Here is a 54,120-nt window from a genome sequence, read left to right on the forward strand (position 1 = left end):
TCACTCAGTCCTCGATGTGTGCAATTCATTTCTTAAAAATAGCATTTGCTTTTGAATTACAAAAGTAAAAATGCTTGATGCAGTAAGTTAGGAAAACACAGAGGGAAACTAATCACTGGAAATGATTATTTTTAAATGGGCTGATTTTAAAAAATGACCCTATATTTTTGTAACCAAGGGAAAAACACCACTGTCAAGCAATTTCCATTTTGAGAGAAAGAAAAAATAATTGGAGAAAGCAAAACTAATCTACCATAGGGAAATTGTGAATTCTAACATATATAGATATCTCATCTCATACATAATTCAAATGTATAATAATATAAACTCATCTCCCAGAGACTACCATTGCTAATATTTTTGATATAGCCTCCAGGCCTTTATGTTTAACATTCTGTATTTTTAAACTTAAATCTAGGTCTAAACTTAGAAATGGACCTGGCTCAGATTCTGGGTTTTGTATTTATTGGTTGTATCACTTTGGACAATTGATTTAAACTCTTTTTTTTTTTTTTTGGTAGTTTGATTTTTTATTTTTAATTTTTTAAAAAGTTTATTTATTTTAATTGGAGGCTAATTACTTTACAATATTGTATTGGTTTTGCCATACATCAACTTGAATCCGCCACGGGTGAAAAACAGTGGTTAGATGCCACGAAGTAGGTGGCAATGCGTTAACCGTATGCTGTTGTCAGGCCGGAGAGCCTCTTCCATCCTTGTCAAGGGAAGTGCTAACCTTCTCTCCTTTCTTACAACACTGATTTAAACTCTTGAAGCCTCAATTTTTTCATCTGTAAAATGAAGGTGATAATCTCTACTTCCCAGGATTGTGATAAAGATGAAATTAATGGAAATAAAGCACATAGTTGTTGTTTTAGTTGCTAAGTTGTGTCCCACTCTTTTGCGACCCCACGGGCAGCATCCCGCCAGGATCCTCTGTCTATTGGATCTCCCAGACAAAAATACTAGAGTGGGTGGCCATTTCCTTCTTCAGGGGATCTTCCCCACCCAGGGATCAAACTCACGTCTTCTGTGTTGGCAGGCGGATTCTTTACCGCTGAGCCGCCAGGGAAGCCGAAGTGCACAGTAAGAGACTGCAAAGAGCTTATATTTGGGTTGTTACTATTGCTAACCCCACCTGGCCAGTTGTTGCTCCCTTCCTGATCCAGGTGGGACACCACTCCTCTCTGTAGCCTTGCCTGGATGCTCTTACACATGACGCTTCTTCATTGTTTCCTTGCTGCCTTGAGCCCATCCTTTACAGTACCAGACACACGCTGCCGTGCCCCTTGCACTACTAAACTCCTCCAGGTCAGAGACTGTGTCCACCTTGTGCATTTCTGTGTCCCCAGAGTTCAGAAAAAGGCGTGATCCAGTTTGGCTGTCCGGAAGAGTCTAGTGAGAGAATTAGAAGGGGGTTAAGAATTTGCCGAGGAAGTGCATGAATAAACATCAGGGAGGTTGAATGAAAGAATGGATGAGTGTATGAGTCAGTAACTGCTGGCGACACCTACCAGCCAGACCTTCTTTCTTCTAGGGGGAGAGAACCTTTCGTCACCCAAGGTGGGCCTCCGCAGGTAAAGGGGCGGAGCTTCGGCCTGGCCCCGCCCCTTACACCTGTCGCACCGCTGGGGGTGGAGCCTTTCAAGTCTCAGGTGCTTGGCGTTTAGGGGGCGGGGCGGGGGCAGGGCTGGAAGGCTCAGGGAGGCCAGCTGGGGCTGGAGGAGCTGCCGGCGCCCAAAGAGGGTGGGGTCGGAATCTTTCCACCACAGAGGTCGACGGATTTCAGCACACCCGGCTCCCACAGTCTGCGGCCCCACCGGAGGCGTGAGCTCTGGAAGGGCCGAGAAGCTGAGGCCTTAGGGATGGGAGGCGGCAGGCGGCAGCCCGGGTATCAGGGTACAAGCCTGGCAGGTGCTTCCTGCCGCCAAGTACGACCCCAGCCAGTTAGTTCACTTGCCGTGTGTGAACTTGGCTAAGTCAAGTCTCCTTTCCTGCTCCTGTTTCCCCAATCCCGGGGGCTTCCACTTTGGAAACGACGGGTGAGGCTTGGCTCTTTCACAGGCAACTTCCAAAAAAGTCTGCGAAAGCTAAACAAAACTCAGAACCTGATGCTCTGCTGATACACTACTGAGCAGAGCCTTAGGAGGAACAACCTGCTCAGTCAGACGGAAAAGTCGTTATTACTCAGAGCTCCTTCCTGCTTTCACTTTCCTTACCTGGAAAAGGGCCATTGGTGATAATTGTTCCGCGCCGGGGGCTGGCTGTGAGGATCAAGCGAGCTCTTTGTGTGAGGGCTTTGCGACAGTGGGACTGTGTGACTCTTCCTATCAGAGAGTGGCTAGCTTCAGGCTGGGCTCAGCCTGGGGCCAACCTGGCACACACCCTCTGTGGCCGTGGGAGAGGTAAGAGGGCCTCCTGGGACATTCCTGAGCCCAGCGTGGCCTAGTCCCTCTGTGTTGAGAAGAGCCTGGCTGGCCTCAGGGCCTGTGGGGAAGGGAGTTTTTAGAGAAGGAAATGGTTGTGGTGAGACAGGATGATGGAGCAACTTCTCTCGGGGATCTGAGTGGAAAGCCCCTCGCTCCTGGTGCGCTCTCATGGTGGGATGTGGGGTGAGCGCGGGGGCCGGGTCCATCCTCCTCACCGCCAGAAAGTACCTGGTGTTCACCAAGTGCTGAGGTAGGGCAACAGCAGGTCTCAGCTGACGGAGCTTGGGGCCAGCCCCTTGCCGTCTCTGGGCCTCAGAATCTTCGTTTCCCCAGAGACATTTCCCACGGTCACCCAGAGGCTGCTCCCACCACCCTTCGAGCCTATCCTGCCACTCTATGGGACAGCCCAGGGAAATAGCCTTAGACTCTGATTTTCTGGGTGACGGGAGGTTGTTTCCCCCTCCCTGGGTCTCAGTCTGCAGAGTCAAGTTGCATCTGGTTCCGCAGTGGCATCATCTTGAACCAAAGATACAGTGGCCAAGACAAGTATTTTGGAAACTCTGGGCTTGAGGACCGTAGAAAGGCTCAGTTCTGTGGAGAGATGAAAAAACACTTAGGATGTTTGGAGGGCTTGATCACTATTTACTGAATAGCTTGGAAAAGACCCAACCTTCCTGTGTTTCTACTTCCTCATGGGCAAAATGGGGACCTTCCCCCCTGGGCCTCTTATTCTTTCTCTGTAAGGTAGGAGGCAGATGGGCTCCAAGTGATTCTCTTCCCAGCTGTGACCCCAGGCACACACTTCACTTCCCTGTGTCTTAGTTTCTTCATCGGCCCAATGGGCATTTACCCCACCCCTCAGAGTGGGGAGGGGTAAATATGGTGAACAGGGAAGAAAGTGGACACTGATGTGGGTAGAGTCTGGCTTCATCTCCCCTACTCCCTGGGGAATCTGGCAGTGCTGTTTCCATGGTGCTTGCTGGGAGTGACCTTTTTTTTTAAGAATTAAAAAAATTATATATTTGGCTGTACCGGTTCTTAGTTGCAGCATGTATAATCTTTTTTTTATCTTTGTTGTGGCATGCAAATGCTTTCTTAGTTGCAGCATGTGGGATCTAGTTTCCTGACCAGGGATTGAACCCAAGCACCCTGCATTGGGAGCTGGACTCTTAGCCACTGGACCACCAGGGAAGGTCCTGGAAGTGACTTCTGGAATCATCTCTCTGAGGATCTGTTACAGACCTGCAGTGGCTCTCCACTGCCAGAAAGGAATCAAGGACCAATCTCAGCCTCCATTCCAAACCTCCTACCACTCATACCTAATTCTTCCTGCTCTCCAAGACATACCAACAGCCTTCCCCAAACAAACCTTTTAATTTTCCTTCTCCAGACCTTTACTCATAATTTCAGGGTCCCCGCTGTGTTTGTCATCTTCCCTTTAGATTTGCACTTCTTCCAGCTGTCCTTCAAATTAGGGAAGGATACCCCCATGTACCCAGGAGCTGAAGCCTGGAATCTGTTATGTTTTATCCTCAGCTTCTTTTCTCTCACCACCCACCTTTATACTAGCCCCAGCCCATGAAGATTCTGTTCTCTGTGCCTCTCATAGGTACTCCAGGACATTACTGAATAGCCAGCATACAAACCTTTTCTATGCTAGGCCCTGTGCTCACTTTGGAGGCACAGAGGTGGGTCCATCTCTATCCCTTAGGGGTTCCAGGCTGGTGGGGAGAGAGTCACGTAACCACTCTCTTGGACTTGCCTCTTCTATTCCTTTACCATCTGAGCCCCTACATGGTAGAACACAGTGAGACCTATAAACATGGGTTGACAAGAACTGAATTGGCTCAGTGGGGAATCCCGTTGGATCTCTGTTTTGCCATCTGCATAAAGGTGTGGAACTGATTTGAAGAAGGGGAGATTGGGGGCTTTTCCAGTTCCAACATTCTTGAAAGCAATGACTCTCTAGGTCAGGGAGCAGGGGGTGGGAAGGGAGACAGAAGCACAGCTGTTTAGACATCTGATGCGAGGAGAGGAGGTCCTGCTCCTGCTGGCCAGTTCCTTTGGAGCCCCAGCCCCCTTGCCCTCTCCTGGTTGCCCAAGAGGGCGTAGAACCCTTTGTAAAGCCTTGCCTAAAACAGAGAAGCTGTTGTTTAGTCCTTCCCCAAGCCCCGCTTGGTTATCTCTGGCTGGCCCATGGCCTAACCTGGCTGGTAACTGGCTGCTTCTTTCCAGCTGGCATGAGGCTAGAGATCAGGCTGGGAAAGGAGAGCCCTGGATCTCTGCCCAGAGGCTGCTGCGACAATGGGTTCTCAAGTCAGATAGTCCTGGGATCGAACCCGAGCCCTACCACTATTTAGCTGTGAGGCTGTGATAATTTTATGTGCCAATTTGACTGGATCACAGGGTGTCCAGATAGCTCCAGACTTGGACTAGAACTAAGCCATTGGCTCCCCTGGGCCTCCAGTTTGCTGGTTCACCCTGCAGATCCTGGGACTTGCTGGCCTCCATAACTGCACAAGCCAATTCTTTATAAAAAACAGTCTTCTATATATGTGTGTGTGTGCTAAGTCACTTCAGTAGTGTCTGATTCTTTGTGACCCCATGGACTGTAGCCCACCAGGCTCCTCTGTCCATGAGATTCTCCAGGTAAGAATTCTGGAGTGGGTTGCTATGCCCTCCTCCAGGGGATCTTCCCTACCCAGGGATTGAACTTGCATCTCTTTATATCTCCTGCATTGGCAGGTGGGTTCTTTACAACTAGTACCACCCAGGAAGCCCCATATGTGTGTGTGTGTGTGTATATAATAAATATTTTATAGATATAAGTATAAATATTTACATATAAAAATATAAGTGTGGCAATATACATATTTCCTATTAGTTCTGTTTTCCTGGCTTTGAGCAATTTGCTTCCTCACTCTAAGTCTCTATTTTGAAACTTGTGAAGAATCGAAATAATCATTTCTTGCTTAAGTACCACTTCCCTACTTTAGAAGTTTTGTTATTTACTGAAAAGAACTCCAAATCTTCTTGGTAAGCCTTTCAGCACTCTTTGCCCTGCGGTGACTCCCTTGGACTGCAAGCAGATCCAACCAGTCCATCCTAAAGGAGATCAGTCCTGGGTTCATTGGAAGGACTGATGCTGAAGCTGAAACTCCAATACTTTGGCCACCTCATGTGAAGAGTTGACTCATTGGAAAAGACCCTGATGCTGGGAGGGATTGGGGGCAGGAGGAGAAGGGGACGACAGAGGATGAGATGGCTGGATGGCATCACCTACTTGATGGACATGAGTTTGAGTGAACTCCGGGAGTTGATGATGGACAGGGAGGCCTGGTGTGCTGCAATTCATGGGGTCGCAAAGAGTCGGACAAGACTGAGCAACTGAACTGAACTGAACTGACTGCCTTGCCAAGACTCATTTGCCCATCCTTGACTGGACTCTCTGGCTCTAGCTGGATGCCATTCCCTCTCCAGGCCCCCTGCCTTTGCACCAGCTGTTCCTGCCTTTGAAATGCACATCTTCTCTTGTCTACTTGGTAAACTCTCACACCTCCCTCAGGGCCCATCTCCAAGGTGTCCTCCTCTCAAGACCTTCTCTTTCTCCCTTAGGAGTTGTCTGTACCCTCACAGCGCCCAGCACACCCTGTGGCTGTCACACTAACCATGCCATATTGATCTGTGTGTCTGTCTACCCAGACTGTGAGCCCCTCAGAGGCATGATGTTAAACCACTCATCTCTGTACCAAACAGAGTGGTGTTTTCCCCTTGTTTATGTCAGTTCAATGTTTTTCAGTTTACCAAGTACTTTCAGATCCATGATTTTACTTATTTATTTGGTTGTGTTGGGTCTTCATTGCAGCATGCAGGATCTTTAGTTGTGGCATGTGGGATCTGGTTCCCTGACCAGGGATTGGACCCAGGCCCCCTGCATCTTCAATGCAGCTTCTTAGCCACTGGACTACCAGGGAGGTCCCAGGCCCACGATTTCACTTAAACCCCTAGCAAAGCAGGGAAGGAGGTAGAGTCAGGATGAAGGTCTCCAGTTCATCCCACCTCCCCAGACAAGGCTTTTTCAGAAAGGAGTAGGCAGTAGGGGCTGGTTATTTGGCTTCTAAGTCCTGCTGCTCAGCAGGAGCTGGAAAGGCAGGGCCAGCCGGGTGGTGGTGGTGGGGGGAGGGTGCAAGGGCAGATGGAGGCCCCAGGACAGGATAAGTTCTGATTCCAGACGTGTCCTTCTCTAAGGGAATTTGGATTTAATTTCTCCATCTTCATTCTCTTTGGCACCATAAGATGAAGCTCTGAGGGCCAGTGTGGAGCATAAGACCATCAAGGAGTGCATGCTCTGGGGATGAAAAGAACTGAAGCAACTCCACAGATACACAGCAAATATATGCGAACACTTCAGCTGTTACCATGATTCTGACAAGTGATCTGTTATTGTTTGAACCCTGTCACCAGGGTCCACAGTATTCAAAGACTCCTCATTAAAACCCCCAAAAGATCCATCTGTAATGGTCTAGAGGTCTTCCCACTGGGACCCAGAGGCCCCTGAATGGGGATGATATCCCCTTGGGATCCAAAGATACTCATCCCTCTTCAGGGCTTGAGGGCCCTGTGCTCCAGGGCTTAGAGCTTCCTACAGTTTACAGGTCTTTCTGAAGGTGGTGCCTGCATGCCCTTGCTTACACTCCATTTCATTCAGCAGCAGTTCCGTTTGAAACATCAAGGGCAGAAAGAATCATGGTCCAAGTGTTTGCTCTGAGCTCAGGGCTACCAGTGAGGGAGGTTCCTGGGCACGCTAAGCCCAGGAACATGGGCTTAGCACAGGGCTGCCCCAGAGCTCAAAATATTTCTTAGCAGCTCTCATGTCCCTCAAGGAAGTTGTTTTCCAGGAAAGCCCCTTGGGTGTCTGTCATTCCAGGGATTGTCTGGTGCAAGGCAAAGCTGGGAAAGACAGCGCTGAATTTCCTCTATGATCTCATCGGGTATCTCAGAGCCCAGACATGTGGGTTCTTGCCCTAGATCTGACTCGCTGTGTGGACTTGAGTGAGTCACTTGGACTTCCTAGGTTTCAGCTTGCCTCTAAATGGGCAGGTGGGCCCTACCTCAGGGAGGATCCAGCAAGATCAAAGATATAGAAATTCTTTACTGGTGACATCTGAATAATTTGAGAAAAATCCTGATGGGAGGAGGACTGTGAGAAGTGGACCTGGAGTCAAATCCCCTTTGTGAACAGAGGACCTGGGACAAGTCATCTGGGACTTGGTAACATTCTCCCCACTCCTGCTTCAGTGAGTAAGCCAGCAACTCTGCATCCTCAGGATCAGATGGCAACATGACCTCCTCAGGAATGCCTTCTCTGTCTGCCCGGAGAGGTCAGCTCCCTCTTATAAAGTTCTCCAGCTACATGTATTTTTCATTTATTTATTAATTTATTTTTTACATTTTGAATTAATTTTATTGTTTTTTGTTGCAAAAATTTTTTCACTATGTTTTTTTAAATCAGAGGATAATTGCCTTACAGTGTTGTGTTGATTTCTGCCATACGACAACTCAGATCAGTCATAGTTATATATATCCCCTTCCTCTCAAGCCTTCCTCCCCCTGCCCATCCCACCCTTGAATTAATTCTTAAAATTGGATTATGGTTGCTTTATAATATTGCATTAGTTTCTGCTGTATAGCAAAATGAGTCAGTTATACATACAGGTATATCCACTTTTTTTTCAAGGTTCTGTTCCCATATAGGTCACTACAGAATATTGAAGAGTTCCCTGTGCTATTCAGTAGGTTTTTATTAGTTATCTGTTCTATATATAGTAGTGTGTGTATGTCAGTCCCGATGTCCCAATTTATCCCTCCCTTCCTTTCCCCTCTGGTAACCAGATTTGTTTTCTACATCTGTGACTCAACTTCTTTTTTGTAAATAAGTTCATTTGCATCATTTTTAAAGATTCTGTGTATAAGTGGATATTATACGATAGTTGTCTTTCTCTGACTTACTTCACTTAGTATGGCAACTTCTAGGTCCGTCCATGTTGCTACAAATGGGATTATTTTCATTCTTTTTTTTATGGCTGATGTGTTTTTCTAAACAACCAAAACAACAGTAAATAATTAATTATCAGCATGCTCTCCTGTTTAGCATGTGTTCTCCCAGCCAGACTGTGAGCTCCTGTCTGGCCCCTTCTCCAGAGATTAACATGGGGACTGACCCACAGGTGCTTAAAACTGTTTCTGCATCACCTGGGAGCTTTGAGCCTCAGCTACCTCACTGGACTGCCAAGGAAACCTAGTAGAGGATGAAGCTCCCAAGGATGAGGTGCTTGAGATAATTGGGCTGCTCTGTGAAGAGCTTTGTCTGAGATTGGAGGGGATGGAGTGCCCTGAACAGGAGGGCAGGGTGACTTTTGGCCTTGGAAGGGAGGAGGAACCAGCCAGGGCCCCAGAGTTCTGAGCCCCAGAACCTGGCCTGGGGCTCCAGAGGCTCCCTCCCAGCTGCCCGCGAGGCCTGTGTGTGGGCTCTGCTCCTTCTGGCCGAGGAACCTTCAGCTGTGCCTTGGCAGCCTGGGACTCAATGCGGCCCCGTGCTGCCTCCCACCTGCCCCTTCAGCCCCATTTCCTCGGACACATACACACTCCTCTCCCCACCACCTGCCACGTGATGCTCACCTTTTCCTCAACAGACCAGTCTTTTCTGCCTCCAGGCCTTTGCACAGGTTGTTGCCTCAATAGGAACGCACCCCACCTCCTTCTCGGCCTGGAAGATGCAAGACAGTGCAGTTCCCTGTTCTTATTTGGATGCCCTCCAGGTCTCTGCAGGCAGAGTCAGCTGCTCCCTCCTTGGAGCCCCCCAGATCCCCTTAGGTATCCTTCTCTCTGTGCAATACAGTACCTACCACAATGGGCTGTAATTGATTTTACTGTCTGTCCCCCAGTCCCACAACTAACTGGGAACCGCTTGGAGGCAGGAGTCAGCTCAGACCTGCTCTGTGGCCTCAGTACAGAGCACAGGGCCTGGCACCAAGGAGAAATCCTAAGTAACGTGAGGGTCAGCTTTCCTGGCAGGAGAGATGACCCTGTGATACTCCCAGTGCCCTGCCCATCACAGGCCATGTAAGGAAGGAAGGACAAGGACAGGGGCAAGTTTTACTCATGCACCTTCTAGGAAACTGAGGCCCATGGAGGGGTAGGGATTTGCCCAAGATTCCATAGCACATCAGTGGCCAAGCTGGGGCTCCTAATGCTGGGTCCCAAGCTATGGGCTCTAGCAGCCTTGCACAGTGTCCTGGCTTTAAGCCAGGGTGTCTGGAGGCCCCTGGGGCCCAGGTCCTGCAGCTGCCCAGGCCACACTGGCTCAGCCGTTCTGGCTGGGCTGTCGGCCAACTGCAGCACGAGGCTCTGGATGCCTCTGCCAAAGGTCACTGTCAGCAGTTTGGGGAGGTGGCCAGGTCACTTCCCTCTGAGTGGCTTGGATATAGCAAGGCCTGGAGCAGTGTCTCCACTGGACTCTGGGCTCTGGGGATGGCCTTCCAGCTGGACAGTATCCTCCTTGCCGGCCTGATTAGAACTTGATTAAACCTGAGGTAAGAGTCCAAAGTTGAATATGCACTCGGCAAACCTCATTAGCATAGCATTATTATTATTGCTGTGATGCTAGTGAGAACCCATATAGCACAGAAACTGAAAGCACAGGCCCTGAAGTGTGCCACCAGGGTGCAAATCCAGGCTTCCCCACTTACCAAGTAAAGCAAGGCACTTAACTTCTTTACACCTCAGTTTTTCAGTCTTTGAAAGAGGGTCCTGGGAGAATGGGATCTCTATAAGGTAATTAGAATGGAGCCGAACAGAGTGATGACTGAGTGTTAACAGTATTGAGTGGCCTAAATCCCTGGACTAACGGAGCAGCTTCCTCCCGGGCTTCTATATGCCCTCTCCCCTCTACATTAAAATGCAAACTGGGACTTCCCTGGCTGGGGCCCGGTGGTTAAGACTCCATGCTCTCAGTGCAGGGGGCCCAGGTTTGATCCCTAGTCAGGGAACTGAGATCTCGAATGCCTCACTGTGGGGCCTAAAGAACAGAATCCCTCAAACTGACCATGTCACTCTGTTCGCGTTTGAAGATCTTCAATAACTGGCTCGAGGATGCGTATGTGTCTAAACTCCTTGACATGAGGGTGAGGTCTGCTGCTCTTTAGCGCCTGCCTGCCTCCCTAGCCTCATCTCCCATATTCATCCCTCCCCCCCCACCCCTCCCCCCCCCACCCCGCCCGTCACTAGCCATTCCCCTCAGGCTCCAGCCATGAGGAATACTTTGGTGTCCCTGGAGCAGGCTATCCTTTTTCATGCCTCTGTGCCTTGTATACGTTTTTTCGTTCTCTCACCACCCAACAAACTCCTGCTTTGCTTTCAAGGCCCAGCTTCATGTTGGCTACTGCAAGTCTTCTCCAGTGCACCCAAAGTTACAGATATCCCCTGCTTTTCAAAAGTTTGCTTTCCGCCACTTTGTGTTTACAGAAGACCCACATTAGTACCTGTTTTTGCTAACCAAGAGGAATCCAAAGGGGGTTTTCACTTTTACAAAACAAGCAAACAGCAAAAACAGCATTCAGCGATTGTTCTGCAGCCAGCTGTAGAGGCAAGTGGGCACCCAGAGCAGAGCAGTCAGAGCGGCCTGGTGAAGCTCCTTCCCCGGGAACTCCTCTCAGCGTCTCAGCATCAAGCTGCCATAGCTTTCAACAGTGTCTGTGAGCATCTGTGCTCTATTTTGTGCGTTCTTTTGTCCTGAGATAACTGCTTCTTTGCCTTATGCCATCTTGGCTTATGAAAGGTTGCAGTGGAAAACCCCAATTTCAGATATCAGGGGAAACCTATAATTGCTCTCACTTGTTTTCCCACCATATCACCCAATGCTGTAATTACCTGTTAAGGTGTGTTTCCCCCTGGACGGTACCCTGTGCTTCTTGCATCCTCTATACCTTGCTCAGCGCCAGCAGGCCAGAAGCAGAAGCCCAATGTTGGCTGAAGAAGTGGACTTTGAACCATCCACTGAGAAATGCAGCCCTGAGTCAATCCTATGCTGGACACTGGAAAAGGTCAATCCTATGCTGGACACAAATAGTAGACCTACTTTTTGTCTTTGAAGGATCCTCAGTCCTTTGCAGAGGTAGTTTTGAGTCCATGTATTTATAAATAAAAAGGTGTCCAGGTGGCTTGTGGGCCCAATCACGTTTCCAGGAGATGAACTGGAGGTTGCCAGGTAGGTGTGGAGAGGGAGGGGACTCAAGGAGGAGAGACAGGTTGATGTTGATCTCAGGAACTCTTGTGTCAGAGTGTGAAATACAAGGGGGATATGAAGGTGAACGGGCCTCTGTGTAGCGGGCTGGTGAGTCTAGATTTTGCCCTGCAGGTGGCTATGCCTCCCTTGCCCCTTGTTCTAGGAGCTCCTGGCCTGGAGATGAGTTTCTAGTGCATGTCTTTGTTTCCTCTGTGAGCAAGGTGGGCTGAGGTAGGAGCTAGCAGGGCCAGGCAGCCCAATTAATAAAACACGTTTGACACAAGATCTGTCCCCCACGGCTGCCTGGCAAATTTCCACTCATCTTTCAAGGTGTGGCTCAGATGTCCCTTCCTCTGAGGTCTTCCCAGATCCACCTAGGCTAGGCTGGTCACCCCCTGCTGTGCTCTTACTGCTCCCTCCACATGCCTCTGATTCTACATCTGTCTCCTCTACTAGACCAGGAGGTTCTCGAAGGCAAGCAATCTCGTTTGTTTCTTGGTGCCCAGAGCCCAGTACACAACTGAAGCGACTTAGCAGCAGCAGCAGCAGAGCCCAGTACAAAGAGTAAATATATTGAATCAATAAATGTGTTTATTTTGCAGATGAGGAAACCGAGGCTCATAGAATGTGAATGATACATATTAATAAAAGCTGCCTAGTAAGGGGCAGAACCAGGACCAAGCCCAGGTGTTGGGAGTCCATCCAGTGGGAACAGAAGGTATGATTTCAGACAGCTGTGGTCAGAGCTTGGCGAACTTTCAAAGGCATCATGCCTCGGTTCTGATCCCTGCTGCCCGGACAATGGCACAGCTGAGCGAAGAGGGAAGAAACATATATTGAGCACCTGCTGTGTGAAGACCTAGCATGGGACACTCTCACATATGGGATTCTGTTTAATTCTGAAGAAGGCATCACTGTCCCCATAGTACAGAGGAGAAAGCCAAAGCACACAGGACTAAAGTGACTTGTCTGCCATCCCCCAGCCAGAGAGATGCAGAAGGTGGGGAGTCAGGGGCTCATATGAGCAGGAGCAGGGGTTGGGGGGCGGCTCTCAGAAGGGGATGACCTAGTATATCTTTTGGATAGGGGGCCCAGTCATGTGATTGTGCCATCTGGCCCTGGGAGCACCTCCACCCCAGAGACAAAGGGCCTTGCATTCTGGGTGTCTGCCCAGGGCTATCTGTTATTCCTGCTGCTCTCTTGGTCTGGCACAGAGCATGTGAGGGACCACACTGCAGCTCCACACCCGTGCCAGCCTGAGGCAGAAGCAGGGAGTCTCAGGGGCAGCAACAGGTGGGGCTCTGATCTCCAAGGGAGTCATATGAGCCCAAGCCAGTATCTCAAAGGAGGGGACTCTGGCCCACCCCCACCCCAAAGTCATCACAGCGACTTCCTTTTGGTCTCTCAGCTGTTCTGAAGGAAAGATGTGTGGCCTGGGATGTGCACAGGAGGATTCTGAAGGCCCTGCTGGGTGGGCTGGTGTCACTGTGTCTCACAGATCATAACTTGGATGCCGGAAGCCTGAATTTCCTGCAGAATCATCATGTGCCAGGTTCTGCTCTGGAAACTCAAAAGAACTATTTCTCACAACAGCCCCGGGAGGAGGCTCCATTATAACCCCACTATACAGCTGAGGGAAATGAAGCTCAGAGAGGTTAAGTGACTTGCCCAGGTCACACAGCCTGGCACAGAGAAACTGGGATCTAAGTTCAATCTGGCTCCAGAGCTAATAATGCTCTTCAAGCTATATCGTTTTGGAATCCCAGGTTCCTGGGTTCTAGACTCAACTGGTTCCTTGGGAAAGTCCCAACTTCTCTGGCCTATTTCTTTTCCTATAAAGTGAGAGGATTAGATAAGGTAAAGCTGAGGGCTCTAACAATCTGTGTCTTTGATATCCCTCCAGTCCTCAGAAGAGGAGGTCACCATGGCAACCATAAAGGGCAGTTCACTGTGTCAAGCATAAAGGTGAAATGCAGTTTTTGTGAGGAGCTCACAGAAGTCTAGTGAAAACACAGTCTCACGCAATTCACATGAGCTAGGTGTTACAATGTATTAAGAACCCATGAAGGAGTAGGGTTTTGAGAGGGTTGGGGAGAAGGAATTCCAGGTAGAGGAGACAGCATGAACACAGGCTGGGAGATGAAACTCTGGAGCCTTGCTTCACACTCCACTACCTCTGTGATGATCTCTGAGGTCAGGCCACTCCACTAGTGCACACACGCCTCAGGTGGCCTCGGCCCTCTTCACTCACTAGCATCATGGCTCCAGAGCCAGACAGGCTGGGTCCAAGGCCCAACGTCAACAATTACCGGGTGTCCTCTGGGTTTCAGATTCTCACCTGTAAAATGGTGACAATGAAGATACTAAACTTGCAGGTTGTTGTGGTGATTAATTGAGATAATGCCCAAAGAGGGGTTAGCATGCAGTCTGGCACATGGAAATGCTCATGACATCTTTACAATAGGTCCTTCCCTCCTCTTCACTGCCCCCCAGCCCACTACTCCCCATTGCCTAAATCGTTCATCTCTGGTCTTAGTTCAGTCTCTTCTCCTCCTCCGTGAAGCTTCCCTTCTCCGGCTGCTGCAGCCCTCACTCACTGCCTTCTCTTAACTCTTGCAGCCTATGTCTATGCCACACAACTCAGCAACTGAGTCAGATGCCTGTTTGTTACCTCTCCAGGACCTAGATAGCTTTGCCTTCTCAAAAATCTCAGTTTCCATTGGGGTTCCACATGATTTCAGGGAAGCTGATTCTACTCCCTCCTGCACTTGTTCTAATGGTAGGGCACATGATCTAAGCTAAGCCAATAAATAACCCCTCCCACTAATGGCCAGTTCACAAGTGATCAGATGATCTTTGTGAAGAAGCTAAGCAAACGCGAAGAGCTGACTCATTGGAAAAGACCCTGATGCTGGCAAAGATTAAAGGCAAAAGGAGAAGAGGGTGGCAGAGGATGAGATGGTTAGATAGCATCACTGACTCAATGGACATGAATTTGAGCAAACCCCAGTTGACAGTGAAGGACAGGGAAGCCTGGTGTGCTGCAGTCCATGGGGTCACAGAGTCAGACATGACTTAGCAACTGAACAAGAGATGATCTTAGTCCACAGTGACTTCTGCTGGGAATTCTTGGATACAGAGTCTCTCTCCGGCTCCCGATGGTATGGAGTGTAGATGTGAGGTCTGGAACTGCTGCAGTCCTTTTGCTGTCATGAGAGTAGCCAACCTGAGGATGATCCTGAGCACAGAGCTAGGGGATTAGCAGAGAAATAGATCAAATCATGCCTACCAGTCTCCACTAGACTCTTCAGCTGCATGAGCCAACAAATTTCCTTTTCAAAGCCAGTTTACTGTTATTTGCAACTAAAATCATTCTGATTTAAACACTACTAATAAACGATTTTTACAAAGATGTATTTTCTCCACTACATATTGATTAGGCCCCTGCTACATATCAAGTTCTATGCTAGGTGTTAGAGATTTAACAATAAACAGTATTGATGTGGACCTATCCTCCTCAAGTTTATAGTTTAGTGGAAAGAATAAGGAATTTAAGCAACTGCTTTGGGACCTGACTCTGATGTTGTATTTAACCTGCTTAACATCCAACCCCACTCCCTTGGACAACAGAACTCTGTCTTTTCTTTGGACACCGTATAAATGCCTGGTCAACTGACCTAGGTCTGGCTATTTAGCATAGTCCATGACTCTGCCCACAGTGACTCAATCAGCAATGGGCATTAGGGTCAACTCTGGGGCTGTAGACTTTAAAAACAGTTCCAATACTTCTGCAGGGGTCACCCAACTAGAGAAACATAAGCCTGAGGTTTCCTTGAGTTGAGAGAATGCTAAGACTAGTTGTGAGAGTTGGTAGCAATAAAACTCTTTGATTTTACTCATTCATTCAACCAGAATTCAGTGCCCCCACCCAAGCTGCAAGAGTGGGGAAAAGGAGATGAAGAAGACACGGCCCCTCCTTTTGAGGTCAGTCTACAGAGGACAAATGAATAAATAATCACAACACAGCGTAGCCATACTAGGAGTAACCAGAGAGACGCCACCTCAGCCTGAAGGCATTAGTTTTCTGTTTTTAAGTATGCGATGATAATTATACACAGAAAAATTAGAAGACCTAAGAAAGCTTTTTAAAAACTCCATAGTTTCAACACTCAGCTATGATCACAGTTAAAATACTTTCATCTGTAACCTCCCATGCTTTTTCTGTGTGTATAAACTTAAAAAAAAAAAAACAACCCTAAATGCAATGTAATATATTGGGTTGGATCCTGGAACAGAAAGAAAGGACATTAGTGGAAAAACTGGTGAAAACCAAATAAAGTCAGAGTCTAATAATGTACCCACGTTAATCTCTTAGTTTTGACAAATGTACCACGGTTATGTAAGATGTTAACATTCGGAGAAGCTAGGTGAAGTGTATGCAGAAACTCTCTGTGCTATCTTTGGAATCTTTCTGTAAACTTAAAATTATTACAAATCAAATGTTCACTTTAACAAATGTACCCATTCTCTATTGTTTAATAGCCTTTGTTTATTCACTCGATGGTTTATTATGAAATTTTTTTGTCTTGGAATGATATGATAGCATTCTATTTCATCCCTTGAATGAATCATAGCCTATCCCCACCATTGTTGGAAATTTAGGTTGTTTCCAATTCTTACCCTGTCATACACATGCTGTGAACACTTAGTCATTTCCTTAGGATATTTAACAAAGTGGAATTGCTGAGGCAGAGCTGCCAGCTAGGGAACACATACCGAACACCACAGGCTCTAACACTGGTCTAGTGTCTGATATACGTAAACTTGTTCGTGCCAGCCACAAGGGGGAGGCACTGCTCTCATTCCTTTAAGGCAATTTTCAAAGGTTTTCAAAGGATGAGCCAACAAATGCTCAGCACACTCTTTCAGCCCAGTCCAGCACCTCCCTGGTACCCCTGCCGTGGACGCACACAGACCTCTCTTGCTCTTTGCACTCCTCATTCTGGCTTCCAGGAGGGCAGTTCCTGCAGGCAGCCAACAGGTGGTCCGTGAAATAAAGGCAGGTACCAGAGGTGGTTTCAGCAAACACTCCGGTGTCAAGCAGCCTTTCCTGGTTTGGTGTGGTAGCCATGGGGGGTGGAGGTGGCACTGGGGAGTAGGAAAGGGTTAAGACAGACATTCTGAAATATACCTGGTGGCTATGGTGAGGTCCTTTTATCCTTAGCAAGTGGCCATGGGAAAGGAGAAAAAAAAAGGGTCATTTATTGGGCAGCTGCTATATTTCATATTGACTCTGCCCACCCATAGACAAGCACTATGATCCTCATTTTACAGTAAGTTCATTGAGGCTTCACAACGAAGTGTCTCCCCAAGGCACACAAGGGAGCTACAGTCAGTGCCAAGATCTAATAACAGGTCATCTTCGTCACCCCCAACCCAGGCCCACAACCACTAGGCACATGACTGAACACTGAGCTACAGTAAGACAGGGGTTTCTCCCTCTTCTGAGGGACTGCTGTGACCCATAGCAAAGGATCACCCAATTCACGGTCAAAGCACCCATGCGGAGAGTTTAGGGGAAGCAGAAAGAAGGGTGGCCTGTGGTTGAGCTTCATTGGGCCCTCAAGCCTACATGCACATGCCCCTGTGCTCGTCTGTGTTCCTGACATTACTTTTACAAAAAACAATATTTATTATTTATTTGGCTGTGTTGGGTTTTAGTTGCAGCACACAGAATCTTTGATATACATCTTGACATGTGGGATCTTAAGCTGTGGCATACAAACTCTTAGTTGCACGTGGGATCTAGTTCCCTGATCAGGGATCGAACCTGGGTCCCCTGCACTGGGAGTGCAGTGTCTTAGCCACTGGACCACCAGGGAAATCCCTTGACATTACTCTTGAGCTGAAAACCTTCTCTTCCCTATGCTTGGTTTCAAGCATATTTCTAACCAGTTGCAGATTTCCCAAGAATTCTAGAGGCTCACTAGGTAAAAGCTGCCAGTAAATGCCAGTGGCCTCCGTACCTCCCCTTGGGCCATGACCCCTGCCTGGAATGCCCATCCTCCCTCCATGGACCCACCCCGACTCACCTCCTCCATGAAGCTACCCACTTTTCTGCAGTCTGACTTCCTGCACCACATAATTAGCACTTTTTCCACATCCCATTTCTTTTCCAAAACAGACTCAAGGCAGTTTACAACACACATTAGGGCACAGAGCACTAAAATTACAAAAGCAGAGTTTGGGTGAGGTGGAGTAAGAATCTCATTAAGAAACCGTGGCAGGGGAAAGCAAAGCAAGTGAACATTAGGGGAGCTTTTGCACAGCGGGCAAAAAGGAAACAGTAGAAAATGAAGCATTCCTTTATCTAACTGAAGAGTGCAGACCAGCTAAATAGGAAGCAAAAGGATCTCCTAGCTCCAAGCTTAGAGAGGTTTGCCCCTAGTCTTTATCTAAGGGACCCCATACAGAGTAATCATTTGCTATGCAGCAATGTTACCCTCAAAGTGCAGATCTATTTAGCCTGAGTTACCAGCATAGGGTGGGGGGCCTAAGTCTTGTCTTGCCCTTGCTCTCTGACATCTGTCGTTCTCCTCCCTTCTGCTATCTGCTTGGGGGCACCTCATCCAGACTGGGTACCTGGAAGGGGCCTTCTGTGAGGGTAGCTCACCATTGCAGTGCCCTGGATGACTACAAACACAGAGCTGCCACATTCCCAAGACATCAGCAGGGCAATGCTCCCTCTGGGGTGTGGGAGCCATGAGACGTGTGAAGCTGCAGCCAGAGAGGAAGACTGCGAGGCAGAGCCCCCTGTTGCCACCCTTCCCAGAAGCAGGGGTTATTCCAAGAGCTTTGCAAATCCAACAGATTGGCGCCTTCGTGCCCGTAACAAGGAAGCAAGAAAGAAAAAAAACACAGAAAACAAGTTTACCCTGAGGTGGCACTCCTGACCCAGGCCCTTCACTGGGACAGAGCAAACCTACTCAGGTTTCTTCTCTGTTCATCCAGGCTTCTCTGTATCACGGGTGCCTTCAGAATCTTTCTGTCTTCCAGAAAAATGTCAAAGCAATTGGCACAATGGTGCTGCATGGAGTCACAGACCAGGCTTAGCCATTCATAGGTATATGAGCCTCAAAATGCATACATATAAGATGAGACAATGATAGTACTTACTTCCACATGGTTATTGAGAAGAATAAATGAGGTAATATATGCAGAACCTACCAAACAGTAAGCATGAAATATGTTAATCTATTAATTATGTATATATAAAAATACAGAATTCTACATACAATTTCAGGCATCCATAGACTTCTAGATCTTCAGGTTAAGAATTCTTACAAATTAAATGTCCATCAACAGATGACCAGATAAAGAGGGTGTGGTACCCATACATAATGGAATACGACTCAGACAAGAAAAGAATGAAATCATGCCATTTGCAGCAACGTGGATGCAACTACAGATTATCATACTAAGTAAAGCAGGAAAGAGAAAGACAAACACCTTATGATATTATTTATGTGTGGAATCTAAAACATGGCACAAATGAAGCTATCTACAAAACAGAAACAGACACACATAGAGATCAGACTTGTGGTTGCCAAGAGGGGGAGAGGGTGGGGGAGGGAAGGACTGGGAGTTTGGGATTAGCAGATGTAAACTAGTATATATAGGATGGATAAACAAGGTGTTACTCGATAGTACAGGGAATTATCCAATCTCCTGGGATAAACCATAACAGAAAAGAATATTAAAAAGAAAATGTGTATATATATGTGTGTGTGTGTTATATATAAAAACAGCCATTTTGTAAGTCAACTACACACTTCAACTTAAAAAAAGAAAAAACCAGAAGAACCTTTAGCCTAGCCTGGCTCCTGACTCAGGAAGACGAAGCTCTTGCCCACACCCACATTTTCACTGAGCTCCGTCAGCACACACTGAGCACCTGCTGCGTGCCCACACAGTCTTGGTCACCAGTGTCGTCAGCACATCTGAGGGGTGGGGCTCATTCCCATTCAACGGCTAAGGTGCAATGATTTGCTGGAAGGCTGGTGGTGGAGGAGCTGCTGCTGAAACCTGTCATTTCTGACTCATGTAGCTTCTTCCTGAGAGAAGGCTGGTTAGGCTTCCAGAGGACCAAGCCTGCTCTTCACCCCGCTCTGTCCTATCTGCAACATTTCGTGCACACGAGATCCTAAGCACATACCTTGAGTCCTCAGACTGTCAATGATTTCCCCCAAACTGGCTCTGGTGGTGTGGGGTGTCCACAAAAAAGAACCCATCTAGAAGGGCCCTTTCTGCTGCAGCGGCAGCACATCACTGGATCACTTCAGCAGCAAGGAGTCAGAGACTGTGTGAGGCCTGACTCTGCTTACGGTGCCCTCAGGAATGTGACCACTGCTGAGGCCTGGTCTCCTTACCTGTGACAGAAGATAGCAGTGACCACCTAGGGTGCTTTGCAGGGGCTGGGGAGAGGTCAAGCAAGGTCGTGGTTGTGGGGCTGTTGCACAGCACCTGACGCAGCAGTCCTCCAGAAACGGTGGCGACTCTTACCTCATCCAGTCTCGGTTTCCAGGGAGGAGGCCAAGCCCAAAGGAGCGAGCAAGAGCTCACCTGGTCTTCCTCCAGTTTATCCTTTCCACCCATACCACGCATCCTCCCAGGCTGCTCTGACAAAGATTTCCCTTAGTTTGTTGCATGATGATCAAGGAATGGAAGAAAATTTTCATGGGCATTTAAATACTTGGGGGAATGAAAAGATCAGGGCAAATAAATCACCTGAGAATGACCCTGCAGAGGTGGGGGACGTGGCAGAGCAGGAGAGGGAGAGTGGGAAAAGGGAGCAGGAGTTCGGACGCCAGAAACAGGCCTGCCTTGCCTGCCTGGAGCAGGATGGTGCTTCCAGCTCAGCTCCATCTGCTTTCAGCAACAGCAGTCACTCCTCAGAAACCCCAGTGCAAAGGCAGCCCATTCAGAGAGTGCGAGAGTTTCAGTTTGGACAAATGATTTAAGCTCCTTTTTGCAGGGGAAGAGATGGATTTACAAAGAAGCAACCAAGGGTATTAAAGAGGCAGCTGAAAAGGCAGCCAAAAATCTGTCTTAGGGATTAGAAGCACTGGCTTTCTAGGTTGCGGACAACTGTTTGCTTAACGATCATCCACCCTGGCAGGAAACAGGTTGTTTTTCTATGTATCCTCAGATTCAGCTAGCATTTATCCAGTGTCTATTGTGTGCCAGGTACCAAGTAGAAACCTTCTCCTTATAAACTTCATTTACTGCCCAATGAGTCTGAGAAGGTAGTTTCACCAGCCTCTGATTAAAAAATACTGATCAACTTTTAGCTGCGCTGGGTCTTTGTTGCTGCCTGTAGGCTTTCTTCAGTTGGGAGAGCACAGGCTCCTCTCCTGTTGCGCTGGCTTCTTTTGTCGTGGAGCACAGGTTCTAGGGCACGTGGCCTTCAGCAGTTGCTGCATGTGGGCTCAATAGTCGCACCTTGCAGGCTTCAGAGCACAGGCTCAGTAGCTGTGGTACATGGGTCCAGGTGCTCCACGGCATGTGGGATCTTCCCAGACCCGGGATCGAACCAGTGTCCCCTGCACTGGCAGATAAGTCTTAACCACTGGACCAACACTAGTCTCTTTTTCACATGAGGAAACAGGAGCAGAGTAAATGATTGGCTGGGATTTGTTGTACATCCCTGAACCCAAAGCACAGCACTGTTTCCACTGGCCCAAGATGCCTTGTCCTTGGGCTCAAGAAAACCCCACAGATGAGCTGAAGGCCAAGAGGGAGCAGACTCTTCTTATCAGCACACACTTGGATCTTCCTGCCTTCTCATGACTTCTAAGGACCCAGAGAAAGGGCTTCCAAGTCAGATCCAGAATTCAGCGTCACTTTACTAGCCTGCATCTCCTTAAAAAATGCCACAACAGGGGATACAAACTTTTAACACACTTTATTTAGGGGCCAAACAAGGCAGCATTTGGACAGTTAAGAAAGGCACCTCATTGAAAATAATACATCACAGTGTTGTAGAGTGATCCCAGTCATAGGATTTGAGGATGGAAAGGACAGTCTTTGGATAATGTTGCTTAGGACACTTGCTCATTCATTAAAAAGAGTCCTTTCACACGATGTGGATGGAGGAAGGCAAGAGTGCAGGACTGTGGCGTACACTGGGTGGCTGCCGAGGGCTCACCCACGAGGGCAGGTGAGCTGGTAAATCAGTGGTGAGTATGAAGGGAGGGACACCAGCCCGCCCCATGACTCCAGTAAGCCAGATTTGTTGAGATGCTGCCCCCAGGAACACACTCCATGTCTCTTTCATGTGTGGAGATGACGTTCTGATTTCATGGTATGGGTAGCCAGGATTAGTAATCAACTCCTGCCCTGTTTCAAGCTATGGGACAGACAGGACAACAGTGTGATTTCCTGCATTCCTGGGCTGGCATGAGGTTCTGATAAAAGCTGAGGTCTCAGGGTACTGAGACCTGTCCAGTTGTCACCAGTGCAAAGTAAATGAAAACATGATTCCTTAGAAATAGTACTGCATCTCTTTGTTTCTATTTATACCCTCCAATCAAGTGTTTTAAAAAATTAATTTTTCCCTTTGCTTATACTTTTAAGAGTCCTATTCCATGTAAAAGAAATTGCTTCACGGCAGCACAGCTCCTCTCCCCCGCTTGGGCCCTCACCACTCCTCCCTCCCCATCCTTACCCTGACCGCCCCTCCCTCTGCCCAGCACCTAAGAGCAGGGATCATGCCGTGGGGTGATGAGTGGTGGTGCAGTCTCGCCTGGCCTTCTGTTACTAGGCTGAAATAAAGAGGAGACAAGAGAAAACAAAATGGGTTTTAAAAAACCAAGTAACCATCAGAGAATGTTGGCATGCACACCCCAGCAACCAAATGCATTAAACACTGGATATTTCTCTGCCAGGTGAAAGCTCTCATGCCTGCTGAGGTTAAGGCTCTGGAATTAAGCAAAGCAAAAATTGAATTCTACCCACCCCCAAAAGGACATCTGCACCGACGACCTTCCCTTTCCCATTGGCAGCCCAAATATCACACGTATGTGTGTGCACGTGTGAATGCACACGGACGGATGACAAATATTTGAGCACGGATCATGCACGCCCTATCAACAATCATCCAAGGACCTCAACTTTGAGGCCAAGTGCCTGCAACTGTCCCCATTCAAAGGGGAGTCAACTCTAAGATTCACGAGGCCACTTCACCCAGAGAAGAAACCCAGATCCCTGCAGACACAGCAGACAGTTTTGGTTTCACTCCCTTTCCTTGTCCATTCTCAGAAATCATGTGCTTCCCAGAAACATCCCATGCCAGGCTGGGTTTCCGTTAAGAATGGGTGGAGTTAAGTCTCCAGCCAGGGAAACAAGGCAGAGCAGAGCCAGCAGACACTCACTCGAAGCAGACAGAGAGGGACACAGGTGGCCACGTACCGCAGCCAGTTTCCAGGCAAACAGAGGACAAGCCCTCTGGCAGTCCCAGACAGCAGGAGCGCTCAGGTCAGGTGGGGGCTGGGCACTTCCGCGGCCACTGCACTGAGTCGGCAGAGTACCCTGGGCAGGTGGCATTATTTACTGGACCTGTCACTGACTTTTTAATGGTTTTTCCAGAGCCTGCTGTTTTTGTGGTCCCTCATAGCAGTCTATTAATTCCTCTGTTTGCCAAAGATCAAACCAGAGACCAAAAGGCACACTGTGGACCTCAGGAGATGCCTAAGAGCCGGGAGCTGAGGTTAGGAAGAAAAGCTGGTTACGGCCATAGGTGATCTTATTTTGGGGGTGGTCCTTTCTTGGGGAGACTGTGGCCACCACCGTCATGACATAAGGGGTAAAGGACTAGATAAAGAAGGGAGAGGGTTGAGTTCAAAAGGGATATATCTGATTTCATATCCAGTAGTTACTGGGCTTAAATAAATTCTAATCAACATGATCTCCAAATGATCCTCAAATCACCATTTTGTTCACACTTGGAAACGGAGCAAACATTAAAAATAAAGACAAATCTATCTTGCTGTCTTTGGGGAAGTGGACTGGCTGCTCTCAGATGCCCAGCCTGGATGTTCAGAAGATAGTCTGAATTCAAGAGGACCTTTCACCTGGTTTAATTCTTTGGCATCAATTTAGTATTCAACACAGGTGCTGAATGATTCCTACTTTACAGAACCATGGTGCAGATCACAAAAATAATTCAACTTGGCCAGGCTCTTTCTATGGTGATACCCTCTCCCAGTAATTTCTGCAATCTATAAAGTAAGTGCCTTTTTATTCCTGTTTAGGGGAAAAAAAAATAATGATCCCTTTTCACACAGACTCATTGACTTTTCATTATAGGTGAGAAAACAAGTGGAATTTCTGGCCAACAGTCTGCCATCAGGAACTGTAGCCCTGCCTGACTGCATGTGACCTAGGACTTCTAATTAGTTACTGGAGATGGAAAAATACCCAGGAACTTCTCTGCCTGGTGGATACCTGAGTTAATTTATTTTGGTCGAAAATAAAGTGAAATGAAGTGAAGTCGCTCAGTCGTGTCTGACTCTTTGCAACCCCATGGACTATAGCCTACCAGGCTCCTCTGTCCATGGGATTTTCCAGGCAATAGTCCTGGAGTGGATTGCCATTTCCTTCTCTAGGGGATCTTCCCAACCCAGGTCTCCTGCATTGCAGACAGATGCTTTACCATCTGAGCCACCAGGGAAGTCGAAAATAAAGAATATGGCTAAAGAAGTAAACAGTCTCGCCTACAACTTAAGAAGTACAAGAGTGTACACATACTGACACACGTGTGTGCATGTGCACACACACACACAGATGAGATGAGACTTGCACACACACCAAAGGTACATGAAGCAAGTGCTTTTTTAATCAATACATCAAATGATATTCTTGCTGGCCTGAGGAAGCTTCCCTCTGCCTACTCTGCCATTCCCACCCACTCGTTCAACAGGGAAAGGAAGAAGAAAGAAATTCTTTTTCGGACCCAACATTAAATAAACATAACCAAGTCTTTACATGTGGCTTTGGAGAATGCTGCTAGGATGCTTGCAAACACGACGTCAGGGGTCTGGGATGCATCGATGGCAGAGTGGATCCCTCGTTTACTGTAGTACTCCACCAGCGGGGTGGTTTGAGTGTGGTAGGCCTTCAGGCGGATTTTCAAGGCCTTCTCATTATCATCTGATCGGCGGATCAAGGGTTCCCCAGTGACCTGAGAACAACAAGAGGGCAATGAAAGGCTGGGACTCAGCAAGGTCTCCTAATCCAAGGCCAGATGCAGATCTGAGATGCTGTCTGATCCCAAAGTCCATCACAGGGAAAGACAGACAATCTAGACCTCCTTCAATAGAAAACTATGAAGACCTTCACTATTCCCAGCAAATTGGTCCCAGGAGCAGACCACCTGGTCCAGAGAAATCGGGGAGCCTGAAACAGCAACTGTGATAACAGGGCTGAGGGAGGCGATGGGCAATGTCTTTATCTCATAGCTGGTGCTCAGGCTGTTCAGCTTCCAGGACAAACACTTCAAGGGTCAGAAACAAGAAAAAGAGGCCCCTGAGACCAGGAGAATACATCAAAATCAGAGCTGCAGTAGCAATTACGATCTTGACTGCCTCAGTTTTTTTACCAGGCCATCAACGTTCTAAAAGGGGCAAGTGCAGGGGGCGGGGGACGCTGAGTGATAGCATCGCAACTCTGAAATGTGACAAAGTTGGCAGATGGCTTTGAAACCTGTATGACCTGATGGACTTGTCTCATTTGACAAAGGTTCAGTACAGGAAATTTGTTCTGTTGTGGCCTGCAAGTTCTAAAACAGACGAAATGAACTATTTATGGCAAATGTTACCACAACTATGTATGAGACCCTCCCTTTTACATCTGCAAAAAACTGAAGACTGTCATAGGGACTTGGCAGTGTTAACCTGGCCAGGCTCTTCTGGAATCTGCAGGGCATAGTAGAGTTATTAGAGAGAGAGGATATGCTTCTGAAGCGGGGCTGGTCAACAAACCTCTCTTCAGTCCTGTCTTCCCAACCCTGGCTTTAATTCGGGCTTCCAAGCAGCCTTCTCCTCCTGATTAGTTCACCATTGAGGTTCCCATGATGCCAGGAAGGGGCTGCTCTGGACAAAACAGGTAAAAACTGGGCACCATCAAGTAGCTGGCATTGGTGGCTACCTCAAGGTCAAACAATAAATCACCTGGAGGGACACTTTAAAGATGAGCCACAGTCCATGTGATTTACGTAACAGTGATACTTCTCATGATGGTGGTAGGAATAGAGGGACAATGGGAAGAAAAAAAGGAAGAAAAAAAGAAGAAAAAGTGAAGTAAGAAAGAAGAAGGAAAGAAAAGGACATTTCCCATCCTGAATTTACATACATCATCTTTCATGGATTCCTTTGGGGGGTTGAACTCCTCGTGGTAGGAGCGGCCACTCGGGGGGTGAATCAGTCTGCAAGACAGCAAATGAACATCAATCAGGCTGCTGGAACTCCAGGGGTCTCCAAGACCACAGGCACAGACAGAGAAGCTGGATGCAACGACTTTAATCCAGCAGAGAAACCAGTTACAGGCATCCCTTGCTTAGGAAAATAACTGGGCTTAGACCAGAGTGAGTATCTTTTCTCTTTTGACCCAACATTAAAATAAGCGGCTGGCTGGCTGGAGGCTGGCATGACAGCCTGTGGGCTATGTGTCCCATAGGTCTCACACAGCCACCCATGCATTCACCTGTTCATTCAACAAGTGCTGACTAACTGCCTAGTCCAGTTCAGGTCTTGAGCTGAATCCAGGGGCTACAGAGAAGTGAGTCAAGATCCCTGGTCAAAAACAGTGCTTAACATAGAGGGAGACAAATGCGGAAATAAGTAGCTACAGTAGACGGGGTAATCCTTTAACAGAGACTTGGACAACGTGCCATGGGGGACAGAGGACAGACAGACCACCCTTATTTTCTAACCTACTTTGGGTAAAAAACAAGAAAGGAGCGATAGGAAAAAACACGTGCTATGGACGCAGATGCCACCAGACAATGCCGCACACCTCTGTGACCAGAGACACAGACAGCCCAGCCGTCAGAGGGCAATACTCAAGGTGTCAAGAAAACTGACATCTAAGTCACAGAACAAAGAGCTCAAGAAGAAGCTTTTATCTGGCACAGGATATGTAGCTGGCAGCTGCATCTCTGCCATGTCCCCTTAAGCAATAAGCCCATGCCCCTGACTGGCAGTGGCCACATCACAGGAGCCCCGAAACCTAACAAGGGAAGGACACAGGCCAAATGCTGCTCCGCGGCTGGGCCCCTCTCGAGTTCCTGTGGTCTCCCAATTCTATGCCAACCAAGATCTGCTTATTTAGCCGACGGCTGCTCTCCTCATGAAGTCTGTTAGACCAGAGCTTCCCAACATTTTCTACCTCTTGGCAGGCACAGAAAGTACTCAGCGTGCTTGCTCTGGTGGCAGAGGGGGTCAGTATTTCAGCACATCAGTTGGGAAAGTCTGAGTCAGACTTCAGAAGCGACACACATTTGCAAAATGCGGCACTGTGTTTTCATGACAGTATACTTTTGGAGGGCCAAGGGGTCCATTTATAGAATAAGGTGGTCGGGCGACAAGTGACTGCAATCACACAGCCCAAGGTTGAGCCTTTCTTTGAGTTGCTGGAGGGGTTCCTCTGGTGCATTCACTGGAAATGACGCCCACTGGAAGACCCAGAGAGAAGAGCAGGAGCTGGGGCTCGACTACAGCTTTCTCTTTGGGAAGGGCTGGGGCATGAGATGGGGACCATGTTTCTTTTTTTCTGGCTGAACCTCGCAGAATGTGGGATCTTAGTTCCTCAACCAGGATCTGAACCCATGTCCCCAAGCATGAAGTCTTAACCACTGGACCACCAGGGAAGTCCCTGGACCATGTTTCATCACCTTCTGCATAGCACAGGGCATACAGCAGCCAGGCTGCAACAAACACAACTCTCTCCTCTCCATGTCTCTACATCAGCTCTCGCTCACTCTCAGATTTCCCCAGCCCTCCAGTTACGTATAAACACACTGCTCCTTCTCCATCCCCAAATATCATTTTAAGAAGAATGCAAGACTCATTTCCTAGAAGGGAAAAGAAACCAATCTCCAAGTTCTTAAAATGGGACTGGTCTCAAGGACCAAAGTTCCAAAACAGCTCTGATAGCCACGGAGCCTGGCCTGGAGGTGAAGATGTGGGGGGACCAGGCTGGGATGCTACAGTCACTGCTGCCTTGGCGGTGATACTTCAGACACCTGTGTTCTCATCCACAGAATGGCAATGGCACAAGACGTAAGAAACCAACGAAACCAGAGAGCCAACACTGAACAGGTTAAAACAAAACCCACCAGCCACACTTATGGCAAGGAATAAAATAATCACCCATAAAATTATTAGAAGTGAGGCCTGAGCCAATTCAATCTTATCGTGTCAGATAAGATCCGTATTAAACTGGTTAGTTCCTGACTCTCTTTCTGGCAACCATCAGCACAGTGGACGATGAGGCAGAAAGCAGCTTTTGGTGCCTATTCTGCCACTGACATACATACAATTGGACTTGGAAAAGCACTTTCACACAGTCTGACCTGTTCTGTTTCCTCCTCTGTGAGGAAAGCACTCACTTCCAAACCAAGAGACTGAGCCTTCCCTCTGTCGCCATCTACAATTGTGTAGTTTGTTCTCAGAATCGCTCGGTTCCCCACCAGCCAACTTTAGCCTCGTCACTCCACAGGTGGCTCACACGAGGCTCCTTGGTGGGGTCCTTGTCTGTTTCTTCTTTCCCTCAATTGAGTCTGTATACCAGGACCAAGCCAATATTCTTAGAGTGCTGTATTGGCCACAGCACCTAGTGGCTTAAGGACATCCCATGACTCCTGATTCAGGCAGGTCTACCCTCTCTGCTCCTTGGCAGACCTTGCACCTTCCCAACCTCTCTCATTCTACCATCCAGGCTCCCAGGCCATTTCTCCAGCTCTGGACATTCTTGCCTCTACTTCCTTCTGGGAAAGCCTCAAGAAAATCCTCTCTATCCAGGAAGGTCAAGTCTCACTTTATGCCTCTCTCCTAGCCAACCTTCCCTCTCTGCCCGCGGGCTCTCTTACTGGACCCCTACTGCACTAAACAGCCCAGGTTTCATGTAGGGTTTGTGGACACTCTGAGGTCAGAGATGGGCACTGGTATATCCTCTCTTGGTCCCTTGCTCCCAGAGCTGTGCTGTGCACAAAGCAGGCACTTAGGAAGCTGGGCCAATCAGATCAAAGGTCCCTTGTGTCATCTAGTTCTGTTAACATTTACTTTGCAATGTCTGGGACCCCAGCCCTGGTGATGTCCCTTCCTATCAACCCTACTGCTTCTTGGACTGTATCAACTTTGCCTACTCTGTGCCAGTGCAAAGAAACAAAAAATTTGCACTGAAGGAGCCTATGCAATAGCTGGAAATACGAAACCTGGACATTTGAAAAGGAAATTAATACAAGGTGCATTCCCCTGTATCTAACACCGCCTTCCAGAACACCTCTAACACTTATTCTGCTGTCTCTCTCCTTAAAGACACGAACTGCAGACACATGGGGGAAAATGCTCAACCTCATTAGGAAATCAAAGTAGTACATTTATAATAAAAAAAATCATGACCCCTTAATTACATAACTTACATGTACTACAATGGTCAGAGCATCAGTTTGACAGTAGGCAACTAGTAGAAACACAAATATACAACAACTAGGGAATAATGAAGTAAATGATGGTTCAGCTTCTGTGAAACAACATGCAGCAATGAAAAATAATGGTCACAGGAGTATGGTTCAAGATGGAAAGCTGACCACCTTCCTGAGATTCCATTAAAGTGACTAAAGGGGGACTTCCCTGGCGGTCTAGTGGTTAAGACTTTGCCTTCCAATGCAGGGGCATGGTTTCCATTCCTGGCCAGGGAGCTAAGATTCCACATACCTTGTGGCCAAAAATCAAAACATAAAACAGAAACAATATTGTAACAAATTCAATAAAAGACTTTAAAAATGGTCCACATTAAAAAAAAAAAAATAACAGCTTTAAAAATAAAGTGTACTATTGGTATGGCTGCTACTGCTGCTAAGTTGCTTCAGTCGTGTTCGACACTGTGCGACCCCATAGATGGCAGCCCACCAGGCTCCCCCATCCCTGGGATTCTCCAGGCAAGAACACTGGAGTAGGTTGCCATTTCCTTCTCCAATGCATGAAAGTGAAAAGTGAAAGTGAAGTCACTGAGTCATGTCCAACTCTCAGCGACCCCATGGACTGCAGCCTACCAGGCTCCGCCGCCCATGGGATTTTCCAGGCAAGAGTACTGGAGTGGGGTGCCACTGCCTTCTCCGATTGGTACAGTAATGGACAAATAGATGAATTTTTTAAAAAATAAATAAAATGACTAAGGGATCAAAATAAGCTATGGTCTATAATAAAGATAAGAATGGGAGGGTCTATTAGCAGTTGGAAGCTTCCCACACATCTCTGGAAGGCAGCACAAAGCATGTGTAGAGTGACGGTGGAAGGGTTAAGTAAACTGTAGCCTAGAGCAATGGCACTTTAAGAGCCACTCTTCAGAAGCAGAAGCGCTTCTGTGTTCAATGTTAACTCCCATAGACAGGTCAGCACTTTAAAACAAAACACACAAATAAATCAGTGTTTTTTGCTAAGCTGGCTGTACCGTAAACAAAATTTTCTTCAATTTCTAAACTCTGTGAAGATGGTCCTGCTATTTTTATAACAAATACAAAGCCTACAGCAACGTATGGCAACTCCAGCTGAAATAAAACTTAAAAAGCACTCTCTACACGTGTAAGGAATTTAGTATTTCTTAAGCATCCATGTGAGCAAGGTTCTGAACTATGTACAACACGCTATTTATCATGCACAACGGTTCCTTGAAGCAGGTACTATTACCCCCATGCAACATAAGGATACAGCCTTAGAGAGGTTAAGAAACTTGCCTAGGGTCAGAGTTAAAAGGTGACAGGACTGAGCTGCTGCTGGACTTCGGATCCCTTGCTCTTCTTTCCACATCCCCATCCCATGTCACCAAATAAGATCAATCCATGTGGAAACGGCACTAAGCTTCGTGGCTGGGATTAGGCCAGAGCAGTTCCCGTGGTCTGCCAAAGCTCTGAGGAAGCATGAAAAGAAGGGACCTTCAGGGGACAAATACCTTCCTGTGATTCTCCGGATGAGCAGAGAGTCTGGGATGCTGAATTCAATCACAGAATCAAGCTTCTCTTTCCTCTTCTTCATGAGGTCATCAAGCTGTAGAAAGAGCATGTGGCCCACCTAAGCTGCTAGAGCTTGGTAAGACCCACTTCCCTCAAAGGAATAAAGAGATAAAGGGAAAGGATTTGCTTTCCTGCCTTGGTGATACAAAACCAAGTCACTCACCATTTCTGCCTGCCTCACGGTCCGAGGGAAGCCATCTAGAAGAAAACCATTTTTGCATGGAGGGGTCTCCAAATTCTTTTCAATGAGCTCCACGACCATTTCATCACTCACCTGGAAGTCAAGAACAAAACAGCTGTTGGGGTTATATCCATTAACGAGGTGGCATTGGCCCAACTCCAGGGTTACAAGTCTGTGTCTGTATAGCCTGATTACTAAACAGGTTCTTGATCCCAAAGAAGCAAAAATCAGAGCAACTATGGAGTAGCTCCCTTTGGAAGATTCAGTTTCATGATTATTTCTGTGGTTGCCGCACACACATTCTCTTCCCTTGAGACTCTCCTGTGTCCCCGTAATCTGGGAGAGGAAAGAGGATTCCAGGGCCTGTCACCCCACCTGGAGACCTCCAAGTCTTAGGTCCCGAAGGCCTCTCTGGCTATTAGTCAGAGTCGTAACCATCACATAACAGCTTCTCAGCAATTAGCTGTCCTCTAGACACAAGAAAGTGAGGGTACACGGCTGAGAGACCATCTGAGGAAGGCTCCAGGAGAGAATGAGGGTTGACCAAAAGCTCAAAAGGCACCAACTTAACCTGTTTCACAATTTTGATTAGGCTAACAGTAAAGGGACCCAGGTCACCTTGGACAGGAAGCAACAGAGTTTACTGACCTGACAAGACTGGGTCAGAACCAGGGAGCCAGCCCAACACCCTCTGAGCCTCTCTGAAAACCCTAGAGAGGATCCTCTTTGGCTTTCAAAAACTAGTTTTCCTCCTGGGTTATCACTGGAAGAAAAGCTCCCTGCCAGTGTTAAAGTGAAGGCTGCCCATTGTGGTAGCTAATGCTCTTATCTCCCGGGACCAGCTGTGAACTTGGGGACAAAGTATAAGCTCTAAAACTAAGTGAAGGCTGGAGATAAGTAATCTCATTGCCACATCCCATTTTGTTCTCAGTACAGGATCTTCTATCAAGGTCCAAAGTCCAAAATACCCAGCTCTCAGGAGTGACTGACAGCCTCACTCACATGAAGGGCAAGCTAGAAGTAAAGGGGCAGTGGGCGTGTTGGCAGAGCTACCCCAGCTCCAGAATCTCAAAGCCTGACAGGAGGTAACTCAGCCCAGCACCTGCCCTAACCAACATACTAAGATATGTAAAGACCAGAGGCCCAAGCACAGAATGATTCTTCCCAAGACCAAATCCCAGAAAAACTCAGTTACGATTAAGCTCTGGCACCCGGGTGGTGCTAGTGATAAAGAATCCACCTGCCAATGCAGGAGACATAAGAGATGGGGGTTTGATCCCGGGGCTGGGAAGATTCCCTGGAGGAGGGGATGGCAATTGACTCCAGTATTCTTGCCTGGAGAACTCCATGGACAGAGGAGTCTGGCAGGCTATAGTCCATACGGTCACACAGAGTCAGATACTGCTGAAGCAACTTAGCACATACACTAACCAAAAACAATCTAGTGGATAACAAACTGTACTTCTCCTATCAGATCAACTGGACTAAAAACAAGAGAAAATGCTATTATATTCTCCAAATAAGAAGGATACTTTTGTTAACTGCCAAGCAACCCCTCTGTTAAGAGATAGAGAAGAGAGTCACAAAACTAAGGAAAAGCACCCTGTGCCTTCTTGAGTCCTCTCTTGAAGGACACTTGAGTTCTGGTCTAGGGATGTCAGTTTTGTTTCTCGCCCTAAAAACCAGGGGTATATTACAAAATACGCCAGCACAAAGGAACTTCAAGAATACTGTGAATAAAATCAGTGCCATAAATTCAGAATGAACCAAGCAGCCTTGCTAATGTAAAAGTTCATATCATCTTCCAGTTTGTTGCAATTCCCCACAGCACAGGGCTGTCTGACAGAACTTTCTACAGAGATTAAAATGTTCTGTCTCGGGTCTTCCCTGGTGGCTCAGTAATCTGCCTGACAATGTAGAAGACAGGTTCGATCCCTGAGCCGGGAGGATCCCACATGCTGTGGGGCAACTAAGCCCTCATGCCACAACTACTGAGCCTGTGCCCTAGAGCCCGGGAGCCACAACTACTGAGCCCACGTGCCCCAAGTACTGCGGAGCTCAGGCTCAACAAGGGAAGCCACCGCAATGAGAAGCCTGCGGGCCGCAACTAGAGAGTAGCTCCCACTCGAGGCAACTAGAGAAAAGCCTGTGCAGCAAGCACCCGCTGAAGTAAACAAACAAACTTATAAACATTAAAAAGTTCTATATCTGCGCTGGATAGCAAAAACCTGAAATGTGGCAAGTGAAACTGAGAAAGTTAATTTTAAATTAAAACGAATTTCAGTAGCTACATGCGGCTGGTGGTCACCCTGGCAGGGCAGGCCTGGACTGAGGAAGATCAGAGTTCACTGGTCCCACCGAACCCACCAGCTTCCCAGCGTCCATAGTCGCCTTCAGCTTCTTTCCCAGCTCTGAGCCGGAAGCCACCATGGCCCTCAGCATGTCTCCGGTAGCCAAATGGCAGACACAGAAGTTTTCAGCCAATTTGGGTGCCTGTGGAGGGCAGGACAAAACACAGGATTCAGTTAACAGTGCAGGCCTTGGAGTTTGACTGCCTGGTATGAATCTGACTCTGTCACTTACTGGCTGTGTGCACAAATGCCAATTTCCTTACCTGTAACAGGGATAAAACTACCTTACATTATTGAATTACATGAGATAATACATGGAAGGCACTGGCAACAGTGAGCCTAGCACAGGAAATTGTCATAAATATCAGCTATTATCACTGCTTTCACTAGACACACTAGTGACACACATCCTCAGCTTCCCCATTATGAACGGGAATTGAAACAGACAGTTGCTCTGAAGTTTAAGAGTCCACGTATATAAAGCACTTGGCACGATGCCTGGCATGTAATATGTTCAGTGAATATTTGCCAAAGGAATGGATGTGCAGATGTCAAGTACTGCGGTCACCAGTGTGGGAGGCAGCTGGAGCCAGATGCAGAAGTCGCCCCCGGGCAGACTCGGTCTTCCCCTTTCCTGTCACTAGGTAGCTGCATTACCTGGACCAAATCACTTAACCTCTCAAGAGGCGCAATTTTCTAATCTGTTTAAAATGAAAGCACAAAGGCTCCATCTCGCAAGGTAGCAACGAACACCAGATGAGCTATGAGGACCACCTGACAAGCAGTGGGCCTTCCCAAGCGGAGCTGTGGTAAAGAACACGCCTGCCAGTGCAAGAGACACGAGATGTGAGTTTGATCCCTGGGTCGGGAAGATCCCCTGGAAGAGGAAACGGCAGCCCACTCCAGAATTTTTGCCTGGAGAATCCCACAGGCAGAGGACCCTGGCAGACTACATTCCATAGGATGGTGGGGTCAGACATGACTGAAGCGACTCAGAACAGCACGGCATCTGGCAAAGTGAGCTCTTGGTAGTGTTAGTAGGCAGGATAGCCTTTTGGTTAGGAGCATGGGCCGGAGAGTCAAACTGCCTGCGTTTCAGACACCAGGTCCACCAAGACTGGGTATGTGACTTGAGAAAAACTGTATCACTTCTGTAAATTTTAAATTTCCTCTAGGTAAAATGGAGATGGTACTATCATCTCCCGTATCACTGGATTGATGAGACTATGAAGAGTCACTGTAAGTGCTCAGGAAGCATTAACTGTTACTGTGACCCCTGCCTTAATTCCATGTTCACTCATACGCCTCTTCTAAGAACCTTGCTGGGAGCCAGTGAAACAGATGAGCAGGAGACACAGACTGTCCCCTATGAGCTCACAGTGCAGTAGACTACACAACTGGATGAATGCCAAAAGAGGAAGAGACCCTGGACAGTTGCACACTGGTTTTGCAGAGGCAAAAAAGAACGCAGAATTCAAAAGGAATAGAATCCGTTCAAAAGCCTAACACTTACCTTTCTGGTTCAACTGTTTTAGAAAATAAGTAGGGTGGGGACCTTGTTCAAACCAGTTTGTTGGGAGTTTTCTTATACGCGCATGATAAAAGCTAAATAGACAGGGTTCAGTGCAACAAGTGCTCATTTGTGAGTCACGGACTGATTCAGCTCAAGCAAAGAACTGACTTCTGAGCAAAACAGAATCCAGGTGAGATGTTAAAAACAGCACTTTAGAAAAGCAATGAAGGTCAGGCCCCTCTGGCAATGGAAAGTGTCCGGTCCTTTGGCCTGGCACAGCGGCCACAAAACCAGAAGGCTGTGCTTTTCTGGCGATCTTTCTTCTTGGTTGTTGAAATTAACTTGGGTGGAAAATTTGGAGGTCACGCCTTTTCCAAGGGAGAGACTAACCAAAACACCAGCAAAGCGCTGTTAGCACAGAACCTAACCATCCTATTTTTATCACCCCAAACCACAGGACACTTCTGTGCTGTTTCAGGTGACTCTGGACTCTGCAGCTCTGTGAAACAACACTCCCAGAGGGAAAGGGTGGCATGGAGGAAGGCTAACTCCTTCATTTTTTGCTGGCTGCACAGGAATCATTGTGGTGGGCTGCAAAGAGCATGAACTGAGGAGTCAGACAGATATGCATATGAACCTGGCGGCCCCCAAAAGCTGTATGACCTTTGGCTAGTTACTTAATTTCTTAGAATCTGTTTCCTCACCAGTTAAATGGGAGACAATGTCTACTTCACAGGGCTGTTGTTAGGATAAAATGAAATAAAGTACCCAAAACATCAGACACACTGTGTGTGTGTGTGTGTGTGTGTGTGTGTGCGCGCACTCACTCAGTTGTATCTGACTCTATGTGTGTGTGTGTGTGTGTGCTCACTCAGTTGTGTCTGACTCTATGCAACCCCCAGGTGGATTCTTTACCAATGCGCCACCTGGGAAGCCCCACACTATAGGCATTCAGTAATTAGAAGACCTCCTTCATGGTCTATTTTCCACACTATTCTTTCATTGCAAACTATAGAAGAAGCCTGATGAAATGGCTGTATTATATTCCCCTGACTTAACGCTTATGAGTGAATTTGAGTGAGTGAATTCGCTTAGTCGTGTCCGACTCTTTGTGACCCCACGGACTGTAGACTACCAGGCTCCTGCATCCATGGGATTTTCCAGACAAGAATACTGGAGTGGGTTGCCACTTCCTTCTCCAGAAGATCTTCCCGACCCAGGGATTGAACCCAGGTCTCCCACAGTGTAGGCAGACGATTTACCATCTGAGCCACCAGGAAGTCCTTATAAGCAATGCTTTTTCTACTCCAAACCACCTAAGGGTGCTGCTAAAATACAGATTCTAATTCAGTAGGGTGGAGCCTGGGCATCTGATTTTAAACGTGCCTCAGGACTGGCTATGCTGCTGACCCCTAGGCCATATTCTGCTGTGGCTGAGGCCCTGAGCCACATGTCTCACTAGCCACGGGCCACTGTCAAGCTCAAGGACCCCACCTGTGTGAGAAACCTGTGGTTTGGGAAGGTGTGGGTCAGAAAGGCTCAAACTGTTAGGATGGGAGGTAGCATGGTGGGGCTAGCGCTCTCCAACTTCAGTGTGTTATCACAATCATCTAGGGCACGTGCTAAAAATACAAAGCCAGGCCCATCTTTAAAGTGTATGATTGAGCGACCTTCAGACATGTTATGGGGGTTTGGTAAGATTATATATCCATAAAAGAATTCAGCACAGTGCCCAACATTTAGGGAAATAAAGGGAAATTGAGTCAAGATTTGATTTAATCAAGATCACTTGTCTTCTTGGGGGCTTCCCAGGTGGCTCAGTGGTAAAGAATCTATCTGCTAATACAGGAGATGTAAGAGACATGGGTTTGATCCCTGGGTTGGGAAGATCCCATGGAGGAGGAAATGGCAACCCCTCCAGTACTCTTGCCTGGAAAATTGCATGGACGAGGAGTCTGGTGGGCTTCACTCCATGGTGCTGCAGAGTCGGCCTGAGTGACTGAGCACACACACTTGTGTTCTCACCTCAAAATCATCGTCTGTGCAGTCTTTCCCACTCTCACCTCCAGTGCTTCTGCCCATACAGCTGCAATCATCTAAAATACTGTTGGACGCGCTACCCACCCCGCAACACACACGTTCAGAAGCCTCAACGTTCCCCCAGGGCAACACGGGAGAAGTTCTAATAGCTTAGTAGCGTGCTCCATGCCCTCCCTAACCAACTTCCTTTACCTCCCAAGCTACTCAAATTTGCCTCCACAAGCCCCCTACCTGGATGCCCTGCACCACTACTAACAGCTGCTCTGTTTGATTTCCAAATACATAAGCTTCTCCATGGACCTCAGCTCAAGCTCCTCTCTATGCAGGAATACCCTCTCCCTTCCCCTTACTGGTGCAAGTTCTACCCTCTCCCTTCTAGAGTCAACTTCTGAGTATCTCTCCCCCACCCAAAACCTCCCGGACTATCCTTTCTTCCTCTGAGAAGGAATCATCAGCTAACTCGGTGTTTGCAAGATGCCAAGCAATTTTTCCATGCATTGTTTACAGTATGTATAATATATAACTGGAGAAGGAAATGGCAACCCACCCCAGTATTCTTGCCTGGGAAATCCCATGGACAGAGGAACCTGGTGGGCTACTGTCCATGGGGTTGCAAAGAGTTAGATATGACTTAGCAACTAAACCACATAACAAATACAGGAGGTAGTAAGTATTTTTATCTGCATTTTACAAATGAAATTCAGAGGCTAAGTTGCCCCAAATCGCAAAGTTAGTAACAGCAGATCTGGTAACTGGTCTCAAGACTGTCAAGCCCTAGCTCTTATCAATGACACTAAATAGCCTTCTTTACCCTGCAGCTCTAGCAAAGAACTTACCTAACAAAACCACCACCCCCAAAGCCTTAGTGGCTGTCCTTGGGGAAGGTGTGTATGTGTGTGTGTGTTTGTGCGGAATAGAGTACAAGAAGCCTTCACAGTGCTGGCAATGTTGTTTCTTGATATGGGTACAAGCTACACAAGTGTGTTCACATGTGAAAATTCATCAAGCCGCCCTCTTAAGATGTCTGCACCTTTCTCTACGTGTATTATACTTAAAAGTCATTTAAAAGCACAGAAACCTGTGTTTGAATTTCAGCTGTGCCTTTTAACTGACCATGTAACCTCATGTAATCACTATCCTCAGGTTAGTGATTCTTTGAGACTATTTCTTCATCTATAAATTGGGTGTATCAGTGGGTAGGTAGGAGAAAGAATGGAACATTCTTCACTGGGAGGGTAGGAGGAACAGAAGATTCTCAACAAATCATAAGTGAAAGTGGCTCAGTCGTGTCCGACTCTTTGTGACCCCATGGACTACACAGTCCATGGAATTCTCCAGGCCAGAATACTGGAATGGGTATCTTCTCCAGGGTATCTTCCCAACCCAGGGATTGAACCCAGGTCTCTCGCATTACAGGCAGATTCTTTACCAGCTGAGCCACAAAGGAAGCCCAAGAATACTGGAGTGGGTCACCTATCCCTTCTCCAGCAGATCTTCCTGAACCCAGGAATTGAACTGGGGTCTCCTGCACTGCAGGCAGATTCTTTGCCAACCGAGCTATCAGGGAAGCCCTCAGCAAATCATAGTCCTTGTTCTAACCCTGAACTATCTGAGCAGTTGTCAGTCACTCATCAATACTTCCGCTGTGGTACTCTGCACTAGCAAGTACTGCTTGCATGTATGTTCGTTTCTGCTCCTACACTTAGACTGCAAGCAACAACAGGATGGTAATGCTGTTCAAGAAATCGGTCACAAGTTCAAATCCTATCCTTGCTACTTTACCTATGTCCTAGGGCAAGATACAGACTGGACCTCAGTTTATCAGTAAAAACACAAAGATAACAGGACCTTCCTCCAAGGGCTGAAAGATTAAATCAGACGACATTAAATCTGGATTAAAAGGATTAAATCTCTGGCTGGGGTGGGGGGTGGGGGGGAGATGGGGGAGGAATACGGGGAGTCTGTCACAGAACCCAGAAAAGGGTGACCTGGTGGCTCAAAGGTTAAAGCGTTTGCCTGCAAGGCGGGAGACCCAGGTTCAATCCCTGGGTCGGGAAGATCCCCTGGAGAAGGAAATGGCAACCCACTCTAGTATTCTTGCCTGGAAAATCCCATGGACGGAGGAGTCTGGTAGGTTACGGTCCACGGGGTCGCAAAGAGTCGGACACGACTGAGTGACTTCACTCACTCACTCACTCACACCCTCTTGAGGGCTACCCTGCAGCTCTAGCAAGGAACTTACCTAAGAAAACATGTACAGCGTAGGAGACAAATCTAACCCAGGGCAGCAGAAAGAGCAGGAGCTCCAGAGTCATTCAGATGCAAGAGCAGCCAATTACCTGCCCTGTAACCTAGAGAACAAGCTCTTTGGGCTTCAGTGTCTCTAGCTGTAAAAGGGGGAATAGGAACGTGCGTCTCACTGAGCTTGCTTCTGCACTGTGTTAGCGCACAGACATAACTGACCAAGCCTGATCTGCAAGACGCCAGCTGACAGCCTACACATGCTGGCCACGAAGAACTGGTGTCAGCTGGACACATGGAAGAAACTATGGAGGGGTTGGCAGGGGAAAACAGGAAACACACTGTGGTTTTGGCTGCACCCTAGGAACATCCAACCCCAAAAGGGAGACAAGGAAATAAGGTTATTTAAACAAAATAACAAACCCACGTGGTCCAGATATTTTAGACAGTATTATGGAGAAAGCAATGGCAACCCACTCCAGTACTCTTGCCTGGAAAATCCCATGGACGAAAGAGCCTGGTGGGCTGCAGTCCATGGGGTCGCGAAGAGTCGGACACAACTGAGTGACTTCACTTTCACTTTTCAGTTTCATGCATTGGAGAATGGCAACCCACTTCAGTGTTCTAGCCTGGAGGATCCCAGGGACGGGGGAGCCTGGTGGGCTGGCGTCTATGGGATCACACAGAGTTGGACATGACTGAAGCGACAGCGACGGCAGCGGCAGCAGCAGCAGCAGCATACTGATGCAAAAGCAAGCAGTTTAAAAATGTTTAACTATTTTAGTTAAAACTAACTTTTAAAAGGAGACAATTATTTCAGTCATGCCAACATTAAATACCTAAGACACTGAGTTTATACAAGTGTAAAAGGAAGCACCAGTGGGAAGAAAAAAATTACTGAGTAGGTACTAGGCACTAACCCAAGGTACAGGACAACCTGTAAATTGAAAGAGACCTGAAGGACTTCCCTGGTGGTCCAGCAGCTAAGACTCCAAGCTCCCTATGCAGGGGGCACGGTGTTCAACCCTCAGTCAGGGAATGAGATCCCACATGCTGCAACTAAAGATCGAAGATGCTGAGGGTGGCCACTAAGATCCAGTGCAGTCAAATAAATACAGAAACACTTAAAAAAATACTAATAAAAAAATGAGACTTGAAATGCAAATGAATAGAAACATAAACATTTACTCCTACTATTTATTTTTTATGGAATATTATGTTTTTCTACAAAAAGAATCTTTCAGAGATACACACTGAGATATTTACAATTGAAATGTTACAATATCTGGGAGCTTCTTTAAAATCATTTGTGAAGGGAGACCAGATGGGGAAAGAATGGCCACCAGCTGATGGTAGCTGGGCCTGGATGTGTACCTGGAGGCTCATTACACCATCCTGTCATGTTTTGTGTATTCAAACTCTTCGTAACTAAAAGCTGGGGTGTGTCTGCAGGCTACAAGCTGCTGCAGGCTGCCACTCTGCAACCTCTGATTTATGAACAGTTTTAATCCTTAAAACTACAACTGCCAGTATCCCTGTGGTTCCCAATACCTTAAGAAAGGTGTACAGAGGTTAAGCAACTTGTGTAAATTTTACCCTTTCAAGTCCCAGCTAAAATCACATCTCCCTGACTTCCGTAAGGCCTTCTCTGACCAACTCTCATCATATATACACCCTTATAAGTCAGCTCATAAGTAGAATTCCCCTCAAAACTTCCTGAGTACATCACCCTTTATACTGAGATACAACTGAGTTGGGGGTTGAGGGAATGTATTATCAATTAAGATAAGTCAACAATTAGTGAACACCTACTATGCACCAGGTTGTCATCTAGGTGTGCTTTACACACACATAATTTTCCAGTATCCTTGTTAACTTTTGGTCTAGAGGGACAAGGACCTTCTCCGTCGTTTACTGCTCTGTCTCCAATGTCTGGTGCTCAAGAAATGCTGACCGCATAAGCATTATCCCCATTTTTCAGCTGACAGCAGTGAGGCCTAGAAGTTACAAGTTTGTTAAACTGTCAAGCCCTTGCCTCAGCACTGAGATTGGCTGTCCATTTCACAACCACTGAAATTATTAACTTCAATATGAACTAAGAAAAAAAAAAAAAGTCAATGCATTTGAGTTACCTTGTTTACCTTGGTCACTCACAGCAGAAGTCCATAGAGTTTGGGATTAAACACACCTAGCCACAGGTTACCTAATAACTGAGGGTGGCAGCAACAGGAAAGAGGAACCTTCAGTATGAAAGGACAAGTGGATTAGGTAACTGTGAGCCTCAAGGGCAAATCGGCTCTGGCTACAGACAGAAAAGGGAAAGTGGTCTTTCTTGACTGAGTGCATGCGTGCTCAGTTATGTTCAACTCTGCAATTCCATGGACTGCAGCCCACCAGGCCCTCTGTCCATGGGGTTTTTCAGGCAAGAATACTGGAGTGGGTTGCCATTTCCTTCTCCACGGGAATACTCCCACCCAGGGATCACTAGCAGGCAGATTCTCTACCAATGAACCATTTCAGAAGCCCATCTTGACCTAGTGAAAGTGAAAGTGAAGTCACTCAGTCGTGTCCAACTCTTTGCGACCCGTGGACTGTAGCCCACCAAGCCTCTCTGTCCATGGGATTCTCCAGGCAAGAATACTGAAGTGGGTTGCCATTTCCTTCTCCAGGGGATCTTCCTGACCCAGGGATCGAACCCAGGTCTCCCACATTGCAGGCAGATGCTTTAACCTCTGCACCACCAGGGAAGCCCTTAAATACAAGAATACAGTCTCTCAGAAAACCTCCTATAGAGACACAGAACTTCAGATCCAAGTACTAACATCAAAGATTTCAAGGGAGGAAAGGAAGCCAGGTTGAAAGAAGGGGGAGGAGGTTGGGGGGGGGGGCGAAAGGTGTGGACTTACAGATGTCTCCTGCCACCTACAGATACCCAGGCGTTATGGGACTTTTTCCTGGGCCTCCAGAGAAGGGAGGACTGGAACTTGGCACTACCAGAAACCAGACCAGACCAGAACCAGAATTCGAGTTCTCTGCCAAGAGGAGCTGATCAGTCTCCAATCCTCAGCTCAGGCTGAGGTCTCTTGACCTAGTAGCCAGAGCCGAAAAGCAAAGTCACAGGAATGAACTGAATCCTCCCAGACTCCCCTTCTCTGCATCATCCGTATCTAGTAACCTCATCAAGTGCCAAGTAATGTGCTGGGTGTCACAAGAGTTCCAAGAAAAAGTAAGACAAATTGTCTGCCCAGACTTTGTAATCTTTGCAAGGACTAGGAATAGAAGAGGGGGTCACAGAGCAGCATCCAGAGTCCCATTTACTTAGGAGCTCAGATTTTCAGGAATTCTTTCTTTAGACCCTAACAACCAGCAAAATCCTGAGGTCTGGGAGGGGCGGGGGCAATTCCAGGAGGATAATAACCCAATCTCAGAGCAGTTCTCCTGGGTTTCCTTACTCTATTGCTCTCCACCCGGGTGCCCTTTCCCAATAAAATCTCTTGCTTTGTCGGCACATGTGTCCCCTCGGACAATTCATTTCCGAGTGTTAGACAAAAGCTCAGTTTCGGGCCCTGGAAGGGGTCCGCCTTCCTGCAACAAATGGCGACTCTGGTGGGATTCTTCTTCGCTGAGACTGAAACCCTGACCACTCGGGGTACTCAGGGGCCAACTTGCCTACCAATGGACCAGACCCAGCAGCTGCAACTGGGACCATTTTGTCCCTGGTCTCCTCCTGATGCAGACAACTGGCTAGAGTGCCCCAACCGGTAAGTAACAAGAGCCTTTATTGACCTCTCTCCCCTTCCCTCTCCTTAACCCTACCTATCCTTCCCTGTTTTTCTAGTCCCCCGGTCCTGGACGCAGGAATCTGGTCGAAAGGCCCTCAGCCTGAGCTGAGGATTGGAGACTGATCAGCTCCTCTTGGCAGAGAACTCGAATTCTGGTTCTGGTCTGGTCTGGTTTCTGGTAGTGCCGAGTTCCAGTCCTCCCTTCTCTGGAGGCCCAGGGAAAAGTCCCATAACGCCTGGGTATCTGTAGGTGGCAGAAGACATCTGTAAGGCCACCCCTTTCGCACCCCTCTCCCACCTCCTCCCCCTTCTACTTTCAACCTGGCTTCCTTTCCTCCCTTGAAATCTTTGATGTTAGTACTTGGATCTGAAGTTCTGTGTCTCTATAGGAGGTTTTCTGGGAGACTGTATTCTTGTATTTAAAGGCTTCCCTGGCAGAGCTGAGGTTAAAGCGTCTGCCTGCAATGTGGGAGACCTGGGTTCGATCCCTGGGTGGAGAAGATCCCCTGGAAAAGGAAATGGCAACCCACTCCAGTATTCTTGCCTGGAGAATCCCATGGACAGAGAGGCTTGGTGGGCTACAGTCCACGGGTCGCAAAGAGTCGGACACAACTGAGCGACTTCACTTATGGGCTTCCAAATCCTGAGATCATAAATCTCATCCCTGATCTATGGGCCCATTATGTCCCAGGTGCCAAAGGCCTCACAATCAGCAGAAGGTGACCTCTCTCCAATCACACAGAGCCTTGAGGTTCAAGGCTCCTTGAGGTCAATTTTACTAACTTGGGAAAGTCATCTGACCTCTCCAGGCCTGTTTTCTTACCTGTACATTGAGATACCCTCTCCCATTCACCTAATTTGGCTCAGACAGGTCATACCTCACTTCTCTGAGCAGCTCTCCTTATCAGCGTAGTACAGCTCGCGCTTTTCCGCACGTCCGGGAGATGCTCCTCCGCCTTCAGACATTAGTCAATACCAGAAACGTACCCCTACCGTGACTGCCGGGAACGTTACCCTCGAACATAATCCACTGTCAAATCGCACTCAATCTAGGGTCCTTGTTTTCAACTCGGGTTCCGATCTACATGCCTCAGTCCAGGGCTCACCCTTACCCTTCAAATCTTCTCAGCTTCTAAACCCTAAAGGAATCTACTCAGTCCTTTGATCCCCTAACACAGCACCTCAGGCCTGGGGCACTCAAGAACTCTAACTCAGACTCCCTCGACCTCCAACTTGGACCCTCCCCAAAACACCTACCAGAACCCCAAACGCCAGCCAGGGAACCCCCCCGTCCAGGCCTCAGCCCGCGCCGCCTGAGTCTGGGGCGAACCGGACCTTCGGCCACCCTGACCTTGAAGTTCCACGGGCTCCACCGACAAGCCCGGCTCAGCAGCTCACCTGGGTACCCTTGCCGGCTCCGGGCGGCCCTAGGAGCACGGCCCGGATGCCTTTAGGAGATTCTGGGACAGGTTCGGCCGCAGGCACGTTGGGAGCCATGGCTGCCAAAACCTCTCACTGCTCAACCCGCCCGCACACCTCTCAGGTCTAGCGCTTCCAGGCCAGCGCGCCACGCACGCCACGCACGCCTCGCTCGCCGCTCACACTGGTCCGTCGCCATGTCCGTCAGTCCGCTCCGCCCGCCCCTGAGCGCGACAGAAACTTCAGCTTACCAACCACGTAGCCAGACTGGGGAAAGATGCTTTTGATTGGACAGAATCTTTGAGTGAGTCGGAAGGGGCGGGCCACCATGTACAAAGGGGCGGGGCTCGAGCCGGCTGTGCGGAGTGGGCGGGAAAACGTGAAGCGAGCCTAAAGGCCGGCCTCCGGGTTCTAGATAGGCTTTTGACAGTTAATGGCACGGGCAAACCGAGTGAAAGTGAAAGTGAAGTCGCTCAGTAGTGCCCGACTCTTAGCGACCCCATGGACTGCAGCCTACCAGGCTCCTCCGTCCATAGGATTTTCCAGGCAAGAGTACTGGAGTGGGGTGCCGTTGTGAAGTCCTATAAAATTGCCTGTGGGAGTACAAATGAGTGAAATCAGTTTTAGAAGACAAATTGGCTAATATGTATCAAATATCCTTCGGTCTAGCAATTCTACTTTCAGGAAATCCAAGGACATAATCTAGGATATACGTAAAGACTTGTTTAACAAAGATATTAATTGTAGCACTTAAAACAGTCCCGAAACCGAAAACGCATAACAACAACAACAAAGGCAATATCTTAAATGTTCAACAATCAGATTAGATCAGATCAGTCGCTCAGTCATGTCCGACTCTTTGCGACCCCATGAATCGCAGCACGCCAGGCCTCCCTGTCCATCACCATCTCCCGGAGTTCACTCAAACTCACGTCCACTGAGTCCGTGATGCCATCCAGCCATCTCATCCTCTGTCGTCTCCTTTTCCTCCTGCCCCCAATCCCTCCCAGCATCAAAGTCGTTTCCAATGAGTCAACTCTTCGCATGAGGTGGCCAAAGTACTGGAGTTTCAGCTTTAGCATCATTCCTTCCAAAGAAATCCCAGGGCTGATCTCCTTTAGAATGGACTGGTTGGATCTCCTTGCAGTCCAAGGGACTCTCAAGAGTCTTCTCCAACACCACAGTTCAAAAGCATCAATTCTTCGGCACTCAGCTTTCTTCACTGTCCAACTCTCATATCCATACATGACCACTGGAAAAACCATAGCCTTGACTAGATGGACCTTAGTCAGCAAAGTAATGAGTCTGCTTTTGAATGTGCTATCTAGGTTGGTCATAACTTTTCTTCCAAGGAGTAAGCGACTTTTAATTTCATGGCTGCAATCACCATCTGCAGTGATTTTGGAGCCCAAAAAGATAAAGGCTGACACTGTTTCTACTGTTTCCCCATCTATTTCCCATGAAGTGATGGGACCGGATGCCATGATCTTCGTTTTCTGAATGTTGAGCTTTAAGCCAACTTTTTCACTCTCCTCTTTCACATTCATCAAGAGGCCTTTTAGTTCCTCTTCACTTTCTGCCATAAGGGTGGTGTCCTCTGCATATCTGAGGTTATTGATAATAAGCTGAGTTAAATAAATAGCAACAGGTTTGTATACTGAAACCCCCTCCCCCCCGTTGTATATTTAATCACATGGGAAAATGGATACAAAATTGCAGTTACAACAAAATCACAGTTTTGTTTGATAGTTACAAATGATGATCTCTACCCAGTGTGATTACCCGAGCTTCTTCCCTTTTCTGTGCATTTTTACATTTTCAAAAAATTCTGTAATGAATTGTGTAATAAGCAGGAAAAGGGAGTCTTTCTCAAAAGAAATGTCCTTCTCTTGGACAGCTTTATGGTGTGTGAAAGTTTCATCCACACCCTCCTTGAAGCAAACCCTGAGGTCCTGGCAAGATCAGCCCCAAGGGCCCCTTTGGACCTTTGGTCCAGAGTGTGATTATGAAACAGTTTTGTTTCTCCACAGACTTATGGCAACTCACTTCCTTTTTTTCTCTTTTTTTCCCCCTAGCTGTGCCAAGTGGCATGCAGGATCTTAGTTCCTGAACTTGTAATTGAACCCATGGCCTCTGCAGTGAAAGGACAGAGTTTTAACCACTGGACTATCAGGAAAGTTCCACAGCTCATTTTCTACATCCTGGAAATGAATTTCCTAACTTTTCCTCTTGGTTTCTTCTATTTTACCTTACAAAAGAAGTTGACGTTCATTCCTCAAGCCTATACTCGTCTTCCACAACGTTCCTGACCTTAGAGAATACAGTGATGGTTATGTCATTTTATTAAAAAGAAATATTTATTTGGCTGCACAGTATTAGTTGAGCTGTTTCGGCGTGTGGGATCTTTTGTTGCAGCATGCAAACTCTTGGTTACAGCATGTGGGATCTAGTTGCTTGATCAGGGATTGAACCTGGGCCCTCTGCTTTGAGAGCACAGTGTTTTAGCCACTGGACCACCAGGAAAGTCCCATTATGCCCATTTTTCAGGAAGATATGCAGTGACCAGCCCAAAGCCATACAGTAGTGTAGTCACAGTTGACACTGAGAATGGCAAGCTGGTGCCCCAGGGAGCACAAGATTCATGGAGGTGAGAGTGGAAACCTCTGTGTGCCTGAAATTCACTTCAAGAAGGTCAGAGTTTATCGAGGTCTGATGTGTTCGGGGCACTAGAACAAGAAAGAATAAGAGCAGCCTTTCCCTTCTACCACCAATCCCTACAATGATTCTAGCCAGGGATGGAGCCCCCAGAAGGGAAAATAACTAAGGTTACACAGAAACACACAAAATATCAGGGGTAGTCATTCAAGTTCCACTCCAGCACTCTTGCCTGGAAAATCCCATGGGCAGAGGAGCCTGGTGGGCTGCAGTCCATGGGATCGCTAAGAGTCATACGACTGAGGGACTTCACTTTCACTTTTCACTTTCATGCATTGGAGAAGGAAATGGCAACCCACTCCAGAGTTCTTGCCTGGAGAATCCCAGGGACGGGGGAGCCTGGTGGGCTGCCGTCTATGGGGTCGCACAGAGTCGGACACTACTGAAGTGACTTAGCAGCAGCAGCAGCAGTCTTTAGGCATGCTAAAGATCATAAAGGGAATATTGACAGCTCAGGGGAAGGCGAGAGTACCTCATTCTTTTTTCACTCAACTATTAAGTTTTAATAATAATTGCTATCATCTGTTATTGAGTACTGTGTGCCAAATTGCATGCCAATACTGTGCTCAAAACTTTATATCCATTGTCTCATTTAATTCTCACAACAGACTATGTATGGGGTCACTGCTTTATTATCTGCATTATTTAAATAGAGGAAACAAAGGCACAGAGATGTTACATTTTCTGACTGGCCAGTACCCAGCACTGACAGGCAAAAAGACAGTTTCTGTAGATGTGAGATGCACAGCGCAGCTGGGTTCCAGCCGGAGGAATCATGGAGGTTTCTGTGAGAGGTCTGAAGATTACTGAGGACTTGGCTTTGGGGTGGGGGTACCTTTCAGGCTGAGATAACATTTGGAGCAAACCACCAGAAGTGAAAGAGAGTCAGGGGAGCTGTGGGGTTCATTCAATGGGTTTTGGGGAATCAGGAATTTTCTTAGGTAGGATAGTGATAGTCATGATCAGATCCACATTTTATAAAGATCGCTTGCAGGAAGACTGGAGATGAAAGAGATGAATGCAAGAGAAGCTAAGAAATCTTTCTGTTAGTAGACAAAATAATACCCCCAAAGATATCCAGGTCCTAATCCTGGGAATTTGTGATCATGTTACCATACTTGGCAAAGCAGACTTTGTAGATGTGATTAAGTTAAGGATTTTGAGATGGAAAGATTATCCTGGATTATCTGGATGGGCCCAATATAATCACAAAGGTCCTTCTAAGGGTAAAAGGGAGGAAGAGAGCCAGAGAAGATGTGATGGCATGAGCAGAGGTCAGAGTAGTGTGATTGTTGGCTGTAGACCACAAGTCAGGGGATGATGGCAGCTTCTGAGGCTGGAAAGGCAGGGAGACAGATTCTCCCCTGGAGCCTCCAGAAGGAACACGGTTTCTGGTCACACCTTGATGTTAGCCCCCAAAGACCCGTTTCAGACTTCTGACCTCCAGCATCGGAAGATAATACATCTGTGCTCTTCTAAGCCACCAAATTTGTTAACAGCAGCAATAGGAAACTAAAACATGTTCTTTGGGTGCAAGCAACAGAAACAGACTTTGACTGCACTAAGCAAAAAAAAAAAAAAAAAAAAAAGGAATTAATTCAGAGGATACAGTTGTACAACTTCGAGCCTTAGGGATGAGAGGAGCCAGAGGTGCTTTGGGTAATCTACATATCAGGAACAAGGGGACAATGCAGAGAGGAATGTTTATTTCCTCCTCCAGCTTTTTCCGTGTGGAGAGACCTCTTTCAGATAACACTCTTGCCTATTGCCTTCCTACTTCACCCCTCTATCTTCCCCAGAGGGGGAGGAGGAGGAGTGAATTATCTGATTGGTGAGTTTAGGGAGAATGAATGGAGCTCAACTCAGCTTTTCCTCCTTTCAGATCTACCTGCCCACAAGAGCCTTGGTTTTTTGTGCCCTTCCTCAAAGTTCTAAATTTCTCAGGGTCTGACCCTCATAGAAAGGACTATGATATTCCAGCACTGCCTGAGACTGGGTAGAGGAGATTATTTTGGGGGTTCAGTATTAGTAAACCCACATGTCAATCAGACCTAAAGGTAGGTTCCCAGCAACTTTGTCAGTAGCAAAGCTGATATTCTGATCTCCCTCTGCCCTACTTCTGTAACTGTCTGTCTTTTGGTTCTAAACTTGGATGAGAATCAAGTTCTACCCCCCAAGTACTACCCCCAAACTCATCAGTTTCTCATGGATGCTTTGATTGGAATGACTCAGTTCAACTGTCTTCTATACCTGTGTCATTCCACTCAATATTTAAAGTCCTGGCTTGGTTTGGATCTCATGTTCACCCCTTGCCAAAGGTGGAGAGTACCTTGACTGACAGTTCCCTCAAGACTGCAAGGAGGGAGAAGTAGTTCTTCAAAAACAAATGATGACAGTTTCCAAAATAAGAGGGAAGAGCTGTTGGGCATGCAGAAGTGACAGATGTCAGGTCAGAAGTAGCTATGGTAAAGGCCCAGGAGAGAGAGAACATGGGACTGGAGTGTGCAGGCAGAATTGATGGGACTTGACACCAGACCACATGGGGATGACAGTGTCCCAGGTGATTAGGGGGATGGTGGTGCTATTAATTCATCTCATTCATTCCTTAATTGACTCATTCAATATACAGTTATTGAGCATATGATATGTGCCCAGTGTTGTGCTGGGTGCTAGGGATCCGGTGGTGGGACGAAGAGAGCAGTCATAAGAGTTGCAGTCTAGTGGGGAAAAAAGACAAGATGGTGATTTCAGCACGATGATGGAGGCTGTGCTGGGGAAAGTGCAGTCTGCAGGAGAAACACGATTTGAAGGGAAGTGACATCTAAGACATGAAATCTCAAGAATGCGCAGGAAGACTTCCCTGGTGGTCCAGTGGCTAAGACTTTTTGCTCCCAACGCAGGGGGCCTAGGTTTGATCCCTGGTCAGGGAACTAGATCCCACATGCTGTAACTAAGAGTTTGCATGCTGCAATGAAAGATCCTGTGTGACACAACTAATACCTGGTGAAGCCAAAAAAAAAAAAAAAAAAAAAAGAATGAGGAGGATTTGCTTGGAGAACAGAGAGGGGAAAGGGGGGAGAGTGTATGTAAAGCCCTGGAGGCAAGAAAGACTATGGAAAGTTGAGGGGAAACTTGGTACTCTGCAGAAGAATGTCTCTTTTATGCCGTGGAAATTCTGTCCTGCAAAGGGCTTGGGGAAGAAGGAGCCAGCTCTCACCTACAAAGCTGAGAGGGTAGAATCTTGCTTGCCTTCCTGGCAACTGGTAAATGAGCACATGACCAGACCTGACTAGTGGGATATTTCTGCCCAGGACTTTGACCTTTGAAAGAGAGAGAAGTGAAGCGGCACGGCCTGTTTTTGGAGGGAAGGGGAGAGTCCCACAGCAGTGTGTAGCCAATGGCCAGTAGTGGCTGTCCAACCAGGCTTTTCCTGTGTTACATCTTCACCTGTGTTCTTAGCCTAACTGCCTTTGGTTCCTGTCTACATTTGGAATTTGTAACCCCCTCCACATTATTCAATAGACTCCTTCACTGTTTAGGTTAGGCACCAAAACCCTGATCCTACTGAGCTGAGAGAGGGTCAGTCTGCCTGCAGCTACCACAAGAGGGTACGAAAGAAAAACAAAAAGAGTGTGAAGAGGCAGGGACTCAGAACTTGCTGGGGGCTTTTATGGAAGGCTTTCTTCTACAGTAAAAAGAAAGATGTCCAGGAGGAAAATGTCCCTTCCTGCTTGCCTTTGTATATTAGGGAAGCATGCAATGCTTAGCTTAATAGCCATCCTGGGACCATTAGGTAGGAACCAAGACTCTCAGAGAAGCTGACCCAGAGTCAGACATCACTGAGCTGCTCAGTTAAACAACCTGATACCTACCACTACCTTCCTCTAGGTCCCTTGTGATGAGAGATAAACTCACGTTCAAGCCACATTTATTTGGGTGCTCTGACGTCTGCTGCTAAAGGCACCTTATGGAACTTTTGGGACTTATTGGGCAAGATACCTAACCTCTCTGGGCCTCAGTTTCTCTTTGCAGAGTGAGGATGATCATACCTGCCTCACAGGAGCATAGTAAACATTGAACTAGATAATTTGTTGCTGTTGTTCAGTCAGGAAGTCCACGCTTTGTACCCCATGGACTGCAGCATGCCAGGCTCATCTGTCCTCCACTATCTCCCAGAGTTTGCTCAAACTCATGTCCATTGTGTCAGTGATGCTATCATTCTCTGATGCCCCCTTCTCCTTTTGCCTTCAGTCTTTCCCAGCATCAGGGTCTTTTCCAATGAGTCAGTTCTTTGCATCAAGTGGGCAAAGTATTGGAGCTTCAGCTTCAGCAGCAATTCTTCTGATGAATATTCAGGGTTTATTTCCTTTAGGATTAACTGATTTGATCTCCTTGTATTCGAAAGGACTTTCAAGAGTCTTCTGCAGCACCACAATTTGAAACCATCAATTCTCCAGTGCTCAGGATGGCATCACTGACTCGATGGACGTGACTCTGAGTGAACTCCGGGAGTTGGTGATAGACAGGGAGGCCTGGCGTGCTGCGATTCATGGGGTCGCAAAGAGTTGGACACGACTGAATGACTGAACTGAACTGAACAGCCTTCTTAATGGTCCAACTCTCACACCCATACATGCCTCTGGAAAAACCATAGCTCTGACTATACAGACCTTTGTCGGCAAAGTGATGTTTCTGCCTTCTAATACTCTGTCTAGGTTTGTCATGGCTTTCCCTCCAAGGAGCAAGCATATTTTAATTTCATGGCAGCAGTCACCATCTGCAGTGATTTTGGAGCCCAAGAAAAGAAAACCTGTCACTGCTTCCACTTATTCCCCATATATTTCCCATGAAATGATGGGATTGGGCTTCCCAGGTGGCTCAGAGGTAAAGAATCCACCTGCCATTGCAGGAGACACTGCCGGAGACACAGGTTTGATCCCTAACTCAGGAAGATCCCCTGGAGGAGAAAATGGCAATCTACTCCAGTATTCTTGCATGGAAAATTCCATGAACAGAGGAACCTGATGTGCTACAATCCATGGGGTCTCAAAGCACACAGCATGCCCACACAATGGGACTGGAGCCCATTAGTTTTGTTACTGTTAAGTTTCAAGATAGTTTTTTTCCTCTACTCTTTCACTCTCATCAAAAGGCTTTTTAGTTCCTCTTCATTTTCTACGATTAGAGTGGTATCATCTGCATATCTGAGGTTGCTGATATTTCTCCTAGCCATCTTGATTCCAGCTTGTGAGTCATCCAGCCCAGCATTTTGCATGGTGTACTCTGCAGAGATCAAATTGCCAACATCTGCTGGATCATCAAAAAAGCAAGAGAGTTCCAGAAAAACATCTATTTCTGCTTTATTGACTATGCCAAAGCCTTTGACTGTGTGGATCACAATAAACTGTGGAAAATTCTGAAAGCTATGGGAACACCAGACCACCTGACCTGCCTCCTGAGATATCTGTATGCAGGTCAGGAAGCAACAGTTAGAACTGGACATGGAACAACAGACTGGTTCCAAATAGAAAAAGGTGTACCTCAAGGCTGTATGTCATCACCCTGCTTATTTAGCTTATATGCAAAGTACATCATGAGAAATGCTGGGCTGGATGAAGCACAAGCTGGAATCAAGATTGTTGAGAGAAGTATCAATCACCTCAGATATGCAGATGACACCACCCTTATGGCAGAAAGTGAAGAAGAACTAAAGAGCCTCTTGATGAAAGTGAAAGACGAAAGTGAAAAAGTTGGCTTAAAGCTCAACATTCAGAAAACTAAGATCATGGCATCCAGTCTCATCACTTCATGGCAAATAGATGGGGAAACAATGTAAACAGTGACAGATTTTATTTTCTTGGGCTCCAAAATTACTGCAGATGGTGACTGCAGCCATGAGATTAAAAGACACTTACTCCTTGGAAGAAAAGTTATGACCAACCTAGACAGCATATTAGAAAGCAGAGAGACATTACTTTGCCAACAAAGGTCTGTCTAGTCAAGGCTATGGTTTTCCCAGTAGTCATGTATGGAGAGTTTGACTATAAAGAAAGCTGAGTGTGGAAGAATTGATGCTTTTGAACTGTGGTATTAGTGAAGACTCTTGAGAGTCCCTTGGACAGCAAGGAGATCCAATCAGTCCATCCTAAAGGAAATCAGTCCTGAGTATTCATTGGAAGAACCGATGTTGGAGCTGAAACTCCAATACTTTGGCCACCTGATGGGAAGATCTGACTCATTTGAAAAGACTCTGATGCTGGGAAAGATTGAAGGCAGGAGGAGAAGGGGACGACAGAGGATAAGATGGTTGGATGGCATCACCAACTCAATGGACATGAGTTTGAGTAAACTCTGGGAGTTGGTGATGGACAGGGAGGCCTGGCGTGCTATAGTCCATGGGGTTGCAGAGTTGGACATGACTAAGCGACTGAACTGGACTGAACTGACTCTGTATGTAAGTTAAACAAGCAGAGTGACAATATACAGCCTTGTTGTATTCCTTTCTCATTTTGAACTAGTCCATTGTCCCATGCCCAGTTCTAACTGTTTATTCTTGACCCACATACAGGTTTCTCAGGAGACAGGTAAGTTGATCTTGTAGTCCTATCCCTTTAAGAATTTTCCACAGTTTTTTGTGATCCACACAGTCAAAAGTTTAGCGTAGTCAGTTAAGCAGAAGTAGATGTTTTTCTGGAACTCCGTTGCTTTCTCCATGTTCCAGTGAATGTTGGCAATTTGATCTCTAGTTCCTCTGCCTCTTCAAAACCTAGCTTGTACATCTGGACAAGTTAGGTAGTTCATGAACTGCTAAAGCCTAGCTTGAAGGATTCTGAATATAACCTTGCTAGCATATGGAGTGAGTGCAATTTTATGGTAGT

General features: G+C 47.3%; 1 protein-coding gene across 3 annotated transcripts; it reads right to left on the minus strand.

Moving 5' to 3' along the window:
- AK2 (adenylate kinase 2) lies at positions 21,658-44,696 on the minus strand. Of its 3 annotated transcripts, XM_005676684.3 has the most exons (7): positions 44,507-44,684; positions 33,549-33,674; positions 31,164-31,274; positions 30,940-31,034; positions 26,122-26,194; positions 24,757-24,952; positions 21,658-22,535 (listed from the first exon to the last, which is right to left on the minus strand). In XM_005676684.3, the coding sequence occupies exons 1-7, from the start codon at positions 44,603-44,605 to the stop codon at positions 22,531-22,533; spliced, it is 705 nt and encodes a 234-aa protein (XP_005676741.1). In that variant the 5' UTR covers positions 44,606-44,684; the 3' UTR covers positions 21,658-22,530. The 3 variants fall into 3 exon arrangements, with proteins under 3 accessions (XP_005676741.1, XP_005676740.1, XP_017913576.1); XM_005676683.2 differs by lacking the exon at positions 21,658-22,535 and having other exon boundaries at positions 24,586-24,952; positions 44,507-44,689; XM_018058087.1 differs by lacking the exons at positions 21,658-22,535; positions 24,757-24,952; positions 30,940-31,034 and having other exon boundaries at positions 26,123-26,194; positions 44,507-44,696.

Source organism: Capra hircus, chromosome 2 (genome assembly GCF_001704415.2).
Source record: "Capra hircus breed San Clemente chromosome 2, ASM170441v1, whole genome shotgun sequence".
NCBI classification, from domain to species: Eukaryota; Metazoa; Chordata; class Mammalia; order Artiodactyla; family Bovidae; genus Capra; species Capra hircus.

Bases quoted from the DNA above. Each gene is read 5' to 3' on its own strand.
- AK2 (XM_005676683.2), bottom strand. From the start codon at position 44,605: ATGGCTCCCAACGTGCCTGCGGCCGAACCTGTCCCAGAATCTCCTAAA. The intron at 31,035-31,163 runs GTGAGTGACTTG...CTCTTTCTACAG, and splicing joins CCGTGAGGCAGGCAGAAATG to CTTGATGACCTCATGAAGAA. The intron at 26,195-30,939 runs GTATTTGTCCCC...GCTGTCTTGCAG, and splicing joins ATCCGGAGAATCACAGGAAG to ACTGATTCACCCCCCGAGTG.